This window comes from Myotis myotis, unplaced genomic scaffold, assembly GCF_014108235.1.
Source record: "Myotis myotis isolate mMyoMyo1 unplaced genomic scaffold, mMyoMyo1.p scaffold_m19_p_1, whole genome shotgun sequence".
Lineage (NCBI taxonomy): Eukaryota > Metazoa > Chordata > Mammalia > Chiroptera > Vespertilionidae > Myotis > Myotis myotis.
Genome location: NW_023416313.1, coordinates 23,802,552 through 23,874,640, shown reverse-complemented (window position 1 = coordinate 23,874,640; position 72,089 = coordinate 23,802,552). Strand labels below are relative to the sequence as shown.

The 72,089-nt window shown below is 43.4% G+C and overlaps 1 protein-coding gene and 1 long non-coding RNA gene across 3 annotated transcripts; both read right to left on the bottom strand.

The window, feature by feature from the left end:
- Positions 1-31,555: 31,555 nt before the first annotated feature.
- KLF3 (Kruppel like factor 3) lies at positions 31,556-67,640 on the bottom strand. 2 transcript variants are annotated; one of them, XM_036331317.1, is made up of 6 exons: positions 67,333-67,640; positions 51,731-51,827; positions 43,222-43,708; positions 42,421-42,571; positions 37,187-37,347; positions 31,556-35,426 (listed from the first exon to the last, which is right to left on the bottom strand). In XM_036331317.1, exons 2-6 carry the CDS (start codon positions 51,785-51,787, stop codon positions 35,245-35,247), a joined length of 1,038 nt encoding a protein of 345 aa, XP_036187210.1. In that variant the 5' UTR covers positions 51,788-51,827; positions 67,333-67,640; the 3' UTR covers positions 31,556-35,244. The 2 variants fall into 2 exon arrangements, with proteins under 2 accessions (XP_036187210.1, XP_036187218.1); XM_036331325.1 differs by lacking the exon at positions 67,333-67,640 and adding an exon at positions 57,599-57,617.
- LOC118667620 lies at positions 37,581-42,226 on the bottom strand. Its single transcript, XR_004971346.1, has 3 exons — positions 40,758-42,226; positions 38,733-38,810; positions 37,581-37,612 (listed from the first exon to the last, which is right to left on the bottom strand). It is a non-coding gene; the product is annotated as an uncharacterized LOC118667620 (long non-coding RNA).
- Positions 67,641-72,089: the final 4,449 nt, after the last annotated feature.

The following is a 72,089-nucleotide window of genomic DNA, read 5'->3' as shown; positions in this document are numbered from 1 at the left end:
AATAGGGAAAGAGGCCCAGGCCCAGGCCTAACAGAGAGTGCCAAATGACTGGTACATTTACATCATGGAATACTATGCAGCTATAAAGAAAGAAGGATCTTTTACCCTTTGAGACAGCAAGGAGGGACCTGGAGAGTATTATGCTAAGCAAAATAAGCCAGTCAGAGAAAGACAAGTATCATATGATCTCACTCATATGTGGGATCTAGTGAACAAGATCAGCTGATGAACAAAATAGATCCAGAAACACAGAAGCATGGAACAGACTGATGAATCTCAGAGGGAAGACAGCAGTGGGTGGGTGGGGAGAGATTAACCAGAGAACTTATATGCATATATGCATAACCCACGGATATAGACAATAGTATGGTGAAGGCCTGGATTTGGGCAGGGATGGGGTGGAGGAGGTTAATGGGGGTGGGGGGAGGGGACATCTATAATACTTTCAACAATAAATTTTAAAAACCAGTAAAGAAGTGAAAAAAATATTACATCTTTTAACTATTTTGGGCAGTATATAAAATATAATCAATTTTTGCATATTGATCTCCAATCCAGAAGCCTGTATGTATTATAAATAGCTAACATTTATGTAATCGTCACCATGTGCCAGCATTTTATATCAGTGGAATGCATGCAATCTCACAATGACTCTAGGAAGGAGGTATTGTTATTGTAACTATTTATAGATGAGGGAACTGGAGTCCAGAGAAGTTCAGAGAGGTTAAGTAAATTGTCCAAGATCGTAAGTGGTGGAGCCAGGATCCTAACTCATGGTCTAATATCCAGGGCTATACCTGCCACACTATATTTGGCTCTTAACCCTTATTAACCTTTTGCATTAATTCTATTCATTTGCCAGACTCTGCTCTTAGGTTTCCCATGCAAACAACAAAAACAATAAATACTTTAAAAATCAAGTAGCAAACACATAGTTAAGGCCCTATTAAAGCAGGGCAAAGTGTGTGTGTGGGTTGGAAACTTTATGACGAGCAGCTCTCTCTAAGCAAATGGAATTCACAAACCCTTGGGACTGCTAGTATACTTCCCCAGGAGCAAGGAATTTCGGGCATTGCTGCACTAGCCAAGTCAGGGCACCCTCAGAGAGGCCCACAGGCTCCAGGGAGGCCTGAATAGGGAAAGAGGCCCAGGCCCAAGCCCAACAGAGAGTGTCAAATGACAGGCCAGCCCCTTCTCCACCCTCCACCCCCAGACTTGGGCTGAATCAAAGGGCCATTCAGGCCCCTCCCTTTCACAGACTGAGGCCACTGGGGCCATCCCCTGAGGCCGAAATGCCACAATCCCACCGCTTCTGCTCCAAACAGGCTTGTGTTTGAAACCACGATATGCTTGGCTCTGATTTTACACACATTGCTTTCCTGGTGCTGGGAAAAAAAGGAATTAGAAGAATGAAAGCGAGAGGTCTTGAGGGATGGGAATTCTTTTTCCAGTCTAGTGAAGGATGTTAATAAGGGAAAAATAAAACTGCTTTTGGCGAAGGGTCTTTGGAAGGGTTACCAGACCACAATAATTAAAAGCAAATTAAAAGGCTGTATCATTCATTCAGCCTCAGTCGCCTCTCTCAGGCCTGAGAGAGCTGAGTATACTTCAGAGCAGTGGGGAGATAGGGGGCAGGCTGTGTCTCCCAGCTGTGGGGTGGTAATGATTCAGAAGTAAGGGTACCCACCTGTTTCTCTCTGTGGCATCCCAAATGTTAATTAATGAATTAGGGAACTGATTTATTTAGGGATAATCTTCCAAAACCTCACTACAAATTGGACATCTGTTGACACATTTCAAAGGAAAATTTTCTAGTGCTTTACATAGTATAAAAACAAAAACAAAAACAAAAAAAAAACAACAGCAACAACAAAACCAACCTTGGGTTTGGGTCGTCTTGAGTGAGTCACTTAAATCTCTCTGGCTTTTTGTTTCCTTTCTGTAAAATGATCTTTTTTTTTTTTTCCAAACTAGATCATTTTTTTCCCTAATAGTGCTCTCCTGAATCCTCTCTGAAGCCTGGAACAGGTAGAAGAAAAATAAATGGATATATTTCTCGAGCAATTTGGCTCATATCCACTTCTGTTGTCTTTGACCTCAGACCATTTTCAGCACAACCTGGTTGAGCAGTTAATTCCGAGGAGCCTGTTTCTGGAACATGCTAACTCTGTCAACAATTCCAGTTGACTGCAGAGGTCAGAGCCACTGCCTCTGCACTCGTTTGGTCCATATTGTCATCTTGTCAGAATGTGAAAGGTTCTGGCTAGCATCATGTCTTTCTCAAGGAGACTGAGGAAGGCTTGTGACGACCCATGTAGGAGGTGAGTTCCCACTGGTTCTGTGCTAATGACTTCAGGAGGTAGCCCTGCAGCCTGTGTTGCAGTGGGACCCCTCAGATCTACATCTTGATTTTCACATATGCAGATGAGATTTTGCATGCAATTCTGCAACAATTTCCCTGAGGAAACCTTTCTTGAGCACCAAAGTTGGGTTATGATGCCATCTCTATATTTTCCAAAGCACCCTTGTTGTTCACTACCCTAGAACTTAAAATGATGGTGCTATTGCCTGATCACCCAGTCTTCATGTGCCGTTTCTCTGGTTTTGAGGTCAGAAACCAGGCTTGTCCCTAGGAATCCCCAGGACCTAGCAAAGTCCCTGCCACACGAAGGTGATTGTGTTTTCCAAAAATAGCAACAGCAGTATTTCCAGTTTCAAGTGTTCTACAAACTTTCCATTCCTCACCAGGAGGCAGAATCTATTTCCCCTCCCCTGAGATCCTGGGTGGGGGAGGGCAGACTTGGTGACTGCTGCAATAAACCCAATGCCGCAGAATGCTGCACTCCAAGGCCAGACTCTAGAAAGTCACAAGGCTTCTGCCTGATGCTCTCTCCTGGGATTGCTGACCTTAAACAAACAGACAGACAGACATTTTCCCAGCAAAATGGGTTTATTCAGAAACAACCAAGAATTTTAATTCAGGACACGCAGTTTAATGGTGCCTGTCCAGAAAAACCATGAAAGAGAATGGTCTTTTATGGGCATGGGAGGGGCTATTGAAAATCAAGAGTGCATTGGAGGAAACTGAAAGTTCCAAGTAGTGCAGTGACTTTTCATTGGCTGAGCTACGGGCAGCCTCCCATTGGCTGGGCTGTTGTTGGGCAAGGAGGAGTCCTTGTAAGGTAGGAGTCCTGTGGGAATGCAAGGTACCTTTCTTCCTCTTGGGGTCAGTCATGTGTGTTGAGTCCCTGTGTGAAAATTGTCTTCTAGCCTCCTGAGCCCACTTTGAATGAGGTCTCCATTTATTGATTTTCACAGGACATTCACCCTTCCTATCAGCCCCCAGATGCCCCCAGCTGACAGCCAGCTTCACCCACCAGGTGAGTGAAGGAGCCGGCAGACAGTTCCTTCCTCCAGCCTTCACCTCAACAGCTGAGGCCTTGGGCATTGGAGGCAGAGACAAGGTACCCCAAAATGTTTACCCACAGAATCTGAGAGTGATAAATAAGTGTTCGCACTGCACCACTAAGTATTGGGGTTCTTTGTTGTGCAGACATCCTAGATGGAACATTGGTCAGTCATAGGCACTAAACACATTAGTGAACGGTTGGCCAAGGCTTCTATCAGGCCCCTGACCCTTAAAATATGGGAAAGAGAAAAGCTATTCTAAGGAATGGGTCGCATTTCTCTAAAGTTTATATATATATAATTTCAGAGAGGAAGGGAGAGGGGGAGAGACAGAGAAACATCAATGATGAGAGAGAATCGTTGATTGTCTGCCTCCTGCATGCCCCCCACTGGAGATGGCACTGGAAATCGGGCATGTGCCCTAACCAGGAATGGAACAGTGACCTCCTGGCTCATAGGTCCTCGCTCAATCACTGAGCCACTCCCACTGAGCTTACTAATGTTTTAAAGTATAAATATCTACTTTTTTATAGGAAATATAGAGATTCTTTTTTAAAAATATATTTTTATTTTTATTGATTTCAGAGAGGAAGGGAGAGGGAGATACATCAATGATGAGAGAGAATCATTGATCGGCTGCCTCCTGCATGCCCCCTATTGGGGTTCGAGCCTGAAACCCGGGCATGTGCCCTTGACCAAAATCGAAACTTGGGACCCTCCAGTCCGCAGGCTGATGCTCTTTCCACTGAGCCAAACTGGACAGGGCGATATACTGATTCTTTTTTAAAAGCAAGTTTCTATCAAGACATGAAAGGAACTTAAATGTGTGTTACTAAATGAAAGGAGCCAATCTGAAAAGCTTACAGATTGTGTGATTGTGACTAATGATGACATTCTGGAAAAGGTGAAACTGTGGAAAAAGTAAAATATACCCTATGTTGCCAGGGGTCTGGGGAGAGGGGATGAATAGGCAGAGCACCGGGGATTTTTAGGACACAGGCTATTCAGTGTGATGCTATAATGGTGGGTACATGGAATCATACATTTGTCCAAATACATAGAACAGTGATGGCGAACCTATGACACGCGTGTCAGAGGTGACACGTGAACTCATTTTTTTGGTTGATTTTTCTTTGTTAAATGGCATTTAAATATATAAAATAAATATCAAAAATATAAATCTCTGTTTTACTATGGTTGCAAATATCAAAAAATTTCTATATGTGACACAGCACCAGAGTTAAATTAGGGTTTTTCAAAATGCTGACACGCTGAGCTCAAAAGGTTCGCCATCACAGCCATAGAATGTACAGCACTGAGAGTGAAGGATAATGGACATCGTAGGCTTAGTTCATGGGCTGTAACATATGTGCCACTGTGGGAAAAATGGGGGGGGGGGCGCTGTGCTTGCGTGGGCACGGGGGTATATGGGAAATTGCTGTACTTTCTATTCTGTTATTTTTTTCTTTCAACTCAACTTTGCTCTGAACCTAAAACTGCTCTAAAAACTTAAGGCTATAAAAAAGGTTCATTTAAATATGGTCATAATGGTTTAGGAGCCTAGGGATCCCTCCTTCCCTCTCCCCAGCCTCCTGTCTAGTTGACTGTGCAGTCATGGGTGCGATTTTCAGTCGTTGCTTCTCTGCACTGGGGCTGGAGGGTAAAGTTCGACCATGTTCATCAGGGGTTAATTTACCTCAGGACAAATTCTTTCCTTCCTCCCTTCCTTTGGTGGAAGCATGTTATCTGGGAGCTGATCTGTATCTAACACAGTTTAAGGAGTCTTCTGTTTTTGCCTTGATTGACAGTGAAAAAAACTTCAGCCAAAACTGAAAGAATGGCTTAGGCCTAGATTAAAACAAGGACTCCAGGGCAGTTTGAATAATGAATTAAGCATTCATTATTCTTTGTTTCTCTCTCTAGCACAGTGGTTCTCAACCTTCCTAATGCCGCGATCCTTTAATACAGTTCCTCATGTTGTGGTAACCCCCAACCATAAAATTATTTTCGTTGCTACTTCATAACTGTAATTTTGCTACTGTTATGAATCGTAATGTAAATATCTGATATGCAGGATGTATTTTCATTGTTACAAATTGAATATAATTAAAGCATAGTGATTAATCACAAAAACAATATGTAATTATATATGTGTTTTCCGATGGTCTTAGGCGACCCCTGTGAAAGGGTCGTTCGACCCCCAACGGGGTCGTGACCCACAGGTTGAGAACCGCTGCTCTGGCATTTATTAATTAGCAACTGTTTTCCATAAAAAAATATCAGTAGGATCATCATCCTTAGAGCTGGCCAAGATAAATGTGATGTTTAATTTTGTGTTTTAATTAAAACTAGATGTTGTCATTGGGTTTATTGTTATGTCTATTTATTTAATAGATTTCTCCTCAGAAAATACAGCAGGAGACCACATAGTTCCCAGAGTGATTATTTGGATGGAAAGTGATTGTACAGGGCTTTCATCGTTTTGAGAACAAGTGTGATGATGATTACTGATGTTTGTGGTTTAAGTGGTCTTTAATCTGAGATCTATGCATGTGGGTATGTGCACACACACTTGCTAAACATCTTGGAAGAACGGTGGTCGTCAGTCTATGCCACAGACCCTCCCAACCCCCATGAAAGGGGATGTGAGGGCAGCTTGTTGGGCTGGGGATCTGCGGGCCAGGGAAGTGTGTCGCCCAAAGCCTAGCGGGCAAAAGGAAAGCCCGAGAGCTGCTTTCTGTGAGCTTTTTCACATGGAAACGATTGTAACAGGCAGATTCTCTTTATGAACTGAAAGTAATGTGTGATGGATATGCATTTGTTAATTGGTTTTTTAGTTTCATCCCATGTTCAGCAGGTACAAAGGTTAGCAAGCCAAATGGTTTTGTAAGGCTTCTATTGAAAACCACCAGCCTCACTCCCCTTTTCCAGTCCCGAGTTCCTCTCCAGAGGGACAATTACTCCTCTTTCTTAAAGCTGTTTCTTATGGAGTTTGTCTCCATATTTCTAAATTATATGTTACATGGCTATTTTTAATATTCTTATCTGTAAAGTGAGTTTAAAAACCTCCAAGTTTGGTCTGAGCATTAAAGGGAATTAATTCAGAAAAAAAGTACTTTTAACGGTGTCTAGCACTGTTGTTGTTATATTTTAGTTTTAACTATTATCTGTAGTCTTTAGTTATTACCTAGAGTCTTCCTACTATAAAAACATTATGTTACAGTACCTCTTTAACACACACACACACACACTCCTCTCCTGCCACCTGGCCAATATTGTTCTATCATAAATTTTTAAGATCAAAATTTAGTGTTTACATTATCGTAACCTTGAAAACCTATGGATGAGCCATATGAAATATTATTATTATATTTTCTTCCTCACTGGAGTTCATCATTATCTCCTTATTTTCTCCCTTGTTTGTCTCCCTTGTTGTTGGATTTTGACACCAATTCCAATGTGAGTGTGTTTTCTCATACCACCAAGCAATTGTCTGGAAATTTTCATCTTCACTAGCATTTCCAGCAGTGCCATCTAAATCTTAAGCAATTCTTTGGCACCAGCTGGGTGTCCTATAACTCAACTCAATTATGACACTATCTATCGGGGAGGCATCATCAGATTCCACAGGGCTCAGTCCCACAGGACTTCCCCCTACCCACCCCTCTTTGGATACCATCGCAAGCCCTGTCACCTGTTCTTCTGAATGACTGACTATAAATCAGGTTCCCACCATCCCTTCCTTGGGTTAAATTAACTTGCTAGACCAGTTCACAGAACTCAGAAACATTGTACTTACTAGATTACCAGTTTATTATAAAAGGATAAAACTCAGGAATAGCCAGATGGAAGAGAGCATGGGGCAAGGTGTGGGGATGTAGTTTCCATGCTCTATTGAGTGGCCATTCTCCCCCAAACTCCACATGTCCATCAATCTGGAAGTTTGCTAGACCCTGTCTTTTTTTTTATTTTTTATGGAAGCTTCATTATATAGTTACAACTGATTAAATCACTGACTATTGACAATTCATTCAACCTCTAGCCTTCTCCCCTTCCTAGAAATCAGGGGTGTGGGGCTATAGAGGGGCAAGGGTGGGGATGGGACTGAAAGTTTTGGTTCCTGGCAACCAGCCCCCATCCTTAGGTGAATTAGAGGCTTCTCAAAAGTTATCTCATTAACATAACAAAAGAACCCTTATCACTCTCATTACTTAGGAAATTCGAAGGAATGGGGATAAAGACCAAATCTAGTATATTTCTTTATATATATACTAGAGGCCCGGTGCACAAAATTTGTGCCCTGGGGATAGGGGATGGAGATGGGGTCCCTCAGCCCGCATGCACCCTCTCGCAATTCGGGACCCCTCAGGAAATGTTCAACTTGCAATCTGGGACCGCTGGCTCCTAACTGCTCACCTGCCTGCCTGCCTGCCTGATCGCCCCTAACCACTCTGCCTGCCTGCCTGATCTTCCCTAACTGCTTGCCTGCCTGCCTGATCACCCCTAACTGCCTCTGCCTTGGCCCCCCACCACCACGGCTTCATCAGAAAGGACGTTCAGAATGACATCTGGAAGATCGTTTGGCTGTCTGGTCTAATTAGCATATTATGCTTTTATTATTATAGACTAGTGCCCTGATGCACGGATTTGTGCACATTGAAAGGAAATTAACTAGAAGGTGGCCAGTGGGGCAGGACTGGGTGAGATGGGCTGGACACGCCCTGGGGCCAACCTCCTGTGGTCCCTCCCTGACTGGCCATACCTGGGCAGCGCCACAGCTCGAAGGGCATCTATGGAGTGAGCAGGGTCCCTCTGGCAGGTGGGGTCCCTTGGCCTGGCCTGCAGGGATTAGGCTGAAACTAGCTCTCTGATATCCCCTGAGGGGGTTCTGGATTGTGAGAGGGTGGTTCTTGGTGACACACCCTGGAATTGGGCTCCCTCCTCTCTGGTTCCAGGGTGCATCACCTGAGAACTGCCACTGCCAAGTCACCGCAGCTCAGAAGCTCCTGCGTTGAGCATCTGCCCTTTAGTGATTAGTGCACATCATAACTGCTGGTCGGATGGTCGGATGGTGACTTAGCCTTTATATATAGAGGTAATTGATTTCAGAGAGGAAGGGAGAGGGAGAGAGAGATAGAAACATCAATAATGAGAGAGAATCATTGATCGGCTGATTCCTGCACACCCCCTATTAGGGATCAAGTCTGCAACCTGGGCATGTGCCCTGACCAGGAATCAAACCCTGACCTCCTGGTTCATTGGTGGATGCTTAACCACTGAGTCATGCTGGCTGGGCATATATTACTTATTATAAATCATAACATCATACTTACCTTTTTGTGTACCCAACTACTTAAATCATACACAAACCCTCCACCAGAAATGTAAATTTCCTCTTGATATGTTGTAATAGTGTAAACTTTTTCCAGATGATATCCTTGCTGGAACGCTCCTGCTGCACTCTGCACTGCTGTTCTGCTTGCTGCACAGCTGTCACCCTGGGATTTCCTTTGACTATCAGCCTCAAAATTCCTTAGTGCTCTCTTTTACGTTGGATCATTTCTTTCCTCCTGCAAAATCCTCTTTCTTGCTTTACATTTCCATTTTGAGTGAGCACATCCTTCAGGAGCTTCTAAATCATTAATGCCTAAAATATTATTTCACTTTCATACATAATTGATAGTTGGGCTAGGTATAAAATTCTAAGTTAAAAATATTTTTCTCTTAAAAATTTGAAGGCACTGTTCTTCTAAATTCCAGGGCAGCTATTGAGGAGTCTGCTATTTTATCTTTTAAAGGCTTATTTTTTTCCCTCTGGATGTGTTTAGAATCTTCTCTTTGTCCTTGGAATGACAAAATTTTATGATGATGTGTCTTGGTGTGAGACTTTTAAAACCCATTATGCAGGGGGCTCAGTGAGGCCCCTCAATATGAAAACCCATCTCCTTCGGTTCTGGGGAATTCATATTCTCTATTCTCTTTTTCTAGAGCTCCTATTTTATTTGAGTATTATAATTCTTGGTCTGGTCTCCAAATTTTTTTCTATTTTTCATCTTTGATATTCCTTCTGTTTTCCATCCTTTCTATTGTATTTTTGCATATCTGCTGTCATAGTTTTAATTTCCAAAAGCTCAATTTTTGGTCTTTCAATGAGCTTTTATATAAGTTCCTAATTTTTTCTATTTTTTCCTCAGAGCATAGTCATTATAACTTTTTGAAGTTTTTTTCTGCTCCTTAGTTATTTCTCTTTTTTATCAAACTTTTAAAAAAGTATTGTTTTGATCTCAGTTTTTAAAATTAAAATGTATTTTCAGATGTTTGGTCATCCCTAGCAACCATCTTATATTTAAGAGTGAAGCACTAAAAACCTAACTGGTAACTGTGGTGTGTGTGTATACACACACCAGACTGTGGATTCTTCATTGAATAGATCGACAGAGCTGTTTCTTAACCAAACTAATACATATACTACACTGTATATATGGAAGTATTTAAAAGTAAATTATAGACATTGAAACAACCATCTCTGCCACATTCTAATTAATGACCTGAAAAAATTATTCAACTCATGGATGGTTGAGTCAATAAAATGAAATAATATATATTAAGTATTTAAATTTTTGCCTTATATACTAAGAGCAACTAATAAATGGAAGCTACTATTACAGGCTAAATACTGTATGCCACTGTGCATCTTCCATTTACCTCTCAGGAGCCCTGGCCCTGTGGTAAAAATGGAGAGATGGAATTGAGGTCTATCTGGGTGTACTGGATGCTGTAACATAACACGGACTGCATGGCCACAGTAAAATGGCATGCCTTCAGCATACAAATTAGGAAAATTATTTTCCTCACTATTTCCAGAGGTGACTCGTGATAATCAAGCTCAGTAAAGACTGACGTATAAATTAAACTTTCAATTATAAATCATAATGAAAAATATAGCTATCGAGTACATTGGATATTTAACTTCCTGGGAGCAAGTGATGCTTTCTTTAGTGTGTGTGCATTATTTGCAGTAGATGCATTCCTAAAGACTTTGCATTATTCAAGACTCATGAAATTCAAAATGAGCGTTCTCACATTAATAAATTTCAAGTATGGTGGAGCATGTTCCCAGAGCACATAAATCCACATCCATTGGTGTGTCACTTCCTTTTAATGGTGCTTTTCATTTACTCAGCATGATCTCTGATATTTTTCAGAAATGAATCTGCTAAAAAGCAAGCATATTATACCCTAATGGCTGTTAAGTCTTCATCAGAACCATTTTATGACACCTAAAATCTGGAATAAATGCATTGCTCTTGGTGCTTTTCTGCACTACTACATTATCAATGCTCAGATGATATGGTCACAGGACATGTTAAAAAGTATTTTAAAATTCTAATAACTGTACAATTGTCATCAAAATCACTTGATGAAATTCTGAGCCATGTGGAAAACAGTATAGTTCATGAGATATCACTGAGAGAGAGAGAGAGAGAGAGAGAGAGAGAGAGAGAGAGAGAGAGAGAATTTATTTTTTCTTTTTTTAAAAATCCTCACCCAAGGATATATTTTAATTAATTTTTAGAGAGAGAGGAAGGGAGGGTGAGAGGGTGTGAGGGAGAGAGAGAGGGAGGGAGAGAAGGAGAGGGAGAGGAAAAGAGAGAGAGAGAAATATTGATGTGATAGAGAAACATCACTTGGTTGCCTCCTGTAGGCACCTTGACTGGGGAGTGAACCTGCAACCTAAATTATGTGCCCTGACTGGGAATCAAACCTGCCACCTTTTGGTGTATGGGATGACATTCCAACCAACTGAGCCACCTGGCCAGGGTGGAATTTCTCTTTCAGAACCAAAGTGACATTTTGCAATTCACTTGTCTGATCAGTTTTGGGATTGAGCAATTCTTGATTTCTTTTTTTTTAATTTTGGGAGACTTGCATAATATCTCACTTTGAGCACAAACTGAGACCTTGTGAATGTTTTGTATTGCACACTTGAACTACATTAAGCGAAGAGAGACTGTATTGGCTTATACACTGAGTGGCCAGATTATTATGACTGGCCAGGTTATTATGACCACCCCATCAGTACTTCATTGACACTTCCAAAAATACTGAATATTGAAAACTTCCTAAGCAAATACTCTCAAGGTTTTATTGTTATTATTATTATTTGCATAACTAATTCACTTCATTGTACTGATGGGGTGGTCATAATAATCTGGCCACTCAGTGTGTAATCAAACTACAGAAATGGCAGAGAAGGAATAGCCTTAAGGATCCCGGGACTTGTAAGCTGTCAGATCTCTTTCTCTTCCTCTGCTCTTTTCTGCATGCTGCCTGCATTCTCTGGCTGTCTCCACGAGGCTGCAGGCGTGACGCTAGGCCACTCCATGCTTCCATCCTCTCTGCCTTATAACTGGAGAAGAGCCTTCTTAGTTGGCTAGAGAAGGATGCTAATAGGATCTCCTTAGATCACACGGCCTTCGCATACCCAACCCCTGATTCTGAGGAGAGGAGGAAATATGATTGGGCCCACCTGGGGCTTGTACCTACTCTAACCAATGGGTCTGGAACTACTAGGACTGGAAAAATTGAAATTGGATTGTAGTTCCCCAAGGAGAGGACAAAACAACAAGGCTATCACAGAAGGGCTTTGGGCACGCTTGCAGCGTGGGGTGCAGCTGGAGTGTGGCTTCCTGCAAGCTTGCCTGGGAGCTAATGTCTCCAGTGGAGATCTGATGCGACCTTTTGATCTGTCCTGCGATCTCATGTTCCCAGTGGTCGAAAATGGGTCGTGGCAGCGACCCCAGCTCTACTAAACTCATTTCCCCTTTCTCCTGGGCTTAGAGCTAAACTACATTTTGCAGCCTCCCTTGCAGTATAGACGAAATAACTGAACTCTAGCCAAAGGACTGCTTGGAAGAGAGCCATCTGTCCATCAAGACATCCATTTTAGACCCTACCTGAGGGAGAAATGAAGTTGTTGTTGGAGTGATGATCAGTTTCAGAGTTTGGTACAGCAGTGAGTGCTACCTTAACCAACAGAGAGATTTCCCTTTGTCTTCATCTCCGTCATTCACATTTTCCCAAATGGCTGCAGGTGAATGCTGGAACCCACAGAGCTGGGGTTGAGTCCTGGCTCGGCTACTTACCAGCAATGTCACTTCAGGCAGGTCACCTAACTGCTTTGAGATGCAATTTTCTTATCTGTAGAATAATCATGCCTACTGTACAAGGCCCATGTGCAGTCTGAACTATACAGGGTATCTAAAAATGCTCTAACTGCAGATTCTAGGTGTTGATAGTATTGTGTTTTTCCCTCCAAATCGCCACAAGGTAGCTTCATCCAGAATGACTTCCCCCCTGGTTTTGGCTGCTTTGGAAAATAGCTTGTCAGGGAGGAGATTCTTCAGTCTCAGGAAAAAGCCTTCCTGACCCAGAACACTAAATTATGTCCTTGGGCGGTGGCAAACTGCTCCTGCCATTGATCCTTCTTTCTACCAAGAGGAAAACAACAGTAGACATTACTAGTAGACCCCAGGCTCTCACTCTGCCTCTCTGGAACTCCTCAGATAGGAATAATTCTCAGTTTCAGGCTCACAGCCCTCTGCTTCTCTTATTCATTTACACATTCATTCATCCATTCACTTATTCATTCATTTGTCTATTGACACATGTGCCCATCTGCTTATTCATTCATCCGTACAACACAAGTATGTGTTGCATGCCAACTCTGTGCTGGAGATACAGAAGTGTAAGGAAAGGCATACCTTCATCCCCATGAAGCACCCATTCTAAGGAAAGGTCAGAGAAGAGAGTGACAAGTGCAGGGGCCATTACAGGGTGCTGTGGTGGCTCGTGAAAGGCATTCCCCAAGTAGTGATGCCAGAGACAAGTTTTTTTTCAGGCAAAAGGATGACAAAGCTGTTTCTACCACAATTACCAAGATCCCCCTGAAATCAAGCTATTGGGATCTTCCACTCGTTGACTGCATCACTTAGATTCATCATCACTAGCACCACTGCCACCAGCACCTCCTATCTAAGCACCACTCTATTCAACTTCCAAACTTCCATGTAGCCCCAAAGCTATCCACACCTCTTTCATGCCTAGCTCCCTCCCCATGACCACCAATGTTTCACAAACTAGAGGCCCGGTGCATGAAATTTGTGCAGGGGCAGGGGACAGGGGCGTTCCTCAGCCCGGCCTGCATCCTCTCGCAATCCGGGACTGCTGGCTCCTACCACTCACCTGTCTGCCTGATTTCCCCTAACCACTCTGCCTACCTGCCTCATGGCCCCTAACCACTCGTCTGCTTGCCTCATTGCCCCTAACCCCTCTGCCTGCCTGCCTCATGGCCTCTAACTGCTCGCCTGCCAGCCTGATCGCTCCTAACTACTCTGCCTGCCTGCCTGATTGCCCCTAACTGCTCACCTGCCTGCCTGATTGCTCCTAACTGCCTCTGCCTCAGCCCCCACTGCCGTGGCTTCGTTCAGAAGGACGTCCGGAATAACATCCGGAAGGTCGCTCAGCTGTCCAGTCTAATTAGCATATTATGCTTTTATTATTATAGAAGCTTTAAAGTGTAATATATAGGTACTAGTATATGTGTTTGCATACATACATATACACACAAAGCTTAAATACATAGATGTGTATAATTTCCAAATTTCAAAAAAAAATCTAATTGTTCAGACACCAAACTTTATTAAATTTCCCCAAAAGCAGAAGTATAAAATAGCTTATGGTTGCTTACTTTGCTATCATAGAAAGCCAATAGACCCAATAAACTTTGGAGGTGCCTGGCTCATACAAAATTATTCTACTTTTTTCCTTTGAGAAAGCTTTATTATTGAAATGTTGTTAAGGATTTCTTTCTTTCCTTTGGTGCCTAGAATAATGTGTCCCTGTGATACATGCCAAAGTGTGAATGACTGACAGTAACTGAATATTTACCAAGGGGTGTGATGAGGGATATATTTTTTACATTGTTATCTCCACCCTACCCCTTCCTGGTGGTATCAGTCGTTGACTCCCAAACTGCTAGGATTTTTATGGCCTTGAGTGACCCTTAAAGTTGAGAAGGAGGAAGGAAGCTTTTTCTTATGTTTTATTAATAATAACAATGAGAATAACAATGCTGGCATTAATAAGAGCATTAATCAACACATATATAATTATGTAACATACAATTAACAATGATAGTACTCATTTACTCATATTCATCTATGTATTGCTTCATTTATGTCTCATAGCTGCTCTGTGAGGTAGGTTCTAATATTATCATCCTGATATTACAGAGGAGGAAGGTGTGGCACAGAGAGGTTTAATGACCTATCCAAAGTCACACAGCAGTGGCAGAGACAGGATTTGAACACAGGCAGTCTGGCTCTAGAGTTCCTCCTCTCTACCACTGAGTCATGCTGCTTTGAACTACTCTTAGGCAACCCAGTCCTGGAAGAGCCAACTGCGAGGAACAGGACACGTTCCACGAACCCTCAAAAGACCCCTGGCTCTGAAGTCGTGGCCCCAAGCTTCTGGGTCTCCTTCTCAGCAGAGGGCGCCCATAGTCCACATTTTCTGGGTTCTCTCTTAACCACAGATGCCTCGGCCACTTAGATCCAGAACGCCTGACCTTCATTAGGAAAAGCCCTGAACTTGAAACTTTATCATTCTTGAAGTAGGTATAGTGTGCTAATCAAAGGACTCACAAATACATGGCAATAATCAAGGGGATGACCCAGCACATTTCTTGGAGGACCTGCGATGGATATTGATAACCACGAGCCCAATGAACGTGCATGGGCCCCAAGCTTATAGCAGCCCTTCCTGACTCCAGGTAAACCACAAAGACATCAGAGGCAGGGCTTTTTCTGACCACACTCAGACTAGCCCCAGCTCTCGGGGCGGCCTGGAACGGACCAGTCCTCCCACCTGGCTTACAAGGTGAGGGGTCCATGCTGTGCTCACTGGAATGAGTACTTAAGTGTTTTCTCTCTAGAGACCTTTGTCACAGTCTTTGCAGGACTTCAGCTAAGAGGAGCAACCCAGAAGGCCAGACTTCAACCTGCACCACAGACAGAAAAGTAGACCAGGTTTGGGAGGGTTTGTACCTTCACAGTGGTGGGAGGAGAACAGCTCTGTGAGGCCTCCGGGTCCTCCCTCCGCACGTGCAATGCTCTGCAGTAAAGACCGGGCGAGGGGCCTAACTCATGGGGCCTCTCACACCGGAGCAGCAACAGAGTTGACTGCCCTGGCAGCGCAAGTTTCTCCAACATACTCTCCATTCCCCAGTTGCCCTGAGGAGCCGGCAGGCTCAGGGCACCCTCATCAGCCTCTCCAGTGACCCCTTTGCTGGCTATGCTTTAGTATAAGAAATCTGATTCAGAATTCAATGAGAGGGAAAACAGAGAGGGAGGGACTAAAGAAGGTTGCCTGGGTTCAGATTCTAGTCCTGCCTCATGGGCTGAGCAGCCCAGGCACAGGTTCTCATGTGTGAAATGAAGATAGTACCCGCCCCCCCACCCCCACGGCCCCTCATAAGGTCATGGAGCACAGACAGTGAGTTAACTCATGTACAGCTTTAAGCACAGTGCTTGGCACTCAGGGGGGCTTGGCCGGCCCTCTGTGGAGAGGAATCCTTCACTCTCACTATTGCAATCGTTATTCGTACCAGGGCCGGTTACTCCGCTCTGGGTGACACTGGCCAACTTCTGTCTCCCCCTGGAGAACAGGATGCCCCGCTCCACTCACCCCCTACAAACAAAAACTCCCTCCTTCAAGGTAGTTCACTAGATGCCATGCTGAAGTTTCCTCTCCTGCGATCAGGTCCCTGGGCATTTATCCTCGGGATGAACCGGCGTGGAGTTGAGGTCAGCTGAAGTTCAAGAGGGCCTCAATTCTGACTTTTGCTGTTTATTGAATTGTGGCATTTATAAGCCAAAGCTCTTGGCCTCGGAGGCCAAGACCGCAGGCGCAGCAATGCGGCCCTTCTCCTGTGGCCCTGTTTACCTTCCGGGAGCAGGCAGGGTGTGGCCAGAACTTCTGGGCGGCAAGAGCTCCAGGGTGTGGCGAGAACACTGGGTGTGGCTGCCCAGGGTAGGCCTTGGAGGAGGCGGCCGAGAAAGAAGCCAGGGTGGCCCAGGCCTGAATGCTGAGGCTGCCTGTGGGTCGTGCTCTGTGGTGGCGCAGCTGTGGGGTCTCAGGTTCTCTCCTCCTCAGACACGACAATAACAGTAGCAATAGCAATAACAATAGCATGCCTTTACCGAGTACCTAGTAGCACAGGTTGCTCTCCACAGCTCCCCCTTAATCATTAAGACCACGGGCTGGCCCTAACCGGTTTGGCTCAGTGGATAGAGCGTCGGCCTGTGGACGCTCAAGGGTCCCAGGTTTGATTCCGGTCAAGGGCATGTACCTTGGTTGCAGGCACATCCCCAGTGCAGGAGGCAGCTGATCGATGTTTCTCTCTCATCGATGTTTCTAACTCTCTATCCCTCTCCCTTCCTTTTTGTAAAAATCAATAAAATATATTTAAAAAAAAAAAAAGACCACGGGCTGTGTGAGTCCCGGCACCACCTCTCACAAGCTGTGTGAACTTGGGTGATTACTTAATTCTCTGTTCTTCAACGTCTTCATCTGTAAGTGGGGTGGTTAGAAGCACCTTCTTGAGGGCAGGGCTGGAGGTACCCACTTGACCCCACGACCAAGGAGCAGGAGCCCCTGAAGAGGAAGGTAGAAATAGATCATGTGGTGTCATAGTAGGGGGATTTATTTTAGTGACTTTAGGATGCTGGTTCCATGTAGGTATAAGTATGCAAAGCTAAGAATCCAGGAAAGAATGACCAAATAAGGAATTAAAAATCAGATTTTATATGAAAGTACCCACCTTGGTCCTGAAAGAAAAGAAACCAATTGGCAACAGCAGTAATTGAGCAGTCTTGAGCCCATTGAAGTCAGTGTAAACAAAGCCGTGATCAACTACGCAAAACATTTTATGTACCAGGGCTTTCAATCAAGTAAATAAAGCATGGTATGTGTAAGCTGTAAAACAAACATACGAAAAACCAAAAAGGAAAACGCACCTTCCTCTTCAGGTTGTAGGAGGATTGATTGAGAAAGCCCCAGAATGCTCTCTGGCCCAAGGTCATGTTGAGTGCATGCTAGCAGTTCTAACGCAGACTTCACATGCAGGACTTAGTGCCGTTCTAGTAACAATCCTGTGGAGTAGGTCCCACAGAGGAGAGGCTTGATCGCAGGATTACCTAACTCCGAATCCCAAATTCTGGGCCCCAAATCATTGTGCCTTACTGCCTTTCATTTACCAGCTTCACTTGAAGAAACATTGATTGAGCACCTTTCTATGAGCCAAGCTTTTGTGACTTTATTTCATTCATTGGAAGTTCCAACTTAACTCAATTCATAAGCACTTTAGAGCTCTTCCAACTGGCCACGGGGCTGGTCCCGGATCCATGGAGCAGATGATGTTGGTCCCCATCAGGGGCTCACTGGCCCACAGGCCAGTCTGCCAACAAAGAGCCCCTGAGCTGGGATTGAGCACCTTTACAAGCCTAATGACTCTCTCTGCTTGTGCCTCCATTGGGACAATTTCTTGAACTTCCTTACTTTTCAGGGCCTCAACTAAAGACATCCACCCTGTTTTGCTTAAACTTCCCATTTCTGGGTTGAGGTTTGAAGTAGACTGTTAGATAAAAAGAAAAGAAAGAAGGAAGAGACATTTATCAGTAATTCATTTATCCTTGGAAAACTAGGATTTGATTAGGGTTTGAGGAGAGGAAAGACACCCCCTCCCCCCACATGCCAGAGTACACACCCCTCTGGGCAAGGGCCTTCTCTAAGCAGTGGGCTTTGGAAAATTGCTTCCAGATTCTAGAAAGAGGTCAGGGAAATGTCAGTCACTGAGAAACTTGGCAAAGTAGTTGATGAGATGGGCTATCTGCAGGTGTAACCCACCCACAAAATGTGCTGTAGATTGCTGCCTAAGGCAACTTGGAACACAAATGAAACCCCTGCATTTACTAAACATTTATGGAATACCCTACAGGCACTATGCTAAACAGTGCTGACTTAAGATAAAACAAACCCCAGCCCCTGCCCCCAGGTGCCTCAAAGTATAATCAAAGTATAAATGTAAACAAAGAAAGGTGTCGCCTAATCAGTTGAGTTCATCTGAGTGTTCAAAGCCTTGATGTGACAGTAAAATTGTGTGGCCATCATGCAGTCCTGGAAAAGGGGCATTTGAGCCCACTCCCTTAGTGTTGATCTGGCTCCCAGGAGAGCCCAGTTCTAATCAGAGTGTGAGCTGCCTGGGCCAGAGAAAGTTTTTTTGGACTCTCCATACTTGGGAATTTTGTCACTTTAATACTCACAGAGACGCTTCCTTTGTGCCGGAGGTTGTTCTAAGCACTCGACACCCATGGCACACATGTACTATCCCCACAACAACTTCAAAATTTGAGGCCCTGAGAGGTTAAGTCATTTTTTCTAGTGGATCATCTCATATAGCTAGTTAGGAGGAAGGAAGGATGATCTGGAGCTAGGACCCTGCCCTTACCACATAGCAATAGTTCTTCTACAGGCACGAAAACAGCCTTCTTATGAGTGGTCTCGGTTCTTTGGCCACTCGATCCTAGGTGGGTAGGACCCAATTTAGGTGTTATGCCCAGATTTCAAGATCTCCAAGAGCCCATGAGGGAGCCAGCGAGTCTGATGCAAAAGCAAAGAGTCTTTTATTCAAACCCAGGTCTGGCTCCCCTACCGTCCTTACTGACACAGCAGCAGGTGGCAGAGAGAGACCTAGCCTGGTGTGAAGAGGAGTTTTATAGGGGGGTGGAGTAAGGGCAGGAGAGGGGACTGTGGGCCCTGCCAATTGGCCAGGCGCAAGTCGGTGTCTCGTTACACAGGATGTGGTCATATCTATGGCGTGCACTTCCCTTGATTGTCATTGGTTAGTTTAGAGAAATCCTGGGTGTGGCTAGCAGAGGCTTGGGCTTCCGGGAAGAAGCCTTGTGGAGCACATGGCTCTGCCCAAAAAGGGAGGACCCAGGGTAAGATGGAGGGCGTAGTCCTCGCCCTTTCATAGGCATGCCTCTCATTGCAATTGAATTAGGTGGCATGGAGTTTATACTCTAGTCCAGCGGTTCTCAACCTGTGGGTCGCGACCCCTTTGGCGGTCGAACGACCCTTTCACAGGGGTCGCCTAAGACCATCCTGCATATCAGATATTTACATTATGATTCATAACAGTAGCAACATTACAGTTATGAAGTAGCAATGAAAATAATTTTATGGTTGGGTCACAACATGAGGAACTGTATTTAAAGGGCCAGAAGGTTGAGAACCCCTGCTCTAGTCTCACGTTAAGTATGGGCTTCATGTGCCGGTTTCTGTGAACCTGACTGTCTCTGAGTACTCGAGGGAAACAAAATTCCCTACTAGGACTCAAACCGAAAGCCAGTGAGTCAGGGTCTTATCAGAAAACAGGTGTCCAAAGCAGGAGGACTGGGACTAGAACTCAGTTTCCTTGGCTTCAGTAGTGGCTTTTTATACTTGGAAAGGAAAAGAAAGGGGGACTTAAAATGCACAGGAACAAAGTTTTGAGAACATCAAGCCACATTTACAAATATATTTCTCTCTCTCTTTTTTTGCCAGCTAATTATTTATTTATTTATTTTTTACCGGGGTTCTTATTCCAGCATTAAGAAGGGTTCAGGAAATCTGGAGGCTATTCGTAGATTAAATAGGAGTCCAGAGACAAAATATAATTTTGAAAGGCATTTAGGAGTCAGAGGGGCCTAGGTAAAAGGAAACTAAGATCTCCTCATCTCAGGACCCCATGCTTTTTATTAACACAATTTATCCTGAGGCGAGGCAGAGATATACACTTCAAAGGGTCAGGGTTTCATATACAGAGTCCATTGTCAGTTTTGGGGGAATTAGCCTACGGCTGTTCAGGTGTTGACCAGTAGGAGGCAATAATGTGTAGATTAAGATGCCCTGAGCTGTCTGGCAGTCAAGCAATCATCCCTTTTCAGGTTTGGGGAAATGCCTCAGCCATTCCCAGATTCAGCCCTGCTGTCATGACGGAATTGGTTTCCGGCAGTTTTTCAAATACAGTTCACTTACAATATTATATTAGTTTCAGGTGTACACCTCAGTGATTAGATATTATATAACTTACTAAGTGATCATCATGGTAAGCCTAGTACCCATATGACACCATATATAGTTATTAGAATATTATTGATTATACTACCTATGCCAGTGATGGCGAACCTATGACACGCGTGTCAGAGGTGACACGCAAACTCATTTCTTTGGTTGATTCTTCTTTGTTAAATGGCATTTAAATATATAAAATAAATATCAAAAATATAAGTCTTTGTTTTACTATGGTTGCAAATATCAAAAAATTTCTATATGTGACACGGCACCAGAGTTAAGTTAGGGTTTTTCAAAATGCTGACATGCCGAGCTCAAAAGGTTTGCCATCACTGGCCTATGCTGTACTTTACATCCCATGACCATTCTGTAACAACCAATTTGTACTTCTTAATCCCTTTACTAGTACCTTTTTCATCCATACCCTCAACCTCCCTCCCATCTGGCAACTGTCAAAATGTTCTTTGAATCTATGAGTCTGTTTCTGTTCTGCTCATTAGTTTTCTTTTTTAGATTCAATTGTTGATAGATAAGTATTTATTGCCATTTTATTGTTCATATTTTCTTCTTAAAGAAGATCCTTTAACATTTCATATAATACTGGTTTGGTGGTGATGAACACCTTTAGTTTTTTCTTGTCTGGGAAGCTCTTTATCTATTCTTTCTTTTTTAAATTTTTTTAAAATCAATTTTAGAGAGAGAGGAAGGGAGAGGGATAGAGAGATGGAAACATCAATGAGACAGTAACATTAATCAGGTGCCTCCTGCATGCCCCCTACTGGAGACTGAGCCCACAACCCGGGCATATGTCCTGGCCAGGACCTCTTGGTTTGTGGGTCAGTGCTCACCCACTGAGCAACACTGGCCAAGCCCTTTATCTGTTCTTTGATTTTAAATGATTGCTTTGCTAGGTAGAGTACTTTTGGTTGTAGGTCCTTGCTTTTCATCACTGAATATTTCTTGCCACTCCCTTCTGATCTGCAAAATTTCTATTGAGAAATCAGCTGACAATCTTATGGGAGCTCGTTTGTAGGTAACTAACTGCTTTTCTCTTGCTGCTTTTAAGATTCCGTCTTTGTCTTTAACTTTTCACATTTTAATTATGATGTGTCTTGGTGTGGGCCTCTTTGGGTTCACCTTATTTGGGACTCTGTGCTTCCTGGATTTATATGTTTATTTCCTTAACCAGGTTAGAACAATTTTGTGATTATTTTTTCAAACATTTTTCAAACATATTTCTAATGTACCCCGAAACTGAGGACTTAAGTAGGTATCATGTAGTTTTTTTCCTTCAGTTGTGAGGGATAAGATCCCTTAGGGTAGGGACTTTCTGGAACCCCTAGATGGGGTAGAAGCCCAGGGCCTAGTGAGAATGGGGGAGGTCAGGCCCAGAGGTCAGGCAAAGGGCCAAGTCTGGTTTTAGATTTTTGAGGAAGGTGTTTGAGAGCAGGTGGACTTGAGAAGCCTTCAGGGCTTTGGAGAGATTGCAAAATGAGTTGAGTTAAACAGAAACTGGATCTCAGAGTAGTTCTCAGATTTTTTTTTTTTTTGTTAGAGCCTCAGGACTTTCAGTGGTTAGGCAGAGAAGGGCCTAAGGCTCTAGGGTGTTGGCTTGGGTGTGGCCTGGAAGTTTAGAGGGTTGAAGATAAGGCTCTCAACCCTGCCCACTTCCAAGTCCTAGAGGTATTAGATTGGGATTCAGAGAATGCAGTTCTAGGGCCTGGAGGGGAGGGGAGGGGAAGGTGCCTCTGGAATCCAGGAAGCCTGGAAAAGCCAGAAAGCAATCAATGTTTCAATTCAATTCAACAAATTCAATTCAACACTACTGTGTATCAGGCGTGGTGATGGAAGTGAAAGTATAAAAATGAACAGTTAAACTCTTTCTGCCTGCAAGAAGTTTATTCTCTAAAGGTAGAGACAGGTAAAAAAAAAAAACCCACACAATTAAACCAACATTTAATTACAAATGTAATGAGACATGCCATGAAGATAGTTGTGACAGAGAGAGGAGGAGCATGCTTCAGGTAGGTCCTCTGAGGAAGTGCCTGTTCCTCTGCAGCTTGCAGGATGAGGAGCCCCCGGGGAAGTGTCCTCCAATGAGCAGCTGAGCTCTCGGCGTTGCTCTCTTCTCCAGATTCAGATCCCTTCTAACCCCATTGCTTCATTTAGCCCTCTGAAGCTTTTTTAAAAATGAAAAAAAAAAATAGATCGTATCTTCTGCTGTAGGCTGTTCCATCGTACATGGAAGTGGAAGTCACATGACTTACTTTCATGCACTTTTTTCTTTTATAGCTATGTAACAGTCACAAATACAATATCTTTATACAAATAAATTTAAAACACTGGGCCCAAATAGCTGGGACTTGATTAATAACTGATAACTTCCATAATTTTGTTCCCATTTCCAACTTAGGACCAACCAGTCTTGAAGTCCAATCTAGGACCAATGTGGGTCCAACTTAGGACCAAACCAAATGCATACCCCTAACCAATCTTACAGGATGCCCTGTGTCTAGTTAGCCCACCTACACCTCCCCAGTGCCAACAGCCTCCAATTGGGGCACACTTGAAGCTTTTCCTTTTTTTTCCACTATAAAGCTTTTTCTCTCCTCTGCCTGCCTTTGAGTCTCTGACAAAACCCAAGTGATGGTGGCTGACATTTTTGCTCTGGGAGGCTCTGAAAAAATAGCCTTTGCTTGTTCACATTTGGTTGGTCTTCATGTATATCCACACATTGTAGGGAGCTAGCAAAACCGTGCTCAGGCAATTATAAGCTCATTTCACTTATTGTCATAGATGCAAAATCCTAAATACAACATCAGCTAAATAAATTTTACATTTCATTAATATATACAAAGTTATATACCCCTGCCCAAGATATAAAGAGATGGTTCCACATTTTAAAAACCTATCATTGTAATTTACCATATTAATTGTCTAAAGAAGAAAAACCAGACTATCTGAGTAGATAAAGAATGTTTGTTAAGGTTTAACACCTATTTACAATAATAACACTCAGAAACTAGAAAAAAGAAAGAAGCCTCTTTTTACCAAAAAAAGTTAGTATACCAAAAATTCTATAACAGAAGTCATACTTATTAAAGAAATTTTGGATACATCTTCAGGAAGATCATACTAAGGCAAGCGTACCACTAATGCTAAACATGATACTGCAGAATTTACCCACACCATCAGGCAGGAACAAAGCATAAGAAACATGAAGATTGAAGGGGAAAATCAAATAGTTATTATTGCAGGAATTATAATTATCCTCATTAAAAACACACACAACTCAATAGCATCATCAGTCAAAGTAATAGAATTAATTAAAGTAGTTCAACCTGTTTGCCAGATACAAGATCATCTTATGAAACCAATAGTGCTCCCATAAAACAGAAACTAGAGAGTACAATGGAAATAAAGAGGGAAGAGCAAGCAGCAGGCCCACTCCAAACATTTGTGGCACCAGGGGCAAGAATACAAATTAAGACCATATTATGTATTTAAAATATCTACAATTAAAAATCATGCCCGCCGGCGGTGGCTCTGTGACTGAGCATGGAGAAGCAGGAGGCCACGGTAGGTTTTCTGTCAGGGCGCATGCCTGGTTTGCATGCTTGATCCCCAGTCGGGGGCATGCAGGAGGGAGCTGATCATTCTCTCTCATCCTGATGCTTCTATCTCTCTTTCCCTCTCCCTTCCTCTCTGAAATCAATAAAGATATATTTTTTAAAAATCAAAGCTACTTAGATTAAGCTATAAAATGAGAGTACATTTAACATATCTCCAAGCAGGCTCACCATTTGCTTGTTTTACCACATCACCATCTGAAAGAGGAGGACAATGCTTTTTTGCCACTATGCCATTTGGCACATGTCTAGGTCAGGCTCCCTGGAAATACACTCCAAGACAGAGATTTGCATACAGGTGGTTTAATGAGGAAAAATACCTGTAATATAGAATGAGTCTTGCATGAGTTAGAGAAATAGGATTGGGCAGAAGGAGAAGCTGAGAAGTTTAATTTTTGGAGATTAAGTGATTTTATAAAATATGAAATATTATCTATAATCCTACCTAAGAAAGAGGAAATATGCTAATTGACCCTCACACCATCACAAAGATGGTGGTGCCCACAGCCAATAAGGAGGGAATATGCTAATTGACTGCCACACCTTCAAAGATGGCGGCACCCAGTCCCCTCAGCCCCCTAGCCAACCAGGGCCAGCCCAAGGTGCAGGCAAGCCTTGGATGGCAGCTGCCCAGCCAACGCCTGAGGCACAGGCAAGCCTCAGATGTTGGGTGCCCAGCGGCCCAGGGCCACCTGAGGCTCAGGTAACCGGGGCCGGCCAAAGCTTGTACTGCCAGCAGTGGCAGTAGCAGAGGGGCGTCACCTTCCCCTGATCGCCGGGTCGCCTCCTGAGGGCTCCTGGACTGTGAGAGGGGGGAGGCCGGGTTGAGGGACCCCCCCCCCTTCCAGTGCATGAATTTTCATGCGCCGGGCCTCTAGTTAATATTATATAAAGTATAAACTATCATTAAATGTTTACATAAAAATAAAACCATTTATAATTCTAGTATTTAATATCCATAGAGTTGCAATGTAAAAATTCAGTATCATGCTTTATGTATGTTATGTTTAGCTCTACATTCTTTTTCTTTGTCTTTCATTTTCAGCAGTTTGATTATGATGTGTCTTGGTGGGGATTTCTTTCAGCTCATCATTTTTGGGATTCAGTCAGCTACTTGAGTCTGTAAGGTTTTGTTTGTTTGTTTTGTCTTTCAACAAATTAGGAGAGTTTTCAGACATTATTTATTCAAATATTTCCTAAGACCTGCATTTTCTTCAGTGGCATGAGTGTTAGATCTTTTGTTATTTTCCCACAAGCCCCTGAGGCTGTGTTCATTTTTTTCAATCTATTTTCTCTCTGTTGCTCAGACTGGATAATTTGTATTGATTTATCTTCAAGTTTACTGACTCCTTCCTCTGTAATCTTCACTTTGCTATTGATCCATTCAGTGAGTATTTTTATTTTGGATATTGTATTTTTCAATTCTAAATTGCCATTTGATTTTTTTTTTATGTCTTTTATTTCTTTGCTGAGATATTCTAGTTTCCCATTTGTTTCAAGCGTGTTCATAATTGCTTTTAGAATGTTTATGATAGTTCCTTTAAAATCTTCACCAGATAGTTCCAACACGTCTGTCTTTGGGCATTAATATCTGTTGCTTTATTTTCTCATGCAAGATGAGGTTTTCCTGGTTCTTGCTATGCCCAAGTAATTTTGGGTTATGTCTTAGAAATTCTGTGTGGTATGTAATGAGACTTTGGTTCCTCTTTAAGTCTTCTATTTTAGCAGGCAGTCAACCCATTTAGATTTAGAACGCACATCCTGGCCCACTTCTGTGGGCTGTGGTTTGCATGTTAATTTACCTTTTGAACCTTTGCAGTGCTGTTCTGGATGGCCCTGCTATGCATGGCCGCGAGGCCAGTCTGAAACCTGGGTGGTATTCCACACTGCAGCTCAGTTCTCAAAGCCATGGCTGTGTTGACTCTGGCCAGTTTTAATGCTTGGGCCACTCAGAGATGAGCCTGGGACTTGATACTTAGATATAAAAGGTCTCTTTCTTCTGCTCCCTCTTTTTCATAATCCTCTCCCAGCTGTCTAGCTGGAAGGGGAAGAGGATGCTGTTTCTCTGTGGTTAGTGCTGGGCCAGCATTGACTATAGGGTTCCACCCCACATTTGCTCACCACTGTGCTTGTTGGTGAGAAGGAGAAGCAATGCTTTTGCTTACATTTATTTAATGTGGAACAGGGACAGACAGCAAGTCCAAATGCAAAACCTAAAACTATAAAACTAGAAGAAATAGGGGGAAATTTTGATGATCTTGGATTAGGTAAAGATTTTTTAGATAGAACACAAAAAGCATGATCCATTAAAAAATGATAAATTGAGTTTCATCAAAATTAAAAACATCTGCTGTTTAAAAGTTACTGTTAAGAGAATGAAAAGATAAACTTCAATTGGGGAGAAAATATTAGCAAAAGAGGACCTCCATCTAGAATATATAGAGATTTCTCAAAACTCAGTCATATGTAAACAAACAACCTAATAAAAAAATGGGCAAGAGACTTGACCAGACACTCCACCAAAGAAGTTATATGGATAGCAAATAAAGCACATGAAAAGATGCTCATCGTAAGTCATGAGGGAAATACAAATTAAACCACAATGAGGTACTGCTCCACTTACTAGGATGGATAAAACAAAACAAAACACTGGACAGTACCAAGCGCTGGTGAGGTTGTGGAGTACCTGGGAACGCTCATACCTTGCTTCTGGTGGAAATGCAAAATGGTACAGTGACTGAAAAACTGCTTGGCAGTTTGCTTTAGCACTAACATGCACTCACCACACACTCCAGCAATTGCATTTTTAAGCAGTTGTCCAAGAGAAATGAAAATTTATGTTAACACAAAAACCTGTATGTGAATATTTGTAGCAGCTCTATTCATAGTGGTCTCAGACTGGAAACAATCCAGATGTCCTTCAACTGGAGAATGTGCAAGCATATTGTAGTTCTTGAACAAACTACTGATACATATAACATGGATGAATACATAAAGCCAAGTGATAGAAAGCCAAGTGATAGAAGCCATACTCAAAAGGCTACATCTATTCTGAAAAAGGCAAAAGTTCAGGCAAGTAAAACAGGTCTGGAGGTGGGGATTGACTACAAAGAGCCATGAATTTTAGGGAGGATAAAATTGTCCTAGGTTTTGAATGTGGTGAGTACATGAGTGTATGTGCTTATTAAATTAATTAGAAGGTGCACTAAAAAGATTATTTTACTTTATGTAAGTTATACCTCAGTATACCTGACATTTAAAAAATCTATCAAGCTTCATTTATGGAAATCTACAAATTTTCCCCCTCCTCACTATTTGGAGAGTTCTGGCTGTGCAATTATTGAAGAATTAATGCCGGGAGCCGGTCCATGCTTGCTGTTTCAAGGGACCTGGCATATATGGCATACTGTTCTGAATATGTTTGCTCACCTTCTTGGCACTATGTGTTTTAACCAAGGTCTCTGAGAAAGGTTGTTTCCCCAGGTAGGGATTTTCCCCTGAAGTTAGGGAGGGAATAAAACCTCTTAACTAAGTGCCAGGCGGGTAGTTAAGCACTTTAACTACAAACAATCATGCTTAAGCTACATAATCTTTACTCCCTGGAATGGAGATAAGAAACGCCCTAACCTTTGGAATAGAGATTGATAGGATTGAATCAACTGGTATAAATACAGATGTAACAAGACAGCAAGAGTCAGAACTCAGAACACAGAGCTTAGAACACAGAACTAAGAAGACAGAACCTACACAGAACCTACAGACAGAAGAACTTCACTGGAGAGTACATGGCAAAAGATCCTGGACTGAACCTGACTACAGAAATTGGCAAGAGAACCTGACTAGAACCTGGTGACTGAACCTGCCTGGAGAACCTAGCGAGGGAACATGGCTACAGAACCTGGCTGGAGAACCTGGAGAACCTATCAAGAGAACATGGACACAGACCCTGGCAGGAGATCCTAAGCAGAACCTCTCTGGAGATCCAGACCAGAACTTGGCTGGAGATCCTGGCTGGAGATCCTGGCTAGGCTGCTGATCAACTGAACACTGTCTCCGCGTCATTCCTTCTTCGCCGACTCCGTCTACGCCTTTGGGGACCCCTGGACCTGCTGGGGTTGGACCCCGGCAAATTAATAGTATTTTTCTTGTTAAGAAGTGGCTGAGTGGGGTCTGGGATAGTGGGGAGGGCATCTCAGAAGATAGCCTGTGTATGAGCAAAGGCAAGCAGATGTGGTTTGGATTTTGAGAGGAGGCACCAAACTAACCTGGCGGTCACCCCGTGGAGAAATCTGTTTAATTGTTAAGAGAGCAGGCTCTGGAGTTAGACCACTTGAATTTGAACCTGGCTCTTCTACTTCTTATTTTTGTGACTGGCAACGTAAGAAACATTCAAACCTGTAGATAATTTTTGTAAGTTTATTTGAGCCAAACTGATGACAGTTTGCAGGAAGCATAAACTCAGATGATTGAGTAAATGCTCCAGAAAAATGCCAGTTTGCACCTTATTTTATACATTATAAGCAAAAGAGAAGACAATAAGTGGGTTTCATGAAATCCATTGGTGATGGATTAGGGAGGTGGGAGAAAGCAAAGCGGGGGAATTTCTGAGATTGAGTAAAGAATAAAGCAGATAGGCTCATCCTTCTCTTACACAGATGGGTACAAGATAGTTATGTGTCAACAAGTAACATGATAGCAATAACAACGAGGGGATTTGTGGTTTCTGCTGGTGAGGTACCTGTGCTTTGAGGGGTCCAGAGAAAGGGAGATTTCTTTGACATTCTGTTATAGTAGGCGCAAAAAGACAATAGACAGGCTCAATTAAGGTAAAGATTGACTTTTGTCAGGGAGGATTCTAGCCTAGGCCATGACTACCCACCATAATCTGCTTTTAGTTAAAAAGTTGTAATTTCAGACCATCCTATGTGGTTACTGAGTTAGCAAGGCCATCACATAGGCCTCCCCTGAGCTTGTTAGGTTTAGTATGTGTCCCATTTTCATCCACTTGGGCAAGTTACTGAACCTGTCTGTGCCTCAATTTCCATCTGCATAAAGAGAATGATAATAGTTACATGCCTTACAGGGTTGAGAATTGAACTAATTAATACCCTCAAGTGCTTAGAATAGTGCTGAGCATACAGTACATGCTCAATTAATGATAATAGATAAGGCTTGGGCAGGGGGAGGGCAGGGCTGAATTAAGAAGAACCAGTTCAGGTGCCAGTGAGTGCCATGGAAGGCTTTTAAAAGGTGGGGCAGCAACATGATCAGATCTTTGTTTTGGAAGGACGGCCCTGGCGGCTGCTGTGGAGGATTGAAGTAAGACAGTGATGGACTCCCGTGATAGTCTCAGAAGCCTGAGCTGGGGCAGGGGAATACTGGTTCTATGTCTCTGGAGAATACTAATACACTAAGTCTTGAGAGAAGGAAGAAACATCAAATGCATTCACTGTGAAAGAGATATGGTCTAAGAGCCTGAAGATCCAGTTTCTGTCTTCTCTCCTTAACCCAGACCATTCAGGATGCTCATAGGAAATGAAAAACCAGGGACGTAATGAGCAGAAGCATTCAAAGCAATAAACATGTCTACCTAAACTTGGTGAGAACTGCACCCCCACACCCCTGTTAAGTAAAAATTTTAAAAAGAATTCTAATTTACAACATGTGTCATACTAATTTGGGAGTCACTCTACATATATACTGCACCATTACTAGCCATTATGACCGTGGCCACCTCAGATAACAGGAAATGATAACAGGTTCAATTTACACATCAAAATGAATGTACCCTTGAAGGGCAAGTCATTAAGTTTTGCACACGCACGTACACGCGCGCACACACACACACACACACACACACACACACACTCTAGTCTTGAATAGCTTAACTTATACATCTATGTTTTTACTACCATCTGAACAGAGCCACTTCCTTTCTTTAATGCACACTAGAATTGATAGCTTGACCCCCAGCAAGGCTCCCAATCCCTTCTTCTTCAGCCCAACAGCATTTAAAATATTGGGCAATGATTATGAGTGTGTGTGTGTGTGTGTGTGTGTGTGTGTATGCACGCACTGAACATCCTTACTTTGTTCAACCACTCCTCAATAGTTTCTCATAAAATCTATGCTTGTCACATCTTCATCACGCACCTGGGCAGAATCCAGCTTTAACATACAATCTCCTAGGTTGGTCTCATTTTGAACTCAGCAAGGGTCATCTCTCTGGTATAGGAAGTATAATGTAAGCATTACAGCCAACCATCTACTAATCCAAGGCAATGTGCCTTTAGGACAGTGATGGTGAACCTTTTGAGCTCGGCATGTCAGCATTTAGAAAAACCCTAACTTAACTCTGGTGCCGTGTCACATATAGAAATTTTTTGATATTTGCAACCATAGTAAAACAAAGACTTATATTTTTGATATTTATTTTATATATTTAAATGCCATTTAACAAAATCAACCAAAACAATGAGTTCACGTGTCACCTCTGACACGTGTCATAGGTTCGCCATCACTGCTTTAGGACATAAGTTACATACAATACCTTTTTGAGCTTCTGGTCACGTATCTCAGTATAAAAGCAGTTTCCTGGGAAAGGCTGAGTTCAACCTTCTCCCAACCTCCTTCCAAGCCCCAGCCTGTGACGGCAAGTCACGTGGTAAGTGCCAGCCAGACATTATCTTGTATTTTACTAAGATGAACTTGGGGCTGGAGGAAGCTGCTTGAGATTGAACAAGCCAATATCTCAGTTACAGTTGCGTTTAGGGGGAGTGGGGGGTAGAGGGAAGGTAATTACATTTTGCTTTTAACAAAATAACTCTAAATCCTCATTAGAAACGAATTGTTCCTATGATGCTGCAGACACCGCAGTGTCCATGGACATGGCTTACTAAAAATGTTTATCCAGAATTACTCACTTTAATGCACCGTCTTTTGCCTGACTCACCTTTATCTTATTTAAAAAGCAAAGTATTTAACACATGCCTCTTAATACAAGGCACTGATGTTTTTTTTGGAAGCAGGTAAGGGTCATAAATAACTGACCATTCCAAGAATGCATTAGATGAGTTTGTAGATTTATGCCGGGTTGTCTGCAGGTTTATGGTTTGTGCTTAGATTTCCTGTTGCCATAATCAGAAATCCAGGGACAATGCTTTAGGGCTGAGTTAATTTCTTTAGTGCATCTTCCAATTAGATCTGTTTTTCTTTCCCTCCATCAACAATGATTGCCTATCAGAGGGATTTGCTTGGAAATTTCTGAGCAGGGTCTCTCACGTGTTACATTGCTAAGTTTTGTTCCTTGTGATCACTGCATCTATAGTAATCACATGATCACATTTAATATTCTGATGGTTTTATTAACAAGTATATAATACATATATTGCATACTGTATATAGTATATGAGGACTGTACAGTACAAATTTATGTTCACAGTTTGACATGACAAAATGTCATTACTGAATTCCCATTGGACTACAGAGTAGAAACAGAGAAGGTACATTAAACATTCACATCTTTAGTAAGAAAGATTACCAAAATGTTTCAGTATTTGCAAGTATACTAATGCATGCTAAAAACCTTTACCCATTCAGTCTTATTAGCTTATAAAATATATTACACTTTATTAAAAATTTCTGCATAGTTTATACAAGTATTAAAGTACTGTAAATGTAATAATCCTGCTATACTTGCAGGTATGGTTTAAGAGATGCTAAGCAGAAAGATTATTTTGACCCTCTAACACTAAGTACATATCAGCAAAAAAAAAAAAAAAAAAAAAAAGTGCTAGTATTTGTAAAACATAATATTGTAGCCCTCGTTTAATGCATGGAAAATGGCTTTGTAAATGTATTATTTCATAAGTGGATTTGCAATCATTTAGAAATTGTTAACCTTGACCAAGAAGAGAATAAATACCGCTCTGAGCAACTTCATGTATGACAGTGATTCCTTCAAGATGACAATATTTTCAAACCAATGGATTTACTTTAAAACTTTAGATCTTTGAGATTGTCTTTAAAACAATCTAACCAGGAAAGATGTGCAGATATACAGTATCAGCAATATACTAGTCTTTCAAATTCCACATTAGTGCAACACTGATAGTGCTGGTGAGTGTTTAATAGTGAAATATACACGTACATATGTAGTTCCCTGTAAATCTGTCCCAAGGCTCTCGAAGCTTCTGCATGTTTAGCATTTCGTTAGCTGAACGTAGCTATGCTGCTGACATTCTCCAAACAAGGCGCTTCAGAATGTTTAATGCCCATTTACGATGTAGATTCACATTTTAAAACTCTAACGTATGATGGATTCAGATTTAATTTTTCTGACACTTGGATAATAACTGAATAAATTCTGTAACAATTTATACACTAGCTCCATGCTTACAAATCATCCTCATCAACTTGAATATTGCAATTAAAATCGCCATTGATAGTAAGATGGCACATCACTAAAACCACACACTCAAGGGCATCTTATCTTATTTGAGGTCTCCCACAATAACAGCTATAAACGACTAAGAAACTAAATTTCTCAACTATGAAAGTAAGATACAAATATATATATATATATGTAAAAGGAAAATTTGGAGAGCCAATTGGTAACAAAAGTATGTAGACCAGCAAGGGAACAGAGAATGATGGCTTCTCTGGATGGTTCTTTCAGTTAAAATGGAACTTTGTTAATCAACTGTTAACATAATCTAAGCAAGCTAAGTATAATGTAATAGCCTCTGCAGGGTTTTGCTTGTACTTTTGAACAGAATTTTGATATGCCATAGCAAACATTAAATTTCATCAGAACCCATGAAGCTTTCTATTAATTGGACTCAGACTCAAAGCTCATTATAAGAAAGATCAACTCTACCCTTTCTCATCCCCCTTCCCACCTTCTGTGGTTAGAATATACATAAACTGGTTTTCTCCATCAAAACAAAAAAAAGTCCCTTGCATTCAAACTTAATTCTTCGGTGTGTTGTGGAAGAACCATTTCAAGAAATAAACACTTTGGCATGAATGTGACGAAGTATTTACAATACAGACAATACCTACTTTCCCAAGAGCTATTTTTTTAAATCCCTCAATTCATATCTTAGTTGCAACCAAACACACAACAACAAAGAAAAGGCCCAATTAGGATGTTTTAATATTCTAAATGAATTTTGCAGTGCTTAAAAAAAAAGTAAAAACCAAGTGCCAGATAACAAATTATTTTGCATTTCTGTACATTTCCTTTCAGTTGGTTCAGAGAGCTGTTGAGTGGGACCTCTAGGTGTGCAGTCCTTACAACTACTTTCATTGACACAGCGCCAAAGTAAGCTCCCCACACAATTCGCAGGCCTCCAGAATCACTTCTTCACTGATGCTTTGAAAACAGCGTATTCCTCCCAGTTCAAGTTGTACTGGATCCTGAGTTGTGGCTCAGACGAATCTTCAGGATGCCATTCTTCTCTTCTCCATCCTTTATGAAGGGGCACTTGGTCACATGTGCCCACTTTTGACCACCGTTGCCACTTTCTTCAAATTCAGAACCAAGGCATTTCTACATATGAATTATTTTTATTGGCATTTAGACTATGATGCTCAAAAGCCTACTTTTGAGAAATGTCCCCCAAATAACGGTGCTATTTGTCTTGAACATGAACACGAGTCATTTTCAGTTTGTTCTGACAGGATACTTGGTAGTGAGAGTGCCAGCTCCGACAGTAAACTTTGGGAATTGTTGAGCTACATCTATGAATCCCTGAACGGTGATTTTCTATTTTTTAGGAATCTGTCCCCCCCCAGTAAAGGTCTGTGTGCTTCACAACTATTTACAAATAGCGTCACTCAGGTCTTAATGAATCTACTTAGCAGATGCTTATCTGTGATATGTGTCATGAACATCAATGACAGCCAATTTGGCACCTTGTCACTCACACAGACTTTCTGTATGAAAGCTATGTGAGTAATTTGATATGGGAATATAATTACCACTCAACGTTTCCCTGTTTGCAAAAAGGCTCTCAGTAGGTTTGGTAAAGAAGGCCATTCAGACCCCCATCCAAAAGATTCTTCACCATTACTGGGCAAATATTTTTGTGGCGTCCCTACTCTCAATGCTTGATGATCTATATTAAGGACACTGTAGGACTGGAGGTCGGTACATGGGTAACCCCATCAGTATTTGGCTTTGCTGGACGGTCCTGCACAGTTGAATATGCAGAGACCGAAGTTCTAGGAACGCACTGCACAGCTAACCAAATGATGAAATCTCACTGAAAACCCCTGGCTGGCTTCCTCCTCTGCCCCCTTGCTCAATGCCCCTTTGCTCCAACTCCATGCGATGCAAATACAGCCTCCATCCCTTGAACTGACAGATCACCTCCCTACATCAACAACTCTAGCTTATCTTCCACTGGTGGCAAAGTCCTCCTTATTAGCTGCAGGCACGAAGGAGGGTAAAGGACTTAATGTCGATGAAGTGATAAATCCAACTTGACAAGCAAGATTGGTGAAGGATAATGGAAGAGCTGACTGTACTCGCCTGGAATCTTGCTGCCCTTCTAGCTGACCTGTGCAGGGGTCCACCCGTCTTTACTCGGTGCAGCACAAAATGCAACCACAGGGTTCAGAGGTGTGACTGTCTCTGGCAAGGACTAGCAGGCTGGATACTGTATTTCTAACACATTTACTTTTGACATTCTTTTGAGGAATACATGGACAAACCAACAACTGGTTCTGTTTGTTTACACGTTCCCTTGTTCTCATTACATTAAACTTATCTGTAAGAAGGGTTTGCTTAGCATCCCCGGAAAAAAAAAAGTGTTCACATTCTTTAGGTCTGACCCGTGGTAAGGAGGGAGGATTAGAGAATATTTACTACTGACCATATGGAAGTTTGACTGATATAAATTCAGAGATTCAGACCAGCTGAATCAAAATTAAAATGTACATGTAAAAAATGAGTTAGACAACGGGAGGGAGGACAGAGAGAGCTGGGCGAGTGGGGAGCCGCGTGCTGAGGCGGAGACGGAGACATTCAAACTAGCATGTGGCGTTTCCTATGTAGGGCAAGGTGGTCAGAACGGGAGAAGCTGCGGTCACAGTCCGGACACTGGAAAGGTTTGATTCCAGTGTGTTTTCGGAAATGTCTTGTTAGTTCATCAGACCGAGCAAACTTCCATGTGCATCCTTCCCACGTACATTTGTAAGGTTTTTCTCCTGCAAAAAGAAAGTGAAAAGAGCTTATTCTATTATTTTTTTTCTGATAGAAAAAGACTGATAATTAGTAAAGGCAGTAATATTCAAATGTCTGAGCTAAAGCTCTTGACATATATTATTTCCAAGGTATGTTTATCCATTTGTCCCTCAGTAACAGTATCTTATAAACCACTACAGGACAAGCAAGAAAACATTAATTCTCTTTAAAAAAAAAAAAAAAAATCTGAAGTCTCTATCAACTGAAATATCTGTTGGAGATTTCAACATCTTAGCTTTTGTTTAATGGATAATAACTATGCCTAAGTATAATGCTTTAATCCGGAAGTACTAACACTATAGTGATGCCTCCCCACCCTGTTACAGCCGGGTGTCTCCCACCCCTCCTGTGGGGTAAGGGTCATTTGCAGGTGAGGACAGAAGACCCTTGTGAGAACACCCTAGGGAGAGCCATCAGGAAGACCCTCACAAATGAAAAGGCTGTTAATGGCTATCTTCCATGTTTAAATTAGTAAAAATAGGTAATGGGCACCACTAACTAATTTCTATCCCTTGTTCTCTAGAAACCTTATAGACTACCATTCCTTGGCACTTCAATGAGATATTCAGAATTTGTATTCTCTGCTTTGCAGCACAGAATATAAATGCTAAGAGGTATTTTGCCCACATCTGAATTGTTACACAAACATTCAATTTGGTCTTTTTAATCTCAGGCTGGAATCGGGTAGCATCCACCTCAGGGTTGTCCCATTAATCTCCTGGAGATGCTTTTACGAATCTATTTGACATAGGTTTGGTGATTGGGTGTTCCTCTAAATGCAAGCTGTAGGTAGGTTGATTTTCCCTGGCTTCCTCTCCCAGAATTCAATGAAAAACTCACTTCCACTGTGCTAGACACTTTCCTGCCCTTTTTTTTCTCCAAATACCAGAGTCTTCTGTTTAAATATTCCTCATAAGAATGACTCATAAGAATAAAAAAAATAATCTACATCCTGAGTTAAGAACAATGTATACAGAGGCGAATCCCTATCACACTAGAATTTCATACTGAAGAGTCTGAGGTTGGGTCAGATGTGACCTATAGTAAACATTAATCACCAGTACTTACTACAATTAATCGGATTGTTTACAACATTTTCACACAATTTCCTTAAGATACTTTGCTACAAAATGTTGAAGAGCCCATGGAACAATTTCATGTTTTCTTCACCTATACAACAATTTTCATAAGATCTGGCTGCACACTCTGTATTCGAGACTGGGCACGATGGAAAATATTCTAGAACAAATATGGCAGGCAATCACATAGACGTTCCCTCAGTTTTAGAAGCGAGGATTTACCCAAATTCAGCTTCTATAAACTGCTGCATTTATTTGTTCTGCGTAAAGAGCTGATTTTTACTATTGTGAACTTGATGTACATTTGCCATAGAAGAGCCCATAGGAAGACCACATCCTGGTGAAATCGGCCCACAGTTAAGAGCACTCTCCCCTCTGTTCCACCGGAGGATCCATCCCCTTCTCTCTCCTTCATTGCAGAGTGCAGAACGACAAGTGATTGACCTTCCTACAGCGATGACCTTGAATCTATTCTACTTATTACAAAAGTAAATCATAACAAAATACTTCATCTATCATGACAGAGACATCTATAAATGACTATGGTAACTTTCAGATGCCTGAAAAAAATTCATTATAATAACCTCTGACTTAACCTTGTAGTCTAATTCTTAGGAAGAAAGTGAGTCTTATATTTCTGATACCTGTATGTGTTCTTCTGTGTGCTTTCAAGTGAGAGCTTTTAGTGTACACTTTGTTGCATCCGTCATAATCACATCTGTGTATCCTTCGCTTCCTTTGGGTGTCTGGAGATTCCACAGGTAAAGGTCTCTTCCCCGGCTGTACTATGACTGAAGGGTGATTCCTGTGAAAGGCAACGTTAAATGCAAAATGTTGAGTGGAAGGCTCTTCCTTTTCTTTACTCTATCAAAAGCATTAACAACACTGGGCAAAAACAAACAAAACCCAACGAAATAAACAAAAAGAAATTAGCTCATCAACCCAAGAAGCACTGCTATATTCATTCAACAAACATTGAGTGAGCACCTACCATAAGCCAGGCACTGTGCTTGGCACCGGGACACAAAGATGAATAAAAACAGGGTTCCTGCCCTCGAGGAGCTCACACTCTAGGGGGAGACAGACATGTAGATAAGTAATGACAGTAAGAAGAGTTAGGTGCTACGCTGCAGGGAGGTGCAAAGTGCTAGGAGTCTCTTTGCCTCAATAAAAATTTGCCTGTTTATAGAATGTTGTGGCCCTAGGTAATGCTGGACACTCTACTACTATTCACAGGCCATCCTTACTTTTATTTATTGTTCTTTAGGGAAAGGTCAGATTCCTAAGTCTCAGGCAACCACACTGTAGGTCAGCCCTCTCAGGGACCCCTGACATTCTCCCTACCTCCCTGATTGCTCTCACCCAGACTCATATCCTGCATTTGCATAAATCAAATCATGTTAAACATCATTACTGTGGACTTCTTTTTCAGAAAGGTAGTTGGAGAGAAAAGGCAGATGGGAAAGAGCTGGGAAAGGTCTGTAGTTTTCCCAGACTTCTGCTGATTAATGTTAATTAAAATTTCTAACCCATTCATTCATTTTAACCCATTCATTTGCTTTCCTAATGACCAACTACCTGAAACATTACAAAGTTATGTAGTTGGCCTCCAACTATAACAAAAGACTTTTCTTTTAAATTTGAACCTAATTCTGGGCCGGTGGGGCTCAGTGGTTGAGCGTCAACCTATGAACCAGGTTATGGTTCAATTCCTGGTCAGGGCACATGCCCAAGTTGTGATCTTGAGCCCCAGTGTGGCATGGAGAAGGCAGCCAATTAATGATTCGCTCTCATCATTGATGTTTCTACCTCTCTCTCCCTCTCCCTTCCTCTCTGAAATCAATAAAAAAAAATGTATTTTTAAAAATTTGAACCTAAAGTTCTTAAGATGTTCCACATAACATATGAATGTTTTACACAAGTGTGCAAAGGGAGAAAAAAGATTGGTGAGAAGGAAAAAAGGAACTTAATGAGATTTAAAAAAAAGATAATAAAATTTAATTATATAAATCAAAAGGGAATCCGTGAAATGAAACTTGATTTTTTATCTTGGTTAAAATTTAAATACATGTCTTTTATCAGTAACTTTTTCAGGCATGCTAGGAAGCAACTAGAAGAAAATCAAAGCTGTATTTAAATGACCTCACATTTTCTCACTTTTATTATTAGCAAAGACAACTGTCACTTTACCTTCCTATCCTGATCCTTAGAGGGGCGATACAGAAAAACAAATGGCCAAGTTTAAATACATAGAAAAGTGAACATGACCTAGTGAGGGGGGAAAAAGACAAGACTTAAATTTTATAAATATACAGAGAAAATAGAGAAGTGAGAAGTTTATGAACAGATATAGTTTTTTTTTTTTTATCAATTTAAAATTCTTCAATAAAAAGGAAAAGGTTATCAGTTTATTTTTAACTTTCAACTTTAATCCCACTGATTGAAAATGTTTCATCTTCACTAAGAGACCTTCAGGAAATAAAATTCTGAGGAAAAAAATGATTAAATGTATCTCATATGCTCTGGGATACTGAAAAGAGTATTAGATGATTTTAGAAGTCTCTCCCAATTGTTAGATTTTATGGGTTGCGAATCAGCCTAATCGTTTCTGTGCAGTAGTTAAGGAATGTGTTTTCCAGTTGCTTGTTGTGTGCATAAAGGTATGCTAAAGAGCTGTGTGCTCCAGCTTAAGTCCCAGCTGACAGTCCCGCTCTGGAGCAGATAGCCCCTGGGACCCTGGGACCCTGGGACCCTGGGACCCTGGGGGCAAGGTGTTGATATCCACTCTGTGGAATGGGGAGGATGATACGATCTCGGAAGGTGGTTGTGAGTAATGTACACAAAGCATTTAAGAACAATACGTGGCCCTGCCGGAGTGGCTCAGTGGTTAAATGTTGTCCTGTGTACGGAAAGGTTGCCTGTTTGATTCCAGGCCAGGGCCCATGCCTGGGTTTTCGGTTCAGTCCCTGGTTGAGGCACATACAGAAGGCAACCAATTAATGTTTCTCTCTTCCTCTTCTCCCTGCCCCTCTCTCTAAAGTAAAAAATATTTTTTTTTTAAAAAAAGAGAACAATATCTGTTCCAGATGTAAATCTACTCAACGGTAGCTGTTCATAATTCAAGGTTCTGAAATCTATTTGTAAATGTAGCCCCTACATTGTTTAATTTCATGAAGCGTGTTGTTTTGTTCTTTTAATGTCTCCACACCGGATCAGGAAATCTCTATACCAGCTAACATCTACCTCGAAAGGCACCACCATTCTGAGGGTGGTGAGCAGCCCCATCTCTAAAGAGCCAGATGTTAGTACAGGCTGAGGCTAGAGATCAGGATCTTGGGATCTCACCCTTCTTGGCCTCCTCACTACTCATTTTAAAAGAGGCCGTTTGGGAACATTACAACCAAGGAGTTAGAACAGCTATTAAATATCGGAGACCTGGTCATTGCTTTGAGCTAAGCCGACCTCTCAAGTTTGCTACCAATCATATATACAACTAAATGGAACAACCTGATCCTTAAGCTGTTTGATTTTTTCTTCTTAAGCTGTTTGTTATACATTCTCACACATGCAAATATACAGCAGAAGCAATCTGATATACACTTGAGTGCCTTTACAAGTAATTGTAGAGCAAGTAGCTCTATGGTCAAGCAAATGGATTTCAAAGCTGTGTTTTGAAGTCTGCCTCTAAAGAAAGGTTTTCTTGAGGCAAATATTGGGGCTGCCTCATCATAATGCTACTAGACGCTTGGTTTCCAATGATTCCTTCCTGGCTAGCTGGTTTCCTATGGGGGCTGCTACTGGGCACACTCCAAGACATTACTTAATCACATCTGTGAGAAAATCACTTGGAGAGTACATGTCCCAGTTGTGGCTAATCTGTTGAGTTTTTTGAGAAGCAAAATGCATTCTTAGGTCAGCATTAGACTAAGCATCTTGCTCATTAATCATTAAAAGCCATCCAGCTTGAGATTATCCAAAGAACATTACTTAAAATAAGAAAGAAGAGAAAAAGTATTTTATCTTCAGCAGCATTCAGGGCACAGCTTATTGCTTTCAAATACCATAATGCTTCACACTGTAATTCATAATAACCTGGGCTTTGGAATAACCCCTTTCAGTCAATGGATCGCTCCCTATGGGGGCAATTGGCTTTAGAGCATCTTTTCCATCATCTGTGTAGGAACAATTACAAGTGCAAGTCATATTGCCAGTTACCTTGCCAGAGACACCTGTCATCATAAATAAAAGCAGCAGTGCAGCCTACACGATGTATCCGTTTTGGATCGTTTGTTTTCTCCTTTCACTCGAGTGCATGCGCAGATGCAATCAGCTAGATATGGGTTAAAAATGGCAGGAAGAGCCCTCATCCGGGTGCAGGAGATCAAGCCCAGGCCCCTCTTGCTGTGAACAGTGTGATTACAGGCGAGTTATCTAATGTCTGGCTCCTCAGTTCTCCATTTCCTGTCTCCCATATGCTTGTTATGGGAGAATAAAAGTTGGAAAAGTTTCCTTTGGAGGTGGAGGGGATGCAATTTTGAAAAGCAGTAATGTACAAGTCCATCAGACACTCTATTATCAATGTGGCTGGGCAAGAAAATTCATTCTCCACCTACCAGCAAGTATATGACAACAACAGAAATTGACTGTGATTTGGTTCACTGGGCAATTAATACATGAGCTACTATAAGGGCATCTACTTGGGTTGAATGTGGATACAATGATAATATTTGGAATTCCAGTAAAATCAGAGAATTCATATTCTGTTGCAGAATTATTAACTGTTTAGGGGAGAGGGGTGGAGAAGATCAAGTAGCCAGGTGGGCAGAACATGTGTTTAAGTTGGAGAAAAGTGATTTGGGAGGCAATTGTTGCCTCAGTACTAAGAAGCTGGCCACTAAATCCAATGTGAAAAGCACCAGAACACAAGACAATTAGAGTAAGAAAAATAATTATGGCCAATAATGAAAATAGAGAGGAAAGAGGCAACAAGATTAAGCGATTAGCCCGAAGTCATACATATGGTAGGGAGTGGAGCTGGGATCCAAGATGTCAGACCCAAAGGCCAGTTTCTGAACTACTTCAAACACAGCTTCCAGCGTCATCACTGGTAAGCTTCAAGGTTACCTACAGTGGCAATCCCATCAGTGGTATTATTTAACCTGCGTGTGGCACTGTCATATTACAGCAAGTTAGATGTAAAACAAACCACCGTTCAGGTATTTGGTTGCTGACCAACACAGCCTGAACTTTCCCCTCCATGGCAGTCCCAAAGCAGACGGAACATTCTAGGGGCAGGCAGGATTTAAGCGACTAGAGAATAAGCTGTGTCATGGCTGGGCTTCTCTGAGCTACATGGTCAATTTCTGTTGCCACCACTTGTTTACAGGACTTATTTGGGAGTGACTTTCTTGGGCTTGTGGTTGGCCTGAAGATTTTAATGCAAGACATTCCTCATCCTGGAGACAGGAGACTCTATTGGAAGTGACAAGTAGGAGTACAACATGGGTCCATATGGAGTTTTCATGATTCAACCGTGAATATTTAGAACACCAGATTCAATCCACGGTGGGATTAAGATTCTGGAAAAACTATGTGTGGAGTCTGGAAGAGGGAACAAATAAGATAAAAACAATATGTGTGGTAAGGTGGCAAAATCATGGGTGACCAACTCAGTGGTAACTGGAACTCATTGTCATAATGCTGTCCGTGTAACAGAGCATTGTTTTTGGAGAGATCCCCTCATCTTGCCCCGTGGCTGCCACATGCTACAGGGCATTCCTGGCGATCCACACACCACACCTTGGAAGCTTGGGCTTCCATTCCAGGTCCCGAGATGCATGCTGCTACCCAAATGCTGGGTAGACCTAAATATACTTACTCTTGCAACAATGCTTGCGGGGGGGACACTGAGTTCATTAAAGGGGGTGACATTTCTTCAGGATAATAATCTGTCCTCTGTGGTTCGATCCCCGGTTCTATTTTAATTTTTTTCTGTAATATAGGCTTCTCATATGATTCAATTACAGGTACTAAAAAAATAAAAATAGAAAAGTCACTGTGTGTACAATATACCAACTTCAGCTTGTAAAAAAGCTTATTGCACAGGGTCCCATCTATAACACTGATGTGTGACTATTTATCTGCCTTTGGCAAATCAGAGCAGCAATGAATCTGAGGGGGTTCTTGTTTCTCTGGCCCATTATTTTGCCAGTAAGCAGTGTACCTAGGAAACTGGACTTTTAAAGACACCAGCCCCCAAATGATTCTTCCTTATGACTTTTTATTATCTCCTTTTAACCCGTCTTCTGACCATGACCACTCTAATAAAGAAGGTGCTTTTAATAGCCCTGAGTAATCACCATGATCTAAAGGTATTTATTAAATGCCTCTTTGCACCTAGAACCGTATTGGCATTCCAAGAAGCAAAATGTAAAGTCAAGATTCTTGCCAGCCCAAAGTTGACAATTATATAGTGAAAGTAATCATTTCATAGCTTTAAACAGACAGCCTGATTCTTGGGAGCTCTTCCAGTATCAACACTTTAAGGCAAAAAACACACACACAAAAGGAAATGCCTCAGGCAGACTCTAACTGGGATATTTCCTTTGAAGAGCTTGGCTCTGCTTTCTTCACCCTCCCCAGGCTGTCTGGTGAAGACACTGGAGATTCTGAAATTTACCTTGCATGCTACTGTTCGAGTTTTCCATCTCCTCGGACAAGGACACCATGAGCGGCTGCTGGAGGTGACTGGTGTACATGAAGGGGACGGGCTGCACCACGACGGGCTGTATGACCGGCAGGATCCCCGGGCTCCGAATTCCGTGCCTGGACAGGGCAGCGGCCATCACTGGCGGCATGGACAGCGGCATGCTGAAGGGCTGCACTCCCGGGGGCGGGGGTGAGTACTTTTTCATGGGCGGGCTGGACGATGGCATGCTCAACCCGGGCGAGGCTCTCCGGTGCGAGGACTGGAACTTCAGTGAGGAAGGAGAATTCCCAGCCGAGGGCGGTGAACTCCGCTTGTTGACGGTCAGGTCCACCGGCTCCATCTGCATCCCGTGCGACAGGACCTCCGGGGTCTGAAAGAACTTGTCGGCTAATGGTGTGGAGTAGATGACTCCATACTTGCTGGGCTTTATGGACTCCATGTAATTAGATGGGTATGACTATTGGAAAGGAAAAAACAACATGGGAACCGCCAAATAAGTACATTTGCTTCAAACACAAATTAAGGTGCAAAATTCTTACCAACAACAGGTTACGAAACAGAAGCCTATGGGCTTTAAGCATTGGGAGTCAGCATTGGGGTTCACCAAGAACCAGCCAAGCCAAGTAACCTCGTTGCTTTTCTGATGGAGCTTCTTAACTGGCAGCAAATGCCCTCTCTGGCTTTAGTGTGTACCCCAGCGGCAGGGCACTGAACATTTCTCATGATACGCTTTTTATAACATGAAGAAATAGAGCTGCATGTGGGCTGGAGCCGCTGACGAATCCATGCCTGGGACATCCAACAGCCCTGATTTGCCCGGGACTATCTTGGTTTTAGTATTAAAGTCCTACGACCTAGGAAATGCCTCAGTCTCAGGCAAACCAGGATGGCCAGTCACCCTACTCGCCTAACACTGAAGGCCGCCCACATTAGGGTAACTATGTCCTTGGCCCCAACTTGTTCAATGGTCTATGCACAGTTTGAATGAGGGTGTAGAAGATGACCCGACTTAAACATTTGTGGATGACACAGAACTGTAAGAAACAGCTAATATAATATGACTCAAATCAGGCCCCCTGATGCTCGAAATGAGGGAGGCCCAGTGTTCTCTACATCTTGCTCCCCACTCTCAAAAGCTAAGCTAAGAAGATATTGGAAGAGAGACAAAATGGTTTGTTTCCTCCCAAATCTATGATCTGTTCTACAACTGACCTACTTTACCTTCAAATACCCTTCTCTCTTCTAATATCAGGATGACCTAACTCATCTACCAGCTTTAAATATAAATAGGTCACAACAGCTGCATATTCTGGTTCATGTTCTTGGCCATGGAGCTCACTAAAATTGCTCCGTTCCTTAAGTGTAATTTAAAAATGAGTACTTGCTGTAGAATGCTTTAAAAAATTAAACACCAGCCATTTTCTATACATGCAGGCATTTTAGGGAAATTTTTAATAACCACATGTATAGTCCTCCTGCAGAAAATTACTCGTATTTGAATCTTTTACAGTGAAAGTGATAAGCAATATACTGTGCCTCTCTTCCAGCTCTTTTAAAAACATTTTATTTATTTATTGTGTTTTAGAGAGAGGAAGAGAGGAAGGGAGGGGGAAGGAGAGAGAGAGTGTTGTTTTTGTTGTTCACTTACTTATGCATTCATTGATTGAGTATTGTATGTGCCCTGACTGGGGATTGAACCCACAACCTTGGTGTATCAGTCTTCCAGCTCTTAAATCCTATGTGTTTATGATTCTGAGGCAATACTAGCTCCTGATTCAACTGAGAAAACCCACCAATGGGGACCTGTACTTAAATGACTGAATGCACTGTTAATTTCTAAGCCTCCCCAGACCCTCCAGTGGCCACTATTGTGAGTTACAAGTCATTGTGGGATAGCAGTGGTTTTTGACGGGGCTTATGACAGAGATCCCACCCTTTCCTCTCCAGGTCTTGCTGGACGGGCTCTCTACCTGGCTATGCATCAGAATCACTTGTGCTGTTTTGAAATGCAGACGCCTGGCCTCGACTGCAGGCTGACCGGACCGAGCATGGAGTATCAGGGGATAGGTCCTAGGCAGTATTTTCAGTTCATTGGATTTTGATCTTTTGAAGTTTCTCATCTTTAAGATTAAGTACTTTGTTCTTTCGTCCTTTCTTTATCCATATCATCATAATCTGTATGGTCTAGAACCGTGGTCGGCAAACTGCGGCTCGAGAGCCACACGTGGCTCTTTGGCCCCTTGAGTATGGCTCTTCGTAAGCCTTAGGAGTACCCTAATTAAGTTAATAACAGTGTACCTACCTATATAGTTTAAGTTTAAAAAATGTGGCTCTCAAAAGAAATTTCAATCGTTGTACTGTTGATATTTGGCTCTGTTGACTAATGAGTTTGCCGACCACTGGCCTAGAACAGTGATGCCTGCGGCCTGGCACCCGGTGAACATACAGTGCTTTAAAATAGGCGTTTATTTAAATGCATACGAAAAAACTTTTTTTTTTTTACAGTAGTGATATAATGTTCCCTGTTAAAAAATTATGTTAACAAAAGCAATTCTATAAAAGAGGGCAAGAAATATTACTAACTAAATATTAGCAGTACAGGTGCCATCAGGATATGGCAAAGCTCCTCCTAGAAGGTTGTGAGGCTAAAATCACAATTGGATTCAACGAGGTAGCCTATGCCTGAGCTTAAACACCCTGCAGCCCTATGGTTCCCTTCTCTTTTCTCATACAAGGAGTGCACTAAATGGGCTTTGATCCTCCTAATCAGGGCTTCACAAATTCACTGGGGATCTTGTTAAACTGTAGATTCTCAATGACTGGGAGGTGGCAGAAGGTGCACAGACCGCCTTTTGAATGGCACGGCTCTCAATAACAGATATAGAATAAAAATACTAATTTTTAGTATTAAAATCTGGTATATCACTTAAAAACAATTTAAAAAGGGGAGGGAAGAATATGCATTAATAAATCTGCTTAAAAGCAAAGACATGAAGGAAATAAAATCAGGAAATCTAAAATATATAAATGTTGTTTTTAAAAACAGCTTTGAGTTAATGTATAGAGAATCAAATGAAGAAAAGACTATTTCTAACTTTCTTCAGCCCCAGGCACCCCACAAGTTGTGAGGGCTCCAAACATACAGCAATATTAACATTAAATATATTTCAATTGAAATATTGAAAGAGGCACAAGACTCACTAACAAAAAAAATATTACAAACTGTGTACAATGAGGGTTTAAGGAAGTAATTAAACACGGGGGGTGGGGGGAGGATGTCCCCTGGTTCTAAAGTTTAATCTGCTTTACATATAATTCTCTAAAGTGCAGAAGCTCTGATACTAGAAACAAAAAGTCAGGAGATGGGAGGCAGCATTAGTTGTCTCTACTCACCAAAATGTAGCTTCTCCCTTACTGTCAGCCCTATTCTTCCAAGAGCTCCCTATGACCTAGATTTTAACGCCAAGTTATTGGCAGCTCAATGGGAAGCAAAACGAGGACACGCTTTTATTGCTGTCGTTGCTGGATTTTTCTATCTGTGGGTGAGTTTAAGGAAAGTAGGAATTGAGGACCCGGGAGATTGGCAAAGTCAATAATATTCCCAGGTTTCTCACGCCATAAAGGAAAAGAGACAGCCATACAGAAAGCCAAGTATTCTAAACACGATGCAGTTTTGCTGCGCGTCTGCTCTCCAGCGAATGACCCCTGTGCCCTACGCTGACTGCTGACTGCGGTGTGGTGTTTGTGAGGCCACAGGGCTAAAAGTAAGGAGACACCTTTGGGCACACAGCGGAGCACAGGAGTAACTCTTTCCAGCCCGGCCGCCTCCCGAAAGGGTGAAGAAATGCGGCTCCTCAAACTGCCTCACTAGCACATTTCCTAGCAATGTCGATCAGAGCCTTCGGATTACTGGGTGGAGCGCACAAGCTCCTGCCATCAGCTCATAACAACCCGGTGCCCCACAGTGGAAGGACTGATGCGGGGTTTGCTCCGGGTGTGCACACCCTGGCAAACAGTTGCTCCCTTTCTGTTCCAGACCATTCCTGTCTTCTAACTAAGCAATGCAAATAGGCGTGGCCGCCCGGGCCCCTAATCCGAATCAGAGGCAAGTGTGAAAAGCGCCTGTGGCCACTGAAGGACATCCAATGCCACCCTCCCCTCCCCCTTCCACATGCTCAGAGCCAAGGAGGCTCCGTGTGCTGGAGCCCAGCAGCCTGAAGACAGAGCTCACGCAAGGGATTCTCCCCCTCCTTCCATCCGGGGGTGGTACTGGCTTTACTTTTCGAAAAGGGTTGGTTTGGGACACTTTTCCAAAGCTATCACTTTATACTCAAGTGAGAATTTCAATAGTTCCTTATTTTATTGGGAATACTTTTGGTGAGGTTTCCATTACAAGGGAGTTAAAGTGGATAAAGTCTCTATTTCACTATTCATGAATACGAAAAAGAAGTGAACATCCGTGACAGGGTGATGGCAAGTCAAAGGAATCTTCATACGAAGGGTGGGGCTCCCAGGGCAGAAAGGTGTGGTGCGTGCATAAACACACGCTCTGGAAACTGCAAATGTCATGCCTCTCTATGCAAACACAAGCAGAAAGCTCCCTTTCTACCAGGCGCGGGAGAGCCGTGAACAGTTCCTGCTGGAACAGAGCAGAGGAGCTGTTAAGTGCTTCTCAGTCTGTCAGGAGTCTGTTAGATAACAATTTTCATTTAAAAAAAAAAAGAAAAAGAAATGTACTTTCTTCAAAAGTAACCTTCCTGTAGGAACAGAGTAAGAAAGAATACTTTTTAAAAATTTGTTTTCTTGCTCATCTCCTGAGTTAAATTCTTTAACTTTCTTTGGAAATGAATGGGTAAAAACAATTCCTTCACATGCACATTTTACATTCATTCACATGACGTCTACGGTTTATAAATTATAATCTCCAATTTTACAAATAATAATAATAATAATAATTTTAAAAAAAGGCTCAGGCAGCTGCTGGCAGTTTTGCGAACTTTGCATTGAGAGTAAGTAGCAGAGACCCAGGCACAGACCTGAGCAGGCAGGGTCTCCTCTCCTGATTCTTGTACCTTCTAATAAGACAGTATCAAACCCTAACCAGTTTGGCTCAGTGGATACAGCATCGGCCTGCAGACTCAAGGGTCCTAGGTTCGATTCCGGTCAAGGGCATGTACCTTGGTTGCGGGCACATCCCCAGTAGGGGGTGTGCAGAAGGCAGCTGATCGATGTTTCTCTCTCATCGATGTTTCTAGCTCTCTATCCCTCTCCCTTCCTCTCTATAAAAAAATCAATAAAATATGTTAAAAAACAAAAAGACAGTATCAAGCCTGACTATTGCCTCAAAGCACAGGATGGTAGGAAGGCTTATATGCGGTAAGTGAGAGATGGCATTTCCTCACTTTCTCTAAATTATAGCAAAATACCAAATAGGCAGATTGCTTCTGCTATGCTCCCATTTTAAGAAAAAGGGGGGCAGGGAGGGAAGATAAATCACCATAAGATATTTTTATTCTATGTGGAATTAAAACAAAATTCCTCTTACAAATTATTCTATACTGCCTTAATGTTTAAAACATAGACTTGAATAACCAAAGACTTCAACTTTCAGATCAAAGATGGAACTAAGGAGGAAAAAAAAAAGGAATAAAAAAATAAGAAATTAGGTTTCATACACTCCACCTACAAAGGCAGGAGAGATAAAATTTGAAGATTTAAGAGTAAAAACAGTCTGGATGGCGTGGCTCAGTGGTTGAACCTCGACCTATGAACAGGAGATCATGACTCGATTCCCTGTCAGGGCACGTGCCTGGGTTGAAGGTTGCAGGTTTGATCCCCAGTGGGGGGGCATGCAGGAGGCAGCTGACCAATGATTCTCTCTCATTGTTGATGTTTCTCTCTCTCTCTCCCTCTCCCTTCCTCTCTGAAATCAATAAAAATATATATTTTTTAAAAGAGTGAAAACAAAAGCTTATTTCATTTTGTTAAGAAAATAATCACAGCACCCTAGTCTCCAAATTTTTCAGTTAACTGGGTTTCACTGAATTAAAAAGGAACTTCACTGTAAGGACAGACACTAACTGTTGGTGAAACAAACTAATTTCTGTGAGAGTTGGCTGAAGTTGCAAACTCGAGCATGAAGGAGAAAATGACCATTATTTGCAAAAACACTTCTATATATTCTAGGTTCATGTATTAATCTTCAAGTGCATTTTACTTCCTGTTTTCAGTTAGGTGCGTTTTCTTGCACTTAATTACATCATAACTAACTTAGCAATGCGCAGTTTCATTCTTAGCTTGAAATTAGGCTCTGGAGCCCTCCTATTTCCATGCTTGCTTAAAAGCACTGGAAGTACAGTGAATAGTAAAATGCGTCATTGATGGTTCTGCATCATTTAGAAAACTAATCATACTCTCCGGTACTAAAAACCTATTCATATTTCAAGGATATAATTAATGGGAGAAATTTTACACCTTAATTTTCCTCCAATGTGACCATGCCACAGTTGGGGGAAGGGTTGAGGAATGCGATGACAGCACTGAATAACATCAGAAGTCAGTTCGCTGTTTTGATTAATAAAATTCTTACTGCCCAGTTTTCATATTCAGACACTCAGTTATCCAGTTATTATGCTGGAATGTAAATGTTATTTCCTTAAAGCCACTCTGACTTAACTTTTCATTGCACCCAGTGATAAACACTTCACTGGCTTCGTAACAGCCATGGCAACTCAGTTCCAAGGGCCCCTGACTGACCCCCGTGTGTTGTATAAACATTTCTGGCAGGAACCTCCACAGCCCATGCATAAGGATGATCTAATTTTGCAAGCGTGTCATTACCAACCTTCTCATATGCAACTCAGGCCAAGTTTTCCCCCTCGTGAATATTTTTCAAGCCCGTGAAAGGAAAGAGCAAGACAGAGTGAGAGAATTGCCTTCTTACTTCATATTTGCTAAACCAGATCCCCTCAAGTCTAAGCCCCTCCCTGCTTTGCAGTGGGACACACCTTCCTGTTGTCACCCAGGTCCCATAAACACTTGGACTAATTACTAGTCTCCCGGTGGCCCAAAAGCAGCATCTAGAAGATTCCAGCCCACAGAGGGGCCAGCTGAGCACTAGGTGCTGAAAAAGACGAGGAACACAATTCCCGCCCACCCAGACTCTTCCAAGTGAAATAAAATTCCTCCTCCCCGCCAAGTTCTTTCTTTCACTAGCTTCTCTCCAGGCATCTCTCACACAGTCATAGCTCCATATCGCTGTTGTCATAGTTTTTCAAGCAAACCATTTTATTCTTAATACACTTTTTTTTACATGTAAAAGGACTGAGTGGTTGTTATTTTATTTTCATCTTTTAAATCAGCTCTATGGAACACACCCTAAACACTATGAGAGCCAATGAATATCTTTTTCTTCCACTATTAAAAGAAGGAAAACCTCCAACATGTTTGAGAAATTCTTCTATATAATAAGGGTGGTGATCTTGAGTAAAAAAAACACCTCTAAGTCACCTGTATCATATTCTTGATGCTGATTTCTTTTAGGTACATTCAGATATTGCTTCCTCACCATGGTAAACACTGCCCACAGGTTTTGAAAAATAATGTCCCTGAGTAGGGGGCCGGGCTGAGCAGCTGGCCCTGGAGGGAGGCCACAACTTGACCACCATCTATGATGCCTCTTAGGCCTGCATCTCGGCTCTGTGCAGCGTGGAGCTACAGCCCTTGGACGAGACAGCCTTACAGCAAAAGCTGAACATCGACCATCGATGCCGTGGCCACGCTAGAGAACGCCATCGGGATCCAGAGCAAACACCGGAGTTGTGTGCAGAGGTTTGCCACTGGTCTGGGTCGTTCCCTACGGGAGGCCCAGGCAGGTGAGAGGGAGGAGGCCAGACTGTGAGCGCCATGGCCATGCCATCGAGGGGGGCTAGCAGGCGCAGACTGGGAGCACAGCTCCAGGCCAGCAGAGGAGCCTGGGGAGCAGGATGCCCTGTGACTCCCCGACCCCATCCCTCTGGGCTTCATCATTGTGCTTTCGTTCATTTTTTTCTATTAAAAACAAAGTCATTCAAAAATTAAAAAATATATAATTAATTTAAAAATGTCCCTGGGTGCACATTAATGTAAAAAAAAAAAAATCAGTCTAGCTAAACTTATGCTTTGACCAACAAGCCTGAGAGCTCCAACTAAAAACTCTGGAAACTGAGGAGTTTTTGTAAACCTACTTCTGTGGCCCAAGTTCTGTGCTGACCGTATGCTGAGGGATGTGGGGCACAGGCCTAAGGAAGCATAGGTCCCATTTATGGAAGGATGCACAGTGGCTAGTAGGGTATGAACCTCACTGACTACCGGGGCCTTTGAAAAATGTACCTACCAAATGCCTGTTTAGTAACGAGTAACCTTAAGGAATAACATAACACATGACAGTAGCATTGCCACTTGGAATAAATAAGAAAATGTTCGATTTTGGAAAACTTACCACCGAGACAGGGTCCATCGCCTCTTGCTTGACAGGAACTGGGTCGAACATGAGCATTCTCTTAGTTAAAGCTTTCTAGGGTGCTCTGGTGTTTGGCCTGGAAAACAAAACAAAGCGTCCATCTAAATCCCAAGGTTACTTTAAATAAAAACTAGTAAAAATAAAACATAATATTCCTCGCGCCACCCCCCCCCCCACCTTCTCTGCTCCCTCCTCTCTCCCGCCTCCTGAATGGCTGGAATTTGTTTCCCTTACCTATGAAAGATGCCATTTTGTATAATTAAAACCAGAATCCATGGTCATAACCAGATGAGAGCCAACTGGCATTCCTAACTCAAATACATAAACCCGGACATTTCTGGAACAATAGTAAAGCCCTTTCCAAGCAGTAAATCTTAAGACTGTAGTGCAAACTCAACAGAAGTTCACATTACATATGAGTGTCAAACACTTTTCCTTACAGAAAAATGAGGGGGGAAAAAAGACAAGCAAAAAGAAAACCTAGAACCTACCATCATTAATATCTTTTTTTAAAAAAAAATATATTTTATTGATTTTTTAGAGAGGAAGGGAGAGATAGAGAGTTAGAAACATTGATGAGAGAGAAACATCGATCAGCCGCCTCCTGCACACCCCACTGGGGATGTGCCCACAACCAAGGTACATGCCCTTGACCGGAATCGAACCTGGGACCCTTCAGTCCGCAGGCTGACGCTCTATCCACCGAGCCAAACTGGCTAGGGCAATATCTTTGTTTTTATCCTTACACATTTTTTACGTGGGATTATAGTATGCACAGAATTTAGTATCCATGATTTCACTTGACAATTTATGAGGAGAATGTTTCTTTTCGGTAAGCATCGTTCCATACCATCAAATTCAGTATGCCACATCAGTTTATGTAAATTATCCCTTTTTTCTGGGCACTTAGGTTGCACATCGTTAATTTTTAAAGTAAGTTTTAGTCTTGGGTGACAAGCATGTACATTTTCCAAAGCATATGATATACCATCCAGCAAAGATACTGTATTATTTCCATCAATAAAACAGAACCCGTTTCCCAATCCCAACATTTCTACCAGCGACGTGTATTATCACTTAAAACAAAATTCTGCCAATTTGCTAGTATCAAAATGGCAAATTATTTTTACTCTAAATGGATTTAATTACTGAATTAAAATTTATCATTTGCATTTCTTCTTTTAAGAAATGCCTATTAAGGTCTTGAGTCCTCAGGTCCCCCCCTCTCCCCCAACTGTTATTGTTTTCTAAGCACTTTTTATATGTGAAGAATATTAGCTTGTACTCACTCCCATTCTTTTGCAAATTTCTCATTAGAAAATCAGACACTCTTTAGCCAGATGCATCTTGTCCTTGTTCAGTCTTTCTCTTCCCTGCTTCTAATATTTTGCTCGTTACCCATGTGTTTTCTTCTTTGTTCTATACTAGTCCACTTGTAGCACTAGTCCACATAAAGCCAACTGCCCCCTCACAGGACAGAACATTCCGTCTGCTCAGTCCCCGGCCGCACTTCACAGGTGAGGGAATCACCGCCTCGCTACTACTCAGATCTTCAGCGATCTCTTCAGGCACTTACTATCCAAGTTTGGTTTACATGTTAGAGGTGAAGTCTTTTTTTAAAAAATATATTTTATTGATTTTTTACAGAGAGGAAGAGAGAGGGATAGAGAGTTAGAGACATCGACGAGAGAGAAACATCGACCAGCTGCCTCCTGCACACCCCCCACCGGGGATGTGCCTGCAACCAAGGTACATGCCCTTGACCGGAATCGAACCTGGGACCCTTCAGTCCGCAGGCCGATGCTCTATCCACTGAGCCAAACCGATCAGGGCAGAGGTGAAGTCTTTATAGATCACTTGGTTTGGGTGGAAAAGTGAACAAGCTCCAGACTGAGTTCTACCTGAAAGAGCTGAGCAGTCCCTGGTTCGTGATTACTTCCTATGTCTTAGCATGAAAACTCCCCATCCCCATCCCACCTCCTGACAGTAATCGGTGGTTTGCTGGGTCCATGCCCTATGGGTTATACTAAAATAGCTTCACACACAATGATAAAATACCGTGTTGTTCTTTGCATTTCATTGCGTCCTTGAAGACAGCCTCTCCTGGGTTTCGGGACAACCCGTGAATATCGTTTTTAACCCAACATAAGGCCCTGACTTCAAAATCCTGTATTCCTACATCATAGGATGTACTGTTATCTGTGAACACAATCTGAAGCCAGGGTGCTCAAATCAATGGTGCTACCACCCTCACGTCTTCCGGCAAGAACACACCCCAACCACCAGTGAAAAATGGATGATTTCAAGAAGAAGGATGAAAACCCCTTTTGTGCTTTGAGATCTATTATTAACCAGATCCCAGTGTGGCAGCTGTACAGATAGATGTTTCTAAAACTTGCTGTCCAGTGTCCTATACTGGACCTTAAACAAAAGATGTGCTTATAGCAATGTCGTCAGATAATTCAGCAGCTCTGACCCATGGCTGGCCACCCCTCCCCCAAGCCTTTTAAATGGAATTAATCCTTATAGATCCACCCACTCCTCTGACAGTATCTTGATGCAAATCCTTCTAAATAAAAGCCCTCAGATTCTCAGGTGTCTAAGGAAAAGAGCCCAGGTCAGGAGACCCATGAATTGCATCTAGCCCTCCCATGGGGCAACTCCTTTCACATGTAAAAGGACATCTCTTTAATCTACTTCCTAAAATCTTTACCCACAATGTTTTAGGAAAAGAAAATTAGAATTAAGACAAAACAAAGCAAGCTTTAAATAGTTTATATCAATAGATATGCACTCAAATTTTTTATATATATCCTGTACCAAGAGCATTAAATTTGTTGGTTCCAACTTCTGGAACACCATCAGGCATTTGCCTCTTTGCTAACATGACGTTTCAGAAGTAATATAGTTGCGTATCACCACCCTATTCAGTCCTCTGTGCTTTATTAGAGGTCACCGCCCCGCCCCCCCCCCACACACACCCTGAAAAACACCCTCAGATTAAAGTCGCTGTAAGAGCTCACGGCTGCCTATGTCCTCCGTGAGATCTCATTAAGGGCCGGGTCACTTTACAACTGCACCACGGGAAGAGCTTCCTAGCCTCTCCTCACCTCACCTGCACCCTCCCCTCCCAGTGAGAGCAGCACAGTGGACGTGAGATGATGGGCTCTGGAGTTCATTTTGGTTCAAATGCTAACGCCACCATTTAGCCCATAAAGCCTTAAATCAATTTTCCTAATGACCACTGAACCCATTTAGAAATGAATTACACATTAACCTGCTCATTCTTGTATCATTTTGAGACATTACTTAAGTTACTTTCATTCTTTAATTTTTGTTTTATCTAAATTTAAGGAAATTAGTGCGCTGCAAGACTTGCAACCCTAAGAGAGAAAAGTCTAATATAAAGCATGTTTAACCAAACCTGATTTACTTTTATTTTAAAAAGAGCTGTAAATGGATGTTTCCATTTGTTCAGACTGTGCCTTAGAGAAACTCAGTAGTGACGGAGGGAATATTAGTATTTCTCATTATGGAAGTATTTCAGCTAATAAATGAAGAAGGAATGGGAGGATTAGAATACCTCATTTCGAAACTCCTAACTAAATAATGTATCACTGGAAAACAGCAACAACAAAAAAGTCTGTGCAAAGTTCAAATATCGCTAGGAAGAGAATCAAATCGAACAGCACATTGTTCCCTACGTGGTAGCTTGTAAAATGACCGGTTATGCTTTTAGTACTAGTCGCAGGATAGGGCACAAGATAAAGGGCATGCAAAGAAAATGATGTACCCTAACCTGTTAACAAGGGCTTCCTGGGAGTGGGGGAGGGAAGGTGACAGCTTCATATACACCTGTGTGCCAACTTTAGAGTGAATTCTACAATTAAAACTTTCAATAAAAAAATGAGAGGAGAGGCTAAGCTAGAAAGGAACCGGATTTAGGAAGAGAATCAAACATATGAACACAAATCAGGATTTGGTTTATTTGCGAAAAGCCTGTATTCCTGTACCCACTGTGCTTACCTCTGGGTAGACAGACCACTTTGCCACTACTACAGACTATCTTTGGGTCAGAGAAGAGTGACCGCAATGTCTCTAACGTGCCTTCCATAGAACTGAGAAGCAGCCAGAACACGGGAAGAACTGAAGTCTCTTAACTTAGTGGCTTTAGTTCCCCACCAGTAACTCAGTACTCTGGGGATGTTACCATCATTTTTAAAGAATGCTAAAAACCACAAATTCTGCAGAAAATCTGTTACACAACACTGGCAGCAATTTTAAGTCAAACCAGTAGGTGGCGCCCTCCAACAGGTATTATAGACTAAGATACTGGCAGCAAATTGAGTTTGCCAACAGTCAGGGTCTTTAAACCTAGTGGGTTTTAAGCAGGCTCTGGAATTCTGTTAACCATTTTATGTGGGTATCACAGACACGAGGAGGCCCCAAATGTGGTTGTTTTTTCTCACAACTATTTTCCAATCATAAACACATTTACATCTTGGTTGTATGTTGCCTACCAGAAATATATTCTAAACTAAGCAATCCCAAGATAACAAAACTGCTTTAAGAGAGAAACAAAAGGGCAAAAACTGGTTTCAAAAAACTTTTTAAGTTATTGAGGTGCTTAAAAGGAAAAATATAGAAACATCATTGTTGCCAAAATAATTTTCCATAACTGGAGCAAATGTCATCTTTCCCAACTATGTTATTTTGCTGGGAAGGGCCAAGACAGCTGGGTTTTCCTCCGAAAGGAAGAAACACAGTTTTCTTCGTACTCTCTCCACTTTTATTTCTAACTTTTCAGATGTTGAAATAAGGGTCAGATTTCTACCAAAATGGAAAACTGCATGATTATGTATTAAAAAGCTTCAGTGGATCATTTACATGATGTTTTAGAAGCAATATAGTTGCATGTCATCACCCTATTCAGTCTTTCTGTGCTTTATGAGGGCACAGTGTGCTACAGAGCTTAGAAACACACACAGCCCTTAACATAGCGAGGTTACGATTTACCAAATCTCCTTTCAAAGTTGCTTGTCTAGAAGACAGAGCATGTTTATTACAAAAACAACTTTATAAATTACTGCCCCTTCTTTAGATGGGAGAGTGAGTGAGTGAGTGAAAGAGAGAGAGAGAGAGAGAGAGAGAGAGAGAGAGAGAGAGAGAGATTGAGAATATGAATGCGAACAGAATGTGTGTCTGAAGCAAAGTGACATAGCAGGATTTGCTCTGACATTCTCTCTTCTCATCTTTTTGTTATGCCTTCTGCATATCTTTATTTCTTTCCTTATATCCTCAAAGGGTCCCTGCATTATCCTTCCCAACCCAGCCTGACCTGACCTAAGGCTCCAAATTCTCTCCCTCCCTCAAAGCAAACCTGTTTCCTAGCTGACCTCAGCCAGGTGTAAGAAAAACAGTAGAATCAAATCAACACATCTTCTGTTAAGTGCCCCCTCCCGCCCTCCACACCCCCAGCTTTTAACTCTTTCAAGCATTTGGATGTTAAAGGAGGAAGCATGTTTCTCCCCCCACTTTTTTACTCCCCAAAGGAACTCCAGGGGGAAAAAGAAAACCTAACAAACCAATCTCCGTGGTGTGTGTGTGTGTGTGTAATTCTTGGCCAGGAAGAGGACCAGACCAGGCAGGCAACATCCCTGTAGCTAAACTTCCTTTCCAAAGAAACTTTTCTTTCTTCATTTCTGTACCCAAACTCTTTAAGTTCCCAAGGAGCTGAATACTTATGGCAGCTGCTCTGGCCAGACACACGCGGGGCCAGGCAACAGATGTAAGCAGGCGGTTTGAAGTTGGAGGCTCCTTCCAGAACCGCCGAAGGCTAGCACCTACCTGGAAATGCGTCCCATTTTCATATCACTTGATGCTTGCCACCTACCTCAGTCTTCTCTTAGTTGGTTCGAAAGGGAAAAGAAAAAAAAAATCCACGGAGTATTTCTAAATCTTTGTCCCTCATAAATTAGTTATTTTGCATCGAAATGCTTTGTAGATGGGAAAGAAGTTAATTATTTAGTTTCAGATTAAATATAATGATCCAGTGAGCAAACAATCCGCCCTCTCTCCTCTCTCGGCTAACAAGCCACCCAATTTTACTTTCCTGCCTCCACCCATCTGCTCCACCCTATGGACAGTTGCCAAGGCGAGTCCAACTTGTCCAAACAGGACACGGCTTCAGATAAGATTCTGCCCACACCCTGTACTTCGGAAAGACGGAGTGAAGCAATTGATTTTGCATGTAAATAAGGACAGGTGCAAAGGTAACAACCAGGCACAATCCCTACACTTTAGCAGAAGGAGGTCCGGCTATGCAGGGGTGGGGGTGGGGAAACCCAGTCCAGACCCGGTAGGTAAACTCTCAAGTTCACAGCCACCTGTGGTTAGTAGCATTCCATACCTTTCTTAAAGGAAACTTTAGCAAACCCTCGTCATTTTCCCTACTAGGGTTACACGCTTGTTTTCCTCCTTTAGGCTGACAATTTCGTATTTTAGTTTTAAGGGCAAGCAACCCAAGATCCATTGAAAAATTCCCATGATGCATAATCCTGCTGTGCACGTATCTTTGTATCTTATAAGGCTGCCCAAGTCCTCGCAGTCCTCTTCTGTGAAGTGTTATATAATCAAATCCAGAAGGGCTGTGTGAGGCCAGGCTGCCTCGCTCTGCTGGTGCCCTATCACTGGAGACCCACCCCACTCCACCCTCAGGGGCCTCCACCCATGGGGCCCCACCCTGGAGGGAGTGGGAGGCTGGGAGGGACCAATTGGCTCCAGCCAGCAGCTAGTTCCTGGAAACTCTGGCCTCAGCAGTGATGGCTGGAACCTTAAAAATAACCAGAAAGAATCGTCAGGGTGTTGGCAATTCCCTGAGCTCCTGCGAATTCTCCATTAAAAGTTTATCTCATAGCACCCCGGAACCTTTGGATATGAACCATGAGCTAATACTGCCCTCTCCCTTCAAAGTAAACAAAAAGGGAAGAGAAAAGCACTGGAACCACGGCTATGTAAGAGAATTAATTCAACATGTCCCCAAACCAAGTCCTCCTCCTCACTCCTGCCTTGAAAAGGCTGCCAGGCTGCCCCCCACCTCCCACTTGCTCTTTTTTCTGGTCATTCAGCATGGAAACCTCTTTCCATTTCTGCAGTTGCCATGCGAGGCCAGGCCCTCAGTGCCTCAGGACCCTGTTACTGGAGTTTTTTCCTCCACTGGCCTCCCCACCTCCAACCCACCCCAATCCCCTTGCCTCCTACATTTCTCAAAGCCCTCTACTCATCTAGTCGTTCCTAAGCTCACAGACCTTCCTCCCTCCAACGGGATTCCCAGGGCTTGGGGAGTGGGTTCAAGAACCCATGCTCAGCACCCCTCTACCAACCAGCTGCCCCCCTGCTCCAACAAGCGCCCTTCATGCTGGTTGCCCCGTTCCCCCACCCCCAATGCCTTTGTTCATTTTTGGCCCTGATGCTGGGCAACCCGCGAGGAATGCCCCTTCCCCTTCCGGCTTATCTAAATCCTCCTAATTCTTCAAAGACCAGCTCAAGGCCCTCCCCACTCTGTGCAGCCGCTGACTGCACCCTGGTACCTCTGAGGCCGCCTTCTTACCTAGCTAGGCTGGGCCTTTTCACTTGCCAAAGGTAGGTCTCAGACCAGCACCTGAGCATGCAGAATACTCCCTTGGAGGCCTCCCTCCCCATAGGAGATCAGGCTTGTCCACTAAAGGACATTTTTTTGGTCAGGCACAAGGAGCCAATATAAGAGAACTTAGTCCATGGCAAGAGTTTCACAGTCATTTGCTCTTCCCTTTGCATGCACTTGGAATCTCCCTTAAATAATTAATGGGCATGAGGCAGACCAGACCTAACCCTAAAGGAAACTAAACTTCTTTTAAAAAAAATAAATAAAATAAAAAGCTTTTGCTCCTAACCTTAATTATTGCCTGTTAGGGGTCCTCCAGAAACCTTATCAGTTTCATCCTCAAAGAATATTTTATTACCCACACAGAGAGATCTTCTAAACATGTCTAGTGTCAAGGTTTCTACTGTTTTGAGAGCCTAAAATAGAAGAGAGAGAGAGAGAGAGAGAGAAAGAGAGAGAGAGAAAAGAGGCAATTGCATGAGGAGGGAGGGAGGGTGTATGTGTAACAAAAAAACACTAGGTTTTTTTTGAAAAGCATACTTCCCTTGACCAAGGAAAACCAGGGGTTTCCTGTTGATCCTTACCACCTTTATGACTGCCAATCTGCAGGCGGTTCTTTACAAGGACTGTGTCATTCAAAGCCCACAAGGTCAGTACGACCTTCCCATTTTACCGATGAGAACACTAGAACAGAGAGGCAAAGTAATCTGTCCAAGATCACACAGCAGCTAAGTTGTAGAGCTGGGATTTGAACCCAAAGTAGCCTGACTTCAAGGCTACTTCCTTCCCCACTCTCCTTCCTCCGGCAGAGGACAACATCACACCACAAACAGCAATAGTGGGATAGCGATTTCTGTGAACAGATCTGTCCATGGGGCATAGGGCATTGGGGGGACAGCGTCTTTACAGTAGCTGCGATTTCAGTCCCTCCCAACTGGTCCCTGATGCCTACCTTCTCTCGTAGAGTGCATGCTTGGACACAAGATCAAAAGACACACTCTGAAGGCCCTAAATTAGGCTATTATTCTTCCTAGCCAATGCACCTGCAACTGGTCCATAAAACTGCCGAGGAAAATTGGCAGCTCTACTCAAGTAAATACGGAAATCCTCATAATCACTGTACAAAGGTGGAAGGGTCAGGTCCTCATCCCCATTTTAGAAATGAGGAAATGGAGGAACAGAGGTGAAATGGCTCGCCCAAATTTGCAGAGCTGCTTGGAGCTGCAGCCAAGAACAAAAGCGTGTCTGCCTGTAGACCAGGGCTCTTTCTGTTCTGCTTCAGGCTGTGCCGTGGGACCGACTTTTAAGTGAAATCATCTCACATTGGGGTCACTCCCTGGTAACGGAGGGTGTGGGACGTGTGGTGTGTAGTGCCACACCGGCCCATGCTCGCTTGGCAGGGCCAAGGGAGGTTCCAGTGGGCAATTAAGATTTCAAAACGCCTTTCTGGTTAGAGCACTCTGGACCGACTCCATCCTGCAGCACAACTAAGAATGACTGCACATAATCTGAGATTAGCTCTAATGAGTAGGTGTTCAACGAACACTTGGGAGATGAATAAATGAATGGCTGTCAATCTACACTCCTCACATGCTAGGATAAAAGGAAGGGCAAGGTCCACAGAATGACCTCCTACCAGGTGTCACACAGTGAAACTAGTCTGAAAAATCACCTTCTAAAACCTAAAACCCAAAGTAAAGGTGAAAACTTCTGGAAGCTCAGGAGAGAATAACTCCCTTGTTTGGAGAACTAAGTGGAACAGGAACTTGAACTGACTAATGAAAGTCCTTTTGGGGTGCAATGCTTTGGAAGGTACCAGGGTATAAAGTGCAGGAACAGATAAAGGAGTGGATTTCAGTGATCAGACTCCAAGAACAGCAATTAGTATAAAGAGCTTATAGGCCAAAGGAGAAAAAACCCACACGTGACTCCCAGGTCGCTCTCCAGGGTAGATGCACTCACCTCCATGTCCACTGGATCTCCTACATCTACGTTTGGCCGCACTCCACTGATCTGGGTTGAGACTAGCTCCAGGCCATGCCTGGAGATCCTCAAGCCTGCCAGAGATTGGTAACCATCTAGAGCAGTGGTTCTCAACCTTCCTAATGCCGCGACCCTCTAATACAGTTCCTCATGTTGTGGTGACCCCCAACCATAAAATTATTTTCATTGCTACTTCATAACTGTAATTTTGCCACTGTTATGAATCACAATGTAAATTTCTGATATGCAGGATGTATTTAGGCGACCCCTGTGAAAGGGTCGTTCGACCCCCAAAGGGGTCGCGACCCACAGGTTGAGAACCGCTGATCTAGAGCATGCCTCAAGCTAATCTGGGCTGTTCAGGGTCCTCCTGGAAGGGGGCAGAAAACACCCCCTTCATGGAAATCAGGGCAAGAGCCAGATCCAGGATTACAAGGAACGCATGGGCTGAAGAGCCACTTAACTTGCTTCAGCTGTGGGCAAACTACGGCCCGCAGGCCGAATCCAGCCCGTTTGAAATGAATAAAACTAAAAAAAAAAAAGAGACCGTACCCTTTTATGTAATGATGTTTACTTTGAATTTATATTAGTTCACACAAACACTCCATCCATGCTTTTGTTCCGGCCCTCCGGTCCAGTTTAAGAACCCATTGTGGCCCTCGAGTCAAAAAGTTTGCCCACCCCTGTGCTAGATTCTGTCTCCAGCTCCCCTAATCATTAGATGGGGGGAATGATAAGGTATTTGGCCTAGCAACACAATAGAGTGAGTTTCAAAAAGATCCAGGAACCTGTTTTGTTAAGAGAAAGAACTTTACTATAAACACTCTGACTGAGGGGTACAAAATATACTGATAATTTTTAAAAATGGTCTATTGAATTATGGTGACTTTTCAGGAAAAGCACACAGCCAGTTAAGAGGATATATATATATTTGGAAGAAAACAGTCCTAGTTCTGGTTCAAAAACGGTGGCTCTAGCATTATGTCTCTCTTACTATTGCTAAATTTCAAGGAAAGAGGTGGGGTTTCAGGGTGGGGTGGGGAGCGGGGCTACCTCCTTTGGACAATGCTCTCCCCTATCGGGGTAGACTGCTGTCTGGTTTCCTGTCTCGAGCTCTGCTTCAGAGGACAAACAGGGTCTAAGAAAGGGACAGAGTGGCTGGAAAATGAGAATGCTAAAAACCATGATAACCCTTCCTTTCCACCTCACTCCAAGATGATTTCTGACTAGAGCATTACAGGTTAGCAAAGCAGGTAACAATTGTTTTATGATTCTAGGGATTTTTTTTTAAAAGCTAGAACCAATGATAAATAAAGCACTTCAGAAAGAAACCCAATTTCCAGAATAATGTAATTCCTAGTCTTAAGAAGATGAGGTTGTTTATATTTATTTATTTTTCTTCAAAATAGAGTAAGAATTACCACCTAAGAAAGCTGTTCATTTTACAGCAAAAATGGTGATTTGGAAGTATTAAGAAGGGGGAGAGGATAAAATGGAATTGAATTAGGAATGATGATTTACATGGTCAAGAGATAAAATTATTATTCCTTTTTTTTTTGTAATTATAGTAACTTTCAGACTGTTATCATTTCCCCTATTGTTTAGCTTAGCATTTAGAAGCTTGCAGAATTTTTTTTTTTCCTGATAGAATATATTAGCTCCTTATAATCTCTATTAACCACCTAACCTCTTCCCACAAATGAGGAGGGAAGAATGATTTGGGGTAAGCCAAAAAAAATCCAAAAAAACCCAACCTCAATCTATCAAATCTATCTGGATTGTTAACAACTTTGGAACTAAAACAAAACAAAAAAACTTGCTTCAATGTGGGTTACTTATGAATTATAGTTGAAAGGCCTCTTGTCCTACAAGTCAGCTAATAAATCAAGTTTGCTTCATCCAAAGAAGAAAAAAAATCTTATTGAAACTTTCCAAAACTCCCATCTTTTTTCAAGGAAAGTCATCAGTAGTCTACTATGAGATCCTAGTTTTCTTAATATCATATTGTATATTTATCCATAAAGCAAGAATGTGGCGGAACAAAACATTAAAAGCAAAATACTATTATCATCAACTTTTGGAAGAATATGGCCTAACTAGCTGCCTTATTTAATTATTCCATTAAATAATATTGTAAGTAATTCCTTTAGATTTTAAAGAAAATCCAAAAATAAGAACTTTAAAAAAAGAAACTTGCCAAGTTTTCTTTTTCCAACCATTTCTTTAAAACATTGTTTCTGACGAACCAAGAGAAAAATAATTTGTTCAAATAGGTTTTAAATAGTTAACCCACAACTGGCAGAATATACAAAAAAGAAAAAAAATGGGGTTATAAGAAAGTTGTTCTTGTAAGACAATAAAAATAAGGGTATTGTCCTGTTTTCAAAATATAAGGTTAAAATTCTTTCCAAACTATCATTAAATTAATTTCCTATTTCCAGTTCTCCTTTTCTTTGACCTGGTTATTCTTAAAATAGTTTGGAAATCAGATGTAGAAGACAGTCAAATCTTTGTCCTTAAAAAAATTCTCCTAGTACTCAAGTGTTTGTCTTTAAAAAGCCATGAACCTGGGATTCCCCCCCTCCCCCCAATATATCTTGTTTGCTTTAATACTTTTTCTAAAGATTTGTTCCTTAACATAGGCAAGACTTTCAAGTCAGCACAGGCTGCCAAGACTGCTTTAGTTCTCTATCCCTGGCGCTTCCGATGCCTTGAGCATCCCTTGTTACATGTGAACAAGGATGGGCCACATCTCTCAGATAAGGATAGGTCTTCTAAACTATGAGGTGGTAATCCTGACCCAGAATTGACAGCTTCAGGGCAAAAGGCCTATCTCAACACAAACACCCTCTGCACCTCAAAACAAGAATAAAAACCAACCAACAAAAAAACAAAACAAAACCTCCTTTAGACTTCTAGCCAATATGCACGCAAGCCTCAAGTCACAATTGGCAATGATAAATTTAAGAAGGTAAAAGTCTTTATTCACCCACATAAACACACTGGAGGCAAAGGGTGTGTGTAAAAAGGTTAACTGACTTCTCATTATGACATAACACAGGCATCTTAAGCAATAGCAAGTGTGTAGAGACATGATAACTCCCTGGGTGGGGATAGGGAGTTTAGGGGCAGGGACCAAGGCCTGGTCTGGGCTACTGATCTACCAGAAAACAGCCTGAAACAGGAAAGAGCACACATATGCCACTTGGAATGTATGACGCAAACCCCAGCCTTGAAACAAAGAACAGGAAACAGCTCTGCTGGCTGTGCTGGAGAGAAAGCACAGAGAAACATTTAGCCGGCCCTCCCTGACCCTATATTCATGAGCAGCTGGAGTTTTTAAAGACAACAACAGGGGGTGGAGGTGTTTGTTCTATGGGTGTGAATAATAACACCAGCTTTATACAGGGGACCTGCCCTATTTACAAATAGGAGCTTCCACATACAGTAAACATAAGTGAACATGGGATTTTATCATATTCAAGCAGCAGAGACCTTCCTAATTAACACCAGTCTCCCTACCAATTTCTTTTGTCTCTACATCCCCCATCCCAATGGCTAGTCTCTAGCCACGATCAAATTCTGGGTTAGGGTAATAATTATTATTCAGCCTCAGAGCATCAGTAGGAAAATGAAGATAAAACACGGCTGTTAAGAATTCAGATGACAATTGGGTTATACCACACAGCTGAAAAAGTGTCCTTAGCCACATAACTAAATTTTAAGGCAAAGTGTGGACAGCTAGTCACCTCACATTTTCACTGTCCTTTTCAACTGCATAATCATAAAAATATTTGCACACAGCTGCACATCTGTACGCACGTCTACAGAAATTCACCTTTTGAGGATATGATTCTGTTCCAGACACTTAATATAACCCAAAATTGTTATACAATCTGTAGAACAGAGTATCAATTTTTATAAAACAGGCTAAAATATTTCCTTTAGGTATTTTTAAGATAGTAAAATCCATTCATATTCCCTTTCCCATCATTTCTCTTTATTTTGTTAGCACTGTTTAACTCAGGTGTCCATTATCAGAGATTTAAGAATTTCTGTGTAGACATAACTCCAGGTTAAAAAAGAAAGAAAAAGGCATCACTCTCCTTATAGCAACCAGAAGATTGGGTTTTAATTAGAAACTTTGCAGTGAAAAAAAAAAAAAAAAAAAAAGCAACAACCTTTCTCCGAAGCTATGTTTTATATCTGACAAGGTTTTGCAGTCTAAGCAGCTACTTTTCTTTGTTATTGTCAAATTAGAATTTTTATACTTGCATTCTCCTGCATGCGAGCAAATGCCCCTCACAGTGTCTCTAAAATGAACTTACTAATAGTACATCACGTTTTTTCCTTCTAATGGTTCTGCAGCAAACCCCACTGACTGTAGAAATTGAGATGTTTCTCTAGGGAGTTTAAATTAATCAAACATCTCATTTCAGGTTTCTGTTAACAGCCTAAGGTCAACTAACATGTTCCATGTTTCAAGCCGGAAGAAACTTATTCCTCCACTCTTTCTTTAAAAAAATACCCGCAAAATTTTGGATACTGTAATGCTATCAGATTGGTTCTTTTCCCTGAAAGGAAGTCTTCCCTCAGGTTAGGCAGATTATCATTCAGATGGATTTCTCTTAAAAATAAAATGCTCCTCAGATTCATTCATCAAGCACTCAAAAAAGGGACATCACAAAACTGCTCTGTGGAAAAACCTTTAATGAACAACTGCCCTATGCCTCACTTGATTTTGCTAATAATTACAGGTACAAAACCTAAATAAATAATAATCACAGACTCTTCCCCCCCCCCCCCCCCATATACCAGACTCTTGTGAGAACATAATCAATAGATCTCTAAAGTGTCTTGGTGATCTTCGTGGAAAAATACATTGTGAGTTAGTAAAAAAATTCAGAGCAAGATATTTGTTTTAGTGAAATACAAAAAAGGTGTGCAATTTCCAATTTCCGTTTAACCTGCCTTATTCCAGACAAGTCCCATTCACACGCTTTTCTCCTATGTTGTTGGGAAATTTAAAGCCAAAAAGGTCCTCCGGTTATCTGCCCAAGAGGTGGCTATGGCAATTCCAGGTATGAATTATCCGCCGTCTCCAGGAAAGCCACTGGGGATCAAGCCCTCGCTCCCAGCCCGGCTCTGGTCCCTAACTGCAGGCAGCTGCCGAGGGCGGCCGCCGCCTCCGGCCACGCTGCAATCTTTGCTCCAGGCACTGCGGCAGGTTCCCTCCGTGCCCCAGGAGGACGCTCCTCGCCCGGCCAGCCCCCGGGGATCCGGACGCCCCGGCAGCTCCTGGGCTCCAGGACCGAGAAGGGGATGCTGCCTCCAGTCCCCATGGCCCCAAGTTTCTTCCCAGAGGGACCGGGAGGCTCTTCCAAGTTTGTTCCGGCGGGCGAGCCACCGCGCGCCCCGTCCGAGAAGGGGGGCGGCGGGGAGCGCGGGCGGAGGGCGGGGAGGGGGAGGGCGCGGGAGGGAGGTGGGGGACCCGGAGGGGGAGGAGCAGGAGCGCGGCCTCGGCGCTACCTTTCTCCAAACAACGTTGCCACACGCGGAGACCACTGAGATTTCGGGGGCTTTGCAGGGGCTCGCGAGCGGGCGGGCGGGCGGCCGGTGGCCGGGGGACCACACAGGTGAGCCCCCGCCCGCGCCCTCGCCGGGCGCCGCGGCGGGAGCTGCCGGCCTCGCTCCCCCGCGCCCCCGGATCCTCATGGTGGCTCCCCCCGATCCCACACTTTGTACCGCTCAACCCGGGGACTTCCTCCCCCTCGTCTCCCTCTCCGCCCCCACCCCTGGCCGGCTGCGAGGAGCTGTTGCACTTTCCCGAGCCCATTGGCGCCTGCACCCCCCACCCGCTCCCGGAGCACCCCATGAAAAATAGGAAACCGGACGAGCCCCCCAAGGGGGCAGCCGGAGGCGGGCGAGGAGGGAAGGTGCGGGAGATGGGACTTACTTTTCGAGGTGCAGGGCTGAGCGCTGCAGACCAGAAATCAAGGCCCGGCTCCGGGCTGCCTGCACCCCGCGAACGCAGCAATGTCAGCGCCCCGGTGCGGGCGCGGCGGCGGCGGGGTCGCAGGGGACGGGGACGGCGCGCGTGCGGCGGCGCTGCTCGGCTCGCGGGCGCTCGCTGCGCTCCGGCTCCGGCCCGGTCCGCGCGGCTCCGCTCCCGGCTCCCCTCTGGCTCCTGGCACCGACTCCGGGCAGTCACATGACGCCGGCGCCGCTCGCTCTGCGAGCCTCCCGGGGCTGGCGGGGTAAGTAGAGGCTGGGACCTGGGGTGGGAGGGTCAGGGAGGGGAGAGGAGCCGCCGCGGCCGCCCGGGCTGGGCGGGTCCCCACCCACTTGGGTGGAGGCAGCCGCCGGAGGGGTCGACCGAGTCACTCGCGCAAACACGCACCCCGCCCTGCGCCCTTCCCCCGCCGCCCCCGCCTCCCGCGCCGCCTCCGCCCCGCCCCGCCCAGTCACCCGGGGACGGCCTGACAGACACTCATTATTCCCCGGAGCCGGGCGCCGCCCCGCCGGCCCAACCTGTCCCGCGAGGCGCGGCGCGGCCGTGGGGCTGGGCGGGCGCGGCGCGGCCCCCGCCCCGCAGCCCCCGCCCTCCGGCCCCCGCCCGGTCCGGCGCGCCCGGCCCCGCGCCCCCTCCCTGCGCCCTCCGCCCGGGAGCCCGCGCCCCGCCCGCCTGGACCCGCCGCGCCGCCGCCCGAGCCCGGGGGGAAGGAAGGGCGGCGGTGCCCGCTCCGGGCGTCACCGGGCTGCAGCCCGCTGCGCCGCTTCCAAAACACACAGCCGGGCTCGCGGGCGGGCGGGCGGGCTGAGGCGGGGGCCCGGGCCGGCCGAGGCCATCCATCCAGCAGCCGGCCCCGGCGGGAAGGGCGGCCCCGGGCGCGGCGGGAAGGGCTGGGCCCCCGCGGCCGGGCGGCCCCTCCTGGGCCGAGTGCTTCCAAGTCTCTTAAAGAAAAAGCAGAAAGGGCACCGGTGGACACGGAGCGGGGGGACCGGGGCCGCAGCGCACAGGAGGAGGGGCGGGGAAAGGGAGGGCGTTGGGGTGCCTGCAGCCCTAACGTGGCCCCGAGCTCCCAAGGTCATTCCCCATCCTCCTAGCGCGCCCTTTCTTTGTGCCCGGGGCGCGGGGTCCCCCTCGTCGCCCACCCCACAGATGGGCGGCCCGGGTGGCGCACCCCGCCTCCCGGGACTTTTCTTTGAAGGCCCGTTGACCCCGAAGCAAACTTCCCACGGGCCTGGCCTGGCACTGAAGCGCACGGGAGAGCAGCGGCGGCGGCATTTGCTCGCCCGGCCTGCCTGAAAACTTGGCAAACTTCGCTCCCGGCGCTCCCGCCCCCGCGGGAGAACTCGGGCCCGCGGAGGGCTCTGCCCCCGCAACCTTTCATTGCACGTCGCCGCCCTGGGTCCCAGCCCAAGTGTGTATACCCCGTGGCCGCCCCTGCTCCGGGTGGCGGAAGCGCGCGCTCTGTCCAAGCCAGGCCATAGGGAGGACTTTGGATAGCATGGTACCCGAGTTCAGTGCTTTTGGAGTTTTGGTGTGTGTGTGTGTGTGTGTGTGTGTGTGTGTGTGTGTGTGTTTTAAAACAGTATTAGTGTAATAAAGAATTAAATAAAAAAGAACAAAGGACAAATTGGTTCAATTGTTTTAGTCCTGTGTAATGTTTAAAAAACGCCCTCCTTCAGTCTACGGCTTGTTATTGCTTCAAGATGTTTTAAAGGCCCTTTAAGTTCACCAGTCTCACTTTGATGCCTCATCCAGGCATGGTACTACTTAAAACGTGGAGATAGAGATATTCTGAGCCTCGTCATTTAGCTATACAGTAATATAAAATTAGTACCGGTAACCTCAAGTAGTAAAATTACAAATTGTAAAGAAATGCACGTAAAAGCCCACATGGAGAACACCCAGAACTGACACTGATTCATGTGCCATCCTGCGGTCTCACAAGATTAATCTTTAAAATGTAAAGAGATGAGAGTGTTTTTTTTTTTTAAAAAAAAGAATAAAAGACAAATGCAAGAAAGAAAAGTTGAATTTGTGTCAATTATTCATTGCAAGTTACTGATCACTGACATCATTAAATATCTGATTGGATGCCTGAGATTTGTATTAGCTGAAAAACTTTATTGGTGATGACTGATGGGATTGTTTTGCATTTCCGTGCCTAGGCTCATGGTCGGGGCTCAAAAAATACAGGCTTTACTCAAGGGACAGAGTGATGAAAGCCTGAAGCACAAAAACCATGTTTTTTAATTGTTCATGTGGGTGTGGACCCAGAGTGGAAGCGTGAAATAGGTCTATCTGAGAAAAGTGGGACTGGCTTTGACATGCCGGGTGGGGGAGGGCGGAGAAGAGTCATCCAAAGGGTTAATTAGCGAACACATGGTGTTCAGTGCCCTGTGGGAGGCAGCTCAAACACATCTTGTGCAAAAAAAAAAAAAAAAAAAAAAAAAAAAAAAACATCCAGGGAAGGACACTACCATCCCCCAGGTGCCCAAACCAGAACTGCCTGAAGTCCTCCTTGACTCCTCCCCTCCGGAGCCAGTCACAGCCCAGTTATTCACTGAATCCTGGACCTCCCCAATCGCTACCCACTCCTTGGCTACTGTCCTGCACTGCCACAGTGTCGTGCAGGGCATTCTGTTTGTAGCGTGGCTGAACTGTGAGAAAGGGAACAAAGGAATAAGAATGCCTTTTCTAAAATGCAGCCTAAACATGTCAATCCCTTCAGTGACTTCCCTCCAGATCAAATCCAAGAGTTCACCACTGTGTAGGCCTGGCCTCCACCTGTCATTATAGCGTCCCCTCTCCCTGTTCTCCCCTCCCATTCTTCTTCAGCAACACTGCACCTTCCTTTCCTCTTACCAACTCATTCTCCCTTTGCACACGCTCCCTTTTCCTCGTGGGCTAGCCTCCTCTCCTTCTCCCCCAACTCCTGACCTCTACTCTCATTTCCCTTTAAATATTCACCCTTTAAATACTGTCTTCAATGACCTTTTCAACAAAATGTATCTTCTCTCACTACCATCCCTCACCCTGCCTTCCGGAGAGTGGAGGCTCTCCCTGGGACTCTGACAGCTCCCATGCCTCAACACTTGCAACATCTTTTCTTTTTTTGCAATTGGCTATAACTCTATGGCACTGGAATAGAAACTCTATGAGGACATGGACCTGGTCTTTTTAGCAAAATTCTATTCCCATGGCCCAGATGGTCAATGAATATTTGTAAAATCAATAAATGTGAGCTGTGAATTGAGAAGAAGTCATTCACAGCTCAAAAGAGGAGAGTAGGCCTCAGGGTGGCAAGTGGCCATGAACTGTGCCTTTAAATGGTGAAGAGGAGGGGAGAGGGAAACATGGTAAATGTTTTCAAGCAGTAGAATGCTATGGTGAAAGTGGTCCGTAGGTCTTTCTATCCCTGACACTAGCACGGTACCTGGCACTTGCGTAGGTGTTCAGTAAATTCTGGATAAATGAAATATCTCAAGCTTGTTTTACTCCTTTCTTTGAGGACAGGAAGCCAGTCTGGTTTAGGTTTGGGAATACCCCTGCCTGACCCCAGCATCATTGCTCCCAAAGAATCTTTGCAATCCCAGTGTCTTTGCCCTGACTGGTTGGAGGGTAGATATGCGACTTACTTCTGGCCAGTGAGATATGAAGGGAAGTATGCTGGGACTTATCTATATATATGAAAGCCTAATATGCTAAGTGTCCGACCGAGCGGTCGACGTGCACTGACCACCAGGGGGCAGATGCTCCAACTGGTAGGTTAGCTTGCTGCTGGCTTCTGGCCAATTGGGACTGGGCGAGATGGGGTTGGACATGCCCTGGAGCCCTCTGGCGGTCCCTCCCCTGCTACCGGCCCAGATTGGCCCCGATTGGGACTAGGCAAGATGGCCCTGATCAGCCCCTATCACCGGCCAGGCAGAGGGACCCCATCTGTGCATGAATTTCATGCACCAGGCCTCTAGTGGGAAGTATTTTTCTTCCTGATAAAAGGAAACTCTTACAAGGATAAGCCCCCAGACCTGCTTTGGAAATTATGTGATCACATTGTATGCAGGAAACGTGTTTACACGTTTTACGTATTTATACGTTCTACCAGTGTAGTAGAGCACGGGACACATATTAATACGTTTTTTATAGACTAGCGGTAGAATGCGGGTAACGTATAAATACGTAAACTAAAGTTATCGTAATTTTACTGAATGTTGCCATTTGCGCAAAAAATTAGCAAAAATGGCCCGCGCCACCTGTTAGTGCGCGATAAAAACTACCCGCAAACGATGTGTGATGCTTGAAGCTATGGCAGCCATCTTTTTTTAAAATTGATTTTTAGATAGAGAGGAAGGGAGAGGGAAAGAGAGAGAAATATCAACGTGAGAGGAAACATCCATCGCTGCCTCCTGCATGCCTCCTGCATGAGACCAGGGATCGAGTCTCAAATCTGGGCATGTGCCCTGACCAGAATTGAACCAACAACCTTTCAGTGTATGGGACAATGCCCAACCAACTGAGCCACACCAGCCAGAGCTATAGCAGCCATCCAAGAGAGGAAAGCAAGGTTTCAGATTTCCATATGGATAGGTCTTTTTTCATCATTAGTTTTCCGTTCATCTATTACCTCCTTAGGGATGACTTCCTTGAGCATGGGATTTAAAATATCCCTCCCCATGCAGTGCCCTCCCTTGGCAGTCCCCACA

Bases quoted from the DNA above. Each gene is read 5' to 3' on its own strand.
- KLF3 (XM_036331317.1), bottom strand. From the start codon at position 51,787: ATGCTCATGTTCGACCCAGTTCCTGTCAAGCAAGAGGCGATGGACCCT. The intron at 42,572-43,221 runs GTAAATTTCAGA...TTATTTTTTTAG, and splicing joins CTCGAACAGTAGCATGCAAG to TACCTGTAATTGAATCATAT. The intron at 35,427-37,186 runs GTATCAGAAATA...TTCTTTTTGCAG, and splicing joins ACACAGAAGAACACATACAG to GAGAAAAACCTTACAAATGT.